This window comes from Aythya ferina (genome assembly GCF_964211825.1).
Source record: "Aythya ferina genome assembly, chromosome: 2".
NCBI classification, from domain to species: Eukaryota; Metazoa; Chordata; class Aves; order Anseriformes; family Anatidae; genus Aythya; species Aythya ferina.
Genome location: NC_140297.1, coordinates 34882353 through 34951298, shown reverse-complemented (window position 1 = coordinate 34951298; position 68946 = coordinate 34882353). Strand labels below are relative to the sequence as shown.

The 68946-nt window shown below is 39.9% G+C and overlaps 3 protein-coding genes across 3 annotated transcripts; all 3 read left to right on the top strand.

The window, feature by feature from the left end:
• Positions 1-23592: 23592 nt before the first annotated feature.
• On the top strand, positions 23593-27175 carry NPVF (neuropeptide VF precursor). The gene is made up of 3 exons (XM_084511269.1): positions 23593-23775; positions 25535-25907; positions 26806-27175. The coding sequence occupies exons 1-3, from the start codon at positions 23635-23637 to the stop codon at positions 26811-26813; spliced, it is 522 nt and encodes a 173-aa protein (XP_084367395.1). The 5' UTR covers positions 23593-23634; the 3' UTR covers positions 26814-27175.
• An 11026-nt stretch (positions 27176-38201) lies between these two features.
• On the top strand, positions 38202-61753 carry SPMIP4 (sperm microtubule inner protein 4). The gene is made up of 11 exons (XM_084508635.1): positions 38202-38373; positions 38901-38999; positions 41438-41585; positions 45983-46159; positions 48040-48111; positions 53218-53247; positions 54924-55108; positions 57258-57346; positions 58111-58285; positions 58630-58721; positions 61050-61753. Exons 2-11 carry the CDS (start codon positions 38927-38929, stop codon positions 61725-61727), a joined length of 1719 nt encoding a protein of 572 aa, XP_084364761.1. The 5' UTR covers positions 38202-38373; positions 38901-38926; the 3' UTR covers positions 61728-61753.
• A 5516-nt stretch (positions 61754-67269) lies between these two features.
• On the top strand, positions 67270-68490 carry CYCS (cytochrome c, somatic). Its single transcript, XM_084508634.1, has 3 exons — positions 67270-67392; positions 67724-67900; positions 68068-68490. Exons 2-3 carry the CDS (start codon positions 67732-67734, stop codon positions 68214-68216), a joined length of 318 nt encoding a protein of 105 aa, XP_084364760.1. The 5' UTR covers positions 67270-67392; positions 67724-67731; the 3' UTR covers positions 68217-68490.
• Positions 68491-68946: the final 456 nt, after the last annotated feature.

Genomic DNA, 68946 nt, shown 5'->3' with positions numbered 1-68946 from the left:
GGGAGCAGAGAGCAGACAAGTGCCACTGCTGGCCTTCTGCCACCTACACATGATTCTACACTGGGACCCAGGGGCTGAGCTCTTCTTGAAAACTCTGTCCCTTAGGGGTAACCTGTAGATGTAGGAATATCAATGCACTCTCAGAAAAGTGTTAGTGGATCTTCTAGCATTGGAAAGGCTCCTGAGAAGTCTTCTTTTAGGCTTTGCTATCAGCCTGCTGTCTTTTAATGCTGCATCTTTCCATAGCAGGGGACTTCAGCTGCAAGAAAGTAAAGACATGAACCTGGATTTTTTAAATTTCACTTCAGTTCTCCCTCCAAGCTGGGCTCCATGAGCCACAATACCATGGTGCAGTGAACCAGCCTCTGAAGTTGGCAGGCTTCCACCACCAGCCCACATATGTGCAAGTGTTTTTTCAGGCTTGTTTAACAAAAGTTGCAATTTCTCATTTCTTTCCTCTTCCACTGGATCATAATTTAAGATCTATCATTCAGGACTGCCTGATCTTGAGCCATGTGCATATATCACACAGAACATTAAAACCTGACCTTTATACACAGGATAATAAATACCTGTGAGTCACTTACAAGGTAGTAACTCACTCTCACAGTTCAGAAGAGAGTAAAGGCCGAATCTCAACATGAAAACCTTCAGTTGTTGCCATATACGAAAGGGGCTTATAACGCTCACTACTTTTCATGGGGAAGCCAATAAAGAAGGCTAAATGTATTTCAAAAGTGTGGTGATACAATAGCAAATAGAAATGGAGCCGTGTAGTTGCTAAAACAACTGGAAAATCCAAGCTGCTCTAATCTCCACCTGCATAATGCAAGGAATTGCTGGATTTGTGCTGGAAGCCAGGAGCATCTCCAGCCAGCTGGGTTGGTCTGACTTCAGCACAACAGGCAGTATGTCAGCCAACATAGTCATCTGCCAGCTGCTTTGTTTTTACCATCTGATTCAGCAGCCTACGCAGTGACATTGCTGCTGCTAGATGGAGAGGGGGGTTACAGGGCTTCTTGTCTCTCACGATCTGCTCTTTGACACCTGGGCCACTCCAGCTCTCCTGAGGGGATGGCTGATCCAAAGCTTGTGAGCAGCCAGTGGGAGTAATGGGCAGGCTTAGCATCTGCACATGCAGCCATCAGACCAAAAGGAATAGCAGGACTTGCATTTTTTAGGCTTCCATCACACAACACTCTCCGTATGGGGTGAGAACAGGCATAACCTTTAGAACACAGGGCAAGAAGAAATATTAGCATGATTTAAAGGGACAATATCCGATGGCCTGGTCTCCTGGAACTTCCTCCACCTCTTGATGGCTATAGTTAATATTTACACAGAGAGATCCTGAATCAATGAAGAGGAAGGAAAAAAGAAGCCCCAGTGATGTAAAATCAGTAACCAGAAAAACCCAGAAGAATATTTTGTGCACTTATCAGCACACAAATTCTATACAACATTAATATTCTTCACTTCACATGTTAAAATGGACTGAGAATCAAAAGAGCACAGCCAGTGCTTCTTTGCTCTCCCATGCATTTTTCCCTGTTGGAAGCAAGGCAGTGGCAACAATGGGTGCTGGTCCTTTGTGCCACCTGAGCCATCATTCTTCTGTCTTGCTCTTATTCATGCCGTGCAAATATGAGCTGAGATCACCAGCTATTCTCCCGTAATTTTGGCAGGAAAGTGGTAGAGGGGGAGTTACTGCTGCTCGCTTAGCAGTGAATTACAGGCTTTTGCCTCATAATTTATGCTATCCTGAGAGGAGACTCAAGGAAAATTAATTTACACGGCCTAGAGAAAAGACTGATAAGGAGCCCCTGTCATGGGTCATGTGTTGATTTCATTTATACTGGTGTAAATCCTACAAACCTTGACTGAAATCAGGGGCATTATGAAAGGCCTATAAGGAAAAGGAGATTTTGGTTCACAGTGCCTAAATACTAGCATCAAACAAATTTGGAAGTCCAGGAGATCAGTATTTTCAGCATTCAGGATGGGAGTGAGGAAAAGGAATAGCACAAAGTGAACAGAAGAAACCTTGAAGTGAAATAAAGGAATCCTCCTTTGAGAAGGGTCAAGGAGATGTTGAAATCACCTGCTAAGACAGGACACAAAACCACTTCTATTTTGTTCACACCATTACTGGCCAGGAGACCTAGGAGGGTTTTGGAGAATTCAGTGTTGACTAAGCCCTGTGAGGCAGGCCATAACACCAGCCTCCCCTGTGATTCACAACGAATCCCTTCCACCTGCCCACAGCGCACTCGAGGTACTTGCTCATAGATGCTACTTGATTGCTGAGCCATAGGTGGCACTCGTCAGGGATGGCATGCTGGCTGCTCTCATCTATTTTGCCAGGGGTGTCAGGACTGAGAATGACTGCATGAGCCATCTCCTCTCAGACTGTTAACCTGCACTGCCTTTGTGCACAGCACAATGGGCAGAGTACCTCCACAAAGAGCTATACGGTTTGTTTTCCACATCAAGGTACAAAATGTACCTTTTCTTCCTGGAGGCTTGAGCTGTTTGTTTCCTTCTGTGAGTGCCTTGCCCTCACCTGTCAACAGAATGAGATCCTTTGGTCCAGGCAAGCATCAGTTTGAAAAGACAGCCCTTGGCATTAAGAGGTAAAGACATTTTAAAAACTAATGGGGAATTTTGCTTCGTTAAGTAGCCCATAAAATTAAGAATCATTGAGCACCAGGGAAAGAAGACACCAGAATTAGTCAACATTATAAATGCCTGGTTTCACAGAGGAGCACATAAAGGTTTTATACAGCTCTACCTGCTGATCTGCTGGCAGATATTGCTGGATGCAAACTACTCTCTCTGGTCTCTGGAAAGACTTTTCATTCCTTTCAACACCACTGTAGCCAGCCTCTTTGTATTAGGACGGCTTATTCTGCATCTCAGTGATAGTGCTGAACTTATTAAACAGTTATATAAGAAAGCTTTGTACTCTACCAAGCTGGTGTCTTGTGAGGTACAGAGGATTTTACATGAATATGTGCTTATAACCTCCTTTCTTAAGAAATTATATAAAATCCACAAATGTATACAGTACAACTTGTTTGTTTCAGACTGAAAATAGAAGCACCATGAAACAGAATCAAACCATTAGCAAGACTATTACGCACATCTTTTTCAGACTGCAAAAATCAACTCTTTTGGTGGTCCCGTAGGTAGCTCTGCATGATGCTTTCAGCAACAATGCTGAGGGAGGAAAAATATTTAATTAGGAATATTTAATTATTTATTTATTTATTTATAAGGACTTTCCTGTACTCAAGTAATTTCACCCAGAGGGCATATGGGTCCTACTCTGCCCTGCTGGAACATATGTATATGTACAAGTTCCAACCATTGCAACACAAAACAGCTTTTCTGAAACAACTGCAATACCTATTATTCTTTTATGGCATGCACTCAGTACTTAAATAAACAACCCCCCAAAAAAATCATTACCATTCATAATTCATTCTCTATTTATTCAAACTCTGTTGTAGTCTTGCTGGGCTACCATTTCTTTAAAATGACTCTTCTGTAAGCTGGAATGCACTATCTGCTGGCACCCCTGCTTTCTTTTCAGCATCTAATGCAAAATAATAATGATCTTGTGAGCACAAATAACATTTACAGCATCCAAGAAATAGTTATAAAGCAGTTAAGAGAAAATGCAGACATTCCTTTTCTAACCATGTTAGTCCTTTCCTATTCTTCTCTTTATTCTGTAAATTAACATTTTTTGGAGATAAAAAAGACAAATTCATAAATTACTGCATTTGGCAGTGGAATCTAGCAATGGTGGCAAGGCACAGCTGGAGAGTTTGAAATGTGGCAGCTTTCTTCTAGGCCATCATTTTTGTGCTCCTTTGGGAATCACTGCTAAATGTGGCTACTGCTAATGTAATGAATATGAATCCATGTAAATCTCAGATGCAGACCTGGGATCTGTCCCCCTGTGGGCAAAAAGGAAAATTTATTTTTTTCCTATGCAGATTTTTGAGTGTGTATATGTGCACAACTCAGACCTCACCTCGGCAGCTCACCTGCTCTTAGGTATCCAGGTACTATCGAACTTCCCATTTTTCATTCTGCAGCAAACTAACAATGCACACTCCCTCTCTTTTGAAGATCCCTGGCAGAATAATACACCACCTGTTCAGCCCCCCTTCCTACCCCCCTCCTTACTAATTAAGCTCTGAAACTGTTTCCAAACAAAATTGGATTTCTTTTCTTCTGCTCCCTCTGCCTTCATTCCCTGACTGCACCTTTGTAAACATTTTTGATCGGGTGTGAAAGGCAAAGAAACAGCCACAAAGAAGAGGACCTGTCACTGCAGCCAAAGCCATTAGTGCTGCCTGGTCAAAGCTGTCTGGGCTCATACTGAGTGACTATGTGACATACCCAAGGGTGGAGAGCAACAGAGAGGATCCCTTACTGGTGTCCCAAGGGGTCTCAAAAATAACGGGGTGGACAGGACAGAGCTTCTTGGCCCTTCTTTTGACCTGTGAGGGCTACTGGTTGACTTGCTTTGAAAGTAGGACATCCGAATAGCTGACAGACATTTTCCAAAGAGGGGGTGGCCGTGTTAAGTGTGTGTATTCTGAGTTTGTTTCCACCAAGGAAAAGGCAGTTGGAATTTTAATCCACAGAACTTTCTTCTCTGTAGTCATACAGTGCCTTGCACAATGGGTCTTTGTCTGTTGCCAGGGTACTACTGCAATACATACCATAAATAATCATTGTAATAACAGTTATAAAGCTAAGATTCTTTTAATGGTCTCTAGAGCTGGAAGTCTTTCTGGGTAATTGGCATTTTTGAAAATCAGGTCACCTAGTTAGGTGTCTAATTCTGAATGCAGAGTCTTTTTTTACCATTCATTTTCTTTAAAGCATAAGCCTCCAACTTGGCTCATGTAGATAAATATTAAGTGAAGGGGAAGCAATGGAAACACTTGTCAAAATAAACCAAGAATAATTATTGGATTCCATTCACAAGTTTTTGGAGAGGAAAGACTAAGCGAGCCATCAAAAAAGAACAGCTTCAGCCAAGATCTACAAGTGGAGGGACATTGTTCTGCTTGACAGTTCTTCACTGAGGTGATTAGCAAGCCTGAATGATGACCCTTTGGGCTCAGATATACAGTTAGGGTATTGCACATCAGCTGAGCTATCAGCACACTTCCTGTGTGCGTGGCCTTGCAAATACAAAATAATGTGTCTTGGCTTCACTGCCTTCACTGGGGCTAATCAAAGTCAGGTTGTCTTGTATCTGCTGTCACTAAAATCATACATGTAGATACCAAAGGGCTTAGACACACAATACTGGCAACTACTGAAAGCAACAGACTGATTGCAGTTGGGATGCATATAACCAAAAGCAGAGCTATTCCTGAGACAACTTGGGTGACGTCCACCTTCTCATAAAGTACGAGTCTCAAAGTCAGAGGAATTGCACCTGAAAAGTGCCATTTTTCTCTCCTGTTTATGAAGGGAGTCAACTCATTCACCTCAGATGGATATATGGACTCAAAAAAAAAGAACTTTACTTGGTCTGAGTCCTATTGTGTGCGTCTTAAGCTCTCAGACAATCATTTATCCTCTAACCTGAAAGTTCAAGTTTGGACTCCTACATCCAAGTTCATCCAAGCAGAGCAGAATATAAAAGGATGCAATTAAACTGAACTTTGGTTCAGTCCAAAAAGAAAGTGCTTTCTGGGTTCAGACTCCTTCAGGCAACCCCAGCTCATATTTCTTTTCTGGGGTACCTCCAGGGCAGAATTGAATTAGTGACCAAAGGAAAGTCCACGCAAAGGGAGCTTGCATTTGTCTGTTGAATGTATTTCACAAAAATGTTTATTAACCTAGCTAGGCTCTTGCTCTGCTGAACTTCCAAGCACACTAAATCACAGTTCTGTCACATCCTGATTCAGGAGCCAATGCAATCAATTGCAGCTAATTATACATCCAACTTGTGAGTTTTTAAAAGAGTTGTATGGAGCTGGTCACAATGTATAGCGGGAACCTTGCTGGAAAGCAGGGTTTTGGCAGGGCTTTTGTGTGAAAACATGGTTTCAAATGAAGAAGTGCAAATATCGTTTCAAAGCAGAATTTGGTTTTAATATTTGTGGTTCTACTCCTACTTCTACTGAAATTAATAGCAAACCTGCCACCATCTTCAGCAGAACAGCCAAGCTCTTTGTTCCGTTGAAACTCCAGCAGCAAAATACAAGAAATTCATTTTAGCTATTATATTTTGGAAGGCTGACAACAGCCTCATGAAGAACTGAACCTACATCTCCCAGGGAGACACATAACACTTAAATCACTAAGCCATTCCCTTTGATATCCATGCAGTATTATAAAATTAATCTTTTGTAGCAATTAATTAGAGTAGTTATGAGGAAAGTCATGCAGTCTGAGACTCGCATTTATTGCTCAGTGTGGCCTTGTTTGTTTAGTCAGATTCCCTTAAGCCATTAATAGAGCTTTATGTTAATTTCCTTAATGCTTCCGATCAGCATGTTCAGAGTTACAGCTCCACTAGGGCTTCACAGATTATCCCAACATATAGCACAAATTAACAATAGATAATATTTCTCCATGCATGTCAATCTTCCCTGATACCCTAATGAGATTACATCTATGCCAGTCAAAAATGGTGGCAATGTGTAACTGAAACTTCCCAGATTGTGACTGAGCTTTCTTAGAAGTTCAGCCCTGAAGAGGTTAAAAATCAAGAGCTGCCTGGTTTTGTTGCTGAAACTGCAAATAAGTAAAGAAAGCAAGTACATTCTTCAGCCAGATTTCTTTTCTCCAACGGTATTTCTCTGGAAATGCTTGAAAAGCTGGGTAAAGCACAGTCCCAATTTTGCTGAAAGGAAGTGAGCTAAGAGTAGATCCTGAAAATGCCAGACCTAAATACTGAACTGGAATTTATTCAAATGCCTTTCATGTCTAACGCATAAAGCCTGGTTATTCCATCAAAGTTGCTCTGAATCAATCCTAGGTGCTTAAATAAGAAAAACCCTAAGCTCACGTAGGAGATTTTGAGCTTATGTATGTAACTCAACAACTGCCCCAAATCTCCACTGGTCTCACATTCCAGTATTGATACAGAACCAGCCTGTCATTTCTCTCAGGATGCCAGGATATGATAACTACAATTGTTACACCTTCCTAAAAAAGTCAGCTAATGGAAAATTAATGTGCCAAAAATAAATGACTGCACTCCTAAAAAAAAACAATCCAACAAACAAAAATCTCTGATCCCAAACAGTGGGAATCATTACACAGCAGCTGCTTAGTGCACTTTGTATTGCCTGTTTTCTTCCTCACACTCCAGAGTGGCAACTAACAGCTGCAGAGCTGGAGCAGTGACCCTCAAGCCCTTCATTTCTTCAACCTTTACTGGCAAAAACAGGAGTTTGAGGCTTTTTCAAAAAGCCAGGAAGCCCTTGGAACAGCATGTAAATGGCAGACTGAAAGCTGTAAATCTCACGTACAAAGAGACGAGACGCTCCATCCCATGGGAGGGAGAAGCTCCTGCATGCAAACAGGTCTGACCAGAGGAAGCAAACCCTCCAAGCTGCTTCAGGCACCAGGAGCATGGACCCCAGCATGGGGTATCTGACCTTACAACCCAAACATTTAGCCACTGGATCTGTATGTCTCTCCCCATCTCCTCAAAACTTGCTAATCACCCACCATTGAGCAATCTCAATGTCCACTGAAGTATTTGGCACTGAGAGTTTAAACTTGGACATGTCAGCATTACTTGTAAGAAGAGGTTTGATCCTTAAATCTCTCTTCTTTGCTGAGTAGAGAACAGATTTTTAGCTTGGCCCTGAATAGCAAAAGCAATCAGCAGTCAGTCAGTACCTACATTTACATCCTGGCTTCTCTTATTATTTACAATATTCCTCCCCACCCCCCCCCCCCTTCAATCTTAAAAAAATAGTTTTACAGCCTCTTTTCATTTTTCTTCCTACTCAACTACCTACTTGTAACAAAACCTTATACACTGCAGATATGCTCACTGCAGTTCAAAGGCACTGCCTTTCCATCAACTTTTTGGAAGAAGCTGTGCTAAAGAAAAGCTGTGGGATACAGAACCTACCATTGAGTAGCTCATTGAACTCTGAGATCTTTGCTCCAGAGATGAACCTAGAGAAAAAAGATGAGACATATATTCTGAGAGAAATAGATATGTGAATGTCAGTGGTATATCAGTTTCTAATCAATATTAAACCTCTAACTGCCAAGATCAATAACAGCTGCAGGGTTATTGCTGTCGTATAGTTTCTCAAACATATCAGCTAATAATGACTTTTGCTGTGTGTTTTTTATGTCTAGTGGATGAGGAATCTCTACTTTCATCTTTGATATTTTCAATATTGAAATTCAAATATTCTTTCATGATCGGATGTCAGGGCCATGAGTAAGCTTACCCCCTAGCTGTACAGACAATAAACACACCACAAAAGTCCTACACTCTTTCCTAAGTGTAATTCTGCAATGTTGAGTTTATGTGGTGTCAGACGCTCTTTTCAGTAATGTAAGTGGTCAAGAGCTGTTGGTTTGGGGAAATGTCTGCCAGCAACCAAAGCAATACCACAACAGTTCAGCATGATACCTAATGAGAAGAGTTGTTCTGTATCATATTGCTTCCTGTACCTTAAAGAGTAGCTGGAAAATTGCCAGTGCCTACAGATCCTCAAAAATATGAGAGCTGTATCTGTCTGATTGAATCAATTACTTAAGCATGCTGTTCTCCTGTGTTTTTCCATAGGGAGATGCTGACTTTGTCCATCTCACAGATATATAAAACAATTGCATTGTCTAGTGAAGTTGTATCTTAGTAGTAGTTGGAATGGTATTGAAGTGGGCAGGGTTTAAGCAAAAGCGAAATATATTTTATAAGACTAAACACTGCTGTAGGAAAAAAAAAATATATATATATATACACTTCTAGGCACATATAAAATATTCTAGGCACAATAAAAACAGATGTGTTTTTTTGTTGTTGTTGTTTTTTTTGTTTTTGTTTTTGTTTTGTTTTTTTTAGCTAAATGCATATTGAGAATAACTAGCTTTAACTGGTTAATTGCAATTGTTAGGCTGTCTGAGAGAAAGAGCAATTAGTTCCATTGAAAAAGGGATGGATCATGAAGCTTCCAGTTTTTCAGCTGTAGAAACTCGGTAGAGGAAATTTTAAGTGTTGCATGGTTTTGCTTCTTTGGTGTACCATTCCTTGCAGTCTAGGTAAGTATAGGAATGTGGAGTTGCAGTGTGCCCTGGCTGAGAAGTGACAAGGGTTTGTGTAGTTCTCCCAAAGCATAAAAGGAAATGAATTTTATGTATTTCTTTCCTGTCTCATCTCTCATTCTGATAATGGTGCAGCTGAATGTGGGCTCTGTTCATCCAGTGTGTATGGTCTCCATTGTCACAGGAGTTGGAGAAAAAGCCCCACAGAGTAAGCTCTCTTTACCTAACTATTACCCACAGTGCCAACTGCTACAATGTGGAGAAGGTAAAATTTCCTTTATTCCCATGTCCTGTCATGAGGGAAGAGCAAAGATTTTGTTTAAATTAATCACATTAAAAATTGGATTAAGAAATTAGAAATTTCTTTTTTTTAGAATTAGATTTTTTTTTCTAGAAATTAGAAATTAGAATTTTTATTTTTTTTTTCAGAGAACAATATGTTCATATATACAGTCTATAGCTGATGTACACATGGTGGGAGCAAAGACACTTTCTTTTATTGTTTCATTTAATAAATGTATAACAGGAAAACAGACATGACCACAATAAAAAGTGGGCAAGATCTTTAAAAATGAACTGAATTTATAATGCAATCCCCTTTTCCTTCTCACTTATTATATGTGAGTTTTTGTGACAATCAAAGCCTGTAAGTGATTGGGTTTTCCTCTGTTTGGAAAGTGTTTTCCTTTGTTGGCATTCAATGGTTTTACAAGAGAAAATAATGAAAGCAAATAAAACCTGTAACCATCCCCAGCGGGGCAGAAGTCAAACAAAGAGAAAGCTGATGTCTTTGAGCTGACTGAGCCACAAAAGACAGGTCTTAACAGAGTAAGGCATTCCAGAGACTGCGTTAGGGACTGTCAAACCTACCTCACTAACACCAATTAACTGGGAGATAGGGGGATCTTAGAGTTTGGATCAAAGCCTTTCTTGTCCAGATGAAAGATCACATCAGCTTTGAAAGAAAGCTCCAGATGTCTATGGAAAAAAATAAAATAAAAAAAAATCTCTTCCATTCAGCTTGTTTTTCAGTGAATTTTGAATCACTTTGTCAAGAGGAAGAAAATAACACCCCAGCTGGAGAATGTGTCAGATGTTTCATTTAAAAACAATATGAAGTCAGGAAGGTGGTAGCCAATTTAAGGGGACTGTTTGATCCTTTCCCAAGATTCCATTGCTTTTGAGGCAAAGCAATATTAAATCATTCTCCCTAATCAGTTCTCTATTTATGAACAAGAAATCATATTAAAAAAAAAAAAAAAAAAAAACAAACAAACACCACCCCCAAATCACCAAACTGCATTCTCCCCTTTCATACAGGGATGTCATGGTAAAAGTGTGTGGTATAAGATACAGCAAACCACATCCAGGAATAATGACCTCACTGTGCTGTAACTTACTAAAAAGGTTACAGTGGTTATCAAGCAAATTGGCTTAATAGTGTTCCATAAAAAGTTATGTGAATAGTAAATTCAAATATATTTGATGCATTAGTGGATCAGAAAAACTTACGGGAAAACAGTATCTGACACCATGTTCATTGCCTCATCCATTCCAGGGAGCATATAGATGAACTGATAGCTTCAGAGATTAAAACACGCCAGGACTTCATTGCTAGCAGTGAACAGACATACTAGGGAAAATAAAAGAAACACAATCAAACATACTACACGACTTTATTTTGGGGACAGAAATTGCATGCTTGGTATCAGTGGGCATTTTGCCAGAGTAAGGCTGCAATATGGGCTCATCCTCTGCTTACTGGTTGTAATTCCCCACATAAAATTCTAAGTCTGAGGAAGAACATGGCAAGGAGACACATGAATTTCTTTGTTATGCAAAAGGAGCAACAGTCTCAGGTTATTTTAAAGCTTGTTAGGAGGGATTTTCCCGCAAGCTTTCACAGAGCACTTATAAAAGGCAAGATGTCAAGAAGTAATAGTTGGAGCAATCAAATTGGATCTATAGGTATTGAAATAAGAAGGTTTTGTAGCTTTGGAAAAAGTATCCAACAGTTGTTTTCTGCTAGTTCAGGAGTTAGTTTCACTGTGCTATACCAGCTACATTATGCTCGGAAATAATTTTGCCTCTGCCTGCTACGAATCTGGGCATTATTTTGACTCCTTGCAAAAAATATATTTACAACAAAGATGGGTTTATACCAAAGCCAAAGAACAAAGTACTCCAGGTTTTGGTGATGTCCAGGTTGAATTCAGAAACGCCTTTCTCAACTTATTCTCTCTGAGAGGAACAGGAAGACAGTGCTCCTTGTTAGAATTCACCTGTGTGCAGTAATCTTGCTTGGATAGAGATTGGTACGTCAGAGGCACATGCTAGAAACTGCAGAGTGGAAAGCATACAATAGCTCAAAATAAAAGACCTAAATTTATGTCTCCTTTGAGCTGGGTGAGCATTAAATATTTGGATCAGAAATGTGCAGCACAAAATCCTGATTTTCAGCTTATTTTGACCAGAAACAAACTTTCAGGTACAATGGTTTGTATGGTGCTACTGCTGCTCATTTTGCTTTGATTTAAGATTGCAGAAGCAGAAGTAAAAATATTCCACACTCTTAAATACCAATAAAATGCAAGAATTATCTTATAAATAAAAAAGTGTGTAAAATAACAGACTTGGAAATATTCATATAAATATTAAGCTTTAAACAAAACAAGTTGACTGAGCAAAATAAATTTATAAATTTGGGGAAGAATAACAGCAGAAAACAATGAGCATTCATTCCCTTTGGAAACCAAAGTGGATAAATAGGTTTAGTCATCTCTATCCCAGGAGAATCCCATAGTATGCATTGTTTTCAATGTAAAGTGCAAAGAATTGCATTGCATTTTGAATTCCATTTTAAAACTAATTAAAGGTTTGATTGTGCCACTTTCTCTGTGCTGGAATGCACTTCAATATGTACTCAGTTTAAGGCATGTGCTCAAGGAGAACTATTCCAGTATTTAATATCGTTAACTATGATTTTATGTGCTTTGCTGGATCTGGGCCTAAATGTATAGAGCATATTACTCATCCTGCAAGTGAATGACAAAAATTAATGTCATCTAAGCAATTAATGAAATGAATTTACTCCAGATTGAGGTCATTATATCTCAGAGCTGCCATCTTTTCATTTAATTTAGATGTTCAGGTTATTTAAGTCAGATATGTAGGGTTATATGGAGGATTTCAGAATTTGTTTACAGAGCCACCAGAATTCAAAATAGTGTCATAAAAATATATTTAAAGGCCAAGTTAACTAATGGGGATGTTTAAAATCTGTTTTCATATTCTCTCCTGTCCACATTGTATTTTTGGTTTTTATTATATTTTATCTTATTGCCATTTGCAATAATTATTTGCTAAGTATTTCTGAAGGCAAGCAAAAAAGCTAACAAGCAAGTGACAGTTCTGACTCTTTTATCAGTAAGGCTTCCTATCTCCATATATTTCCCAATGCCGAAAAAGGTCTCTTAAATAAATATCTCATGCCCCCGTGTGGTTAAATTGAGAGAATGCTGAATAAATCCTTTAAAGTTGCTTTTATATTTCTTTTTATTTGCATACAGCTCTTCTTTTGCATACCAAAAGAAGAATGATAACCAAACTGCATAATAGCCTAATTTAGATATTTTACCAACAAAGTCTGCACATAAGTAAAATCTAGAAAATACAGTACTGTTTTAGGCACTACCATGACCTAGCCTGGGAGAGAGTGCACAAAAATCTGATAAAAAATGACTCACTTGAAACTGCAATGTGTATTGTATTGACCAGTGATTGGGAAGGCATTAGCTAAAATCTTTCTGTTAATGACTAGTCACCTTAGGCTTTTAGGTATTATTTAATTAAAAATACAGCCTAAATATATCAAATCATGATCAAAATTCGTAGATTTAATATTAAGGAGGGAAATATTTGTTGTTGTGTTTTTCTAAACCAAAGTCTGGCCTCTGGTGTCCTGGCAAAGCAGAGATATATCAAGATGGATTTGTTATCATATTTCTTCACATCCCATACTGAAAAAAAAGAGACTGAAATGAAACAAAAGACTTCCCACATGTGACAAATCTTATCACACTGCAGTGGTAATTTTCTGGATTAGAACTGAAAATAACTCAGTCCATTCTGATAATTTGTGTTCATCTAGAATCACAGGCCTGCAGACATGTCCATTATACAGCCATTAGTCTGCATGTGGAGACAGAGGTTCCATTCCTTTTGGCCGCAGACATACTTTTTGACCTGCAGTAAAATCACTGCAGGTTTTACTGAAAGATGTAAGTAGGGTCACCATGAGTTTTTCTAAATGCCAAGGTCAGTTACTTCCATCAAAATCAAAGGCTTCTGGGCATCCCCTACCTCTCCATTCAAATCCTTTTAACTCTCATAACTAGCTCCTCAGATTTGCTGCCAAATTTGTGCTGTCCCCTCTCCCATTGCTCAAGGTACAGTGGGATGTCCAATTGAGTTTATTGTTAGACACAACTTATTTATTTATTTGCACTAAATAATTGGTGAAATTACCTGCAGAGCAGAATATGGCTGTGACGCTGCAGCAGGCTACAGCATGACACTTAAATTAGCTACCTGCCGTGCTCTTCCCCTTTTGCTGTGATTACCTCCCTGCCATACTCGTAACTAATCAAATTAACTGTACATCCATCTGTTCTGAACCAAAATCCATGGGACTGCTTCAGCGTGGGTTCAAGCCTGAGCCCTGTTTCTGCACACGATGTACCATGCTGACCTCCCTTCAGCCTTCTCTTATGGCCCCATCCTGTGCAGCAGACTGGTGAGATGGACCTTAATTGAGAAATTAATATATGGCAGGGGGCAAGAAAGAGAAAAGAAAATATGTGAAAGTGGGAGTCATACAGCTGTTTGTCATACTGCAATGTGAAATTGGTCATCATTATGCCCTCCTGCATCTGGACAAATAGTTGCTAAATTAAACAGTCTTTAAAGAGACAAAGATAGGCAGATGATGTAGATGTAGCGCCCTCCTCCCTTCCTTCCCTTCCCCCTCCCAGTTCCTAAAGAATGGCTTTAATTTTTTCTACAAAAACAAATCCGAGAGTATAGAGAACTACATGACAGAACTAGGTGACTGTTATCAGTATCTCCAGTGATGTACTGTTGTAAATAGAAAAACAAACAGCTCACTATTGTAAAAAATTACAGTGCTGTAAATCCACCCAGGGATTGTGGTGCTATCATAAACTATAAGAGCAAAGCTCAAGTGGCCTTATACAGTCACCACAATCCAGTGATGGAATTATAGCCCTATAACTCAAAATTTACTTAGTTCTTACACTTTATAGAGAGAGGATCTGTGCTTAGGATTGACACCCTGCACAGACTTTCCTGGTTTGCTGTTCTCCTTCTGCTCTTTCTGCAGCTGCCTCTTGCTCTAATTCCTTCATGGGCCCCACACACAGCTCTCACTGCTCCTAGTGCTTCCCCTACCATGCAACACCTGCCATCACGGCTCCTTTCCTACCAGGACTAAAACTCCTTGATTTTTGTCTCTGAGAAAGTCAGCACAAGGTTCAGGGAACTGAGTGGCAAACATGATGAACACAAATTATCAGAATCAGTGGCTTGGCATCTGATGAGGATTTTGAGGGATGGTTTGGTATTAAACTTTCCTTCAGTACTTGCTTATCTACTGCCCAAGGCAATACATCAAGAATTAGAACATGACTCTTCAGGACATTGTCAGACCATCACAAAAATTTTGGGGATTACTGGTAACTCCAAGCAGGACTGACAAGTGTTCTTTACTCATAAATTTGGGACACATTGTGCCATGGTTTTGAAATGCTACAGAATAGACAGTGAATGAGCTCCAGTACTTACTTGCACCTTACCACTTGCAGTTTTCCCATTAGAAACCTGTTGATCCACAAAGACCAGTGGATCAGACCTTCACAAAGATCTCTCCTCTGGATTTCAGATGAACAGGGATGCACAGACCGTTAAATAATAAATAAATAAATAAATAAATAAGGAAGTAGTGGAGAATCACAGAATCACAGAATTTCTAGGTTGGAAGAGACCTCAAGATCACCGAGTCCAACCTCTGACCTAACGCTAGCAGTCCAAAGAGTGACTCTTTTTTTCACAAGAACATAAAAGTGTTGGTGCTAAAGCAGCCAAACTCTCCAGCTAACCTACCATGCTATCTCAAGCAGTATCCAGCAGCACATTTCAAAGAAGGTTGCACAAAATCTGCGATAATTGAACAACTTTCTGCATTGTTAACCTTGTCTGTTTTCAAATAGTTGGTACCTCTCTCCTCAGGCCTCACTTAGTCAGGCCTTGACCCTCTTCTTGGGAGGGGGCCCTGCCAGGATGCTTGCTTGATGGCTTTCTAGTTCCTAGCAGGTTTCATTTCTTTCCCAGGTGAGAAAGAAAAGAAGAGTAGCCTGTCCAGAAGACTTTTTCTGGTTCCATCTTATTTGATTATCAGCAGAAGGAGCTGGCAGGCCTCTAGAGCATCAGACAGCCTCTTGGTGTCCTGGTTTGTCAGAGGTGAGCCCAGCCCTGCCCTGAGGCAGGGAGATGTATGCTTGAAATGAAGCTTGAGTGCATCCCACCTCTCTTCATGTTCAAAGTGGTGGCATGGAGACTTCTTGCCCTTCTGAGCTAAGTTTGTAAATGAATATTTCTATGTAAACAACAAAAATAACTCCCAGTCATGGACCATGACCCCAGTGTGATGGCTGTGCTGCTTCACCTTCCCTGTCATTTTTTCACAATGTAAAGAGATGTTACAGACCTCACAGCTAACACTCAACTCAAGGTTAAGTAATGACACAGTCATCTCCTTCACCACGACATGCAGAGCTCAGTACTTCCCAGTGAGATGCTACTTCCCATCTGAGGACACTGTCTGACATAACTGTCATAAAACAGCGAGGATGAAAAGAACAGATTTTTCTCTCCTCCTTTCCCTTTGAAAAGCTACATTAAGAAAATGAAAGAAAGAGAAGCTTTATTTCAAATAAGCTGGACTTTCTTATTCACCAGCTTTGTCAGCAAAATGCTTGCAGCCTGTGTCTCACTCCAGGAAACTGGATGTTTTCCTTTAACTTTTTTTCTCTCCTAAATTGCCTACATTTTTTCCTAAAGTGAAAATCAGACATTGCAACCACAATTCAGATAATATATAGTATAATCTTCATGCTCCTCAGTGCTTATGTACAAGGCATAGGGGAACCATTAAATGAGCACCATATTTCTGGGGGAGGTGGGGAGGGAAGTCATTCTGAAAAAGGGAAGAATACGGAGTAAGGGCATCTATATCTGTAACTAACACAGGTTCCAAACTGCAATAGGAAAGGGGGAACTTGTAATAATAAATCTATTAAAAGTCTCTTGGTTAATAGTTAACTTGAATAAAAGCTATTAATTATTTTTTAAAGTCTTGAAAGAGTTTTTAAGACATAGTTTAATTTTTTCTCATGTACTTTCCATTGCTGCCTGTGGACCATAGACTTAATCAGATTTCTCTTTCTTCTAAGACTTTATGAAGTCTTTCTTGATTTGCAGCCAACCAAAGCACTTTTAATAATGTATGGTAAAAGAGTTTAATTTTTAATAGACAAGAATGGGCTCGAGCTGCTACACACTGTAGTAGATTGGTAAGTACAGTATTATACTCTGCAGAGTAGTTAGTAAAAAAAGAAGAATGCATTTATATCCCAAATGCTATTTGAATACATGTTTATTTTATTACTAACACCAATGTATAATTGAAGAACCTGTCTAACCTTAAATTATCGTTCACACCTTTTTTTTTAACAAGAAGACAAAGTCGTTTTCAGCTTGTTACCCTAATAACTCAAGCCTTTTATTGTTTTCTCTCTCCCATGCTGTTCTGCTGCTCCAAAAGTTCAAGGAAAATAAAAACATTAAAATGTGAAGTTACACATTCATATTCCAGATTTAGCTAATCAAAGTGCGAAATATCTTCTGACACTATAGAATAATTCATAAGGGTTTACCTTAAAATAAGATTATTTGTACCATGATGTTTGCGTGCATTTGCCTTTTGTCTACTACTACCCAGCTAACAGGAAAGCTCAGAACAACATGAAGTTGAACATCTAGTTTAAAATCAAAGGTCTGATTCTGCAAATCAGGGAGAGCAGGTTCACAAAGGATTTTTTTTTCTTGCCAAGTCATACTTCACAAAGAAGGGGGCTTTCATAGACGAGTAAATTCCCCTATTTTCCTGCAAAATACCCAAACCTAAACTAATGCCTCATTAACAAAGATAGAAACTATCATTGTGCCCACAGTAATTGTACAGATTTTGAGTCTTTACATCTGTGGTATTTCACCAGAGTCATTTCTGATTTAGTACTGGTTTCCTAATGAAATGAGGCAAATCTGTTTCTCTGTGCAGAAGTGTGTGTCTGTCAGTGACCCTTGATAACTTCCAAATCTGAAGCCAAGTTCAATTTGGCAGGGCAGAAGTCTCACTGAAATTCTGCTTCATGATAACATGCAAGGCAAGAGAGGACAGACATGCAGCTCATGCAGGGATCCTGAAGTAAAACTAATCCTTACTGCACCTTGGAGAATTCACACTAGCGTTTACTCTTCAGTCACAAAGTTAAGGGAAACCAAGTTTCGCTGGTTACACTTATCAGTGAAATATTTATTCTCAGTATGAGGGAGAAACCAGGCCTGTATACATATACAACGTCAGGATACTGACTGCAGTGCAGGTATGACTACCTGCTTAGATCCATAAATATTATGGGCAAATACACCTCCTATTGCATGCCAGAACTGAAGCATAACACAGCAACACCAGCACAAACCCATCATTGCATCCCATAGGAATGAGTGAAAAACGAATTGAGTTGTTTGCCAATTAAAAAATGTATATATTTTTAAATCTTCTTAATTCAAAATGAGCCATAGAATAGGTCACATAATACATAACGGCAAAATGAATATATTATGAATGATTTATCATTATGGAACTGTGCAGATGCATATTGGTGGCATGAGTCATATAACATGCAATTTTCACACAATATGTTGTTAATAATAGATAAGGATTTATCAGTATATTATTACACGAAACAGAAGGAGCAATATTAAAACTTGTTCTTTCACTGGAATCAAATAACTTACAGTACATTGAGCTGCTTATGACGTTGAGCTACTCATACCATTACTGCTAATTACATTTTAATGTCAAATTTTTAAAGTAGATGTACATCAAGCCACTGTAGCAACTCATCACAGACCAGATCAAAATTACTGTTGTACCACTAAGCCAAAATAAATGCTCTTTCCCATGCCTACCTACACTAAACAGAGAGAAGAAAAGAAGCAAGCACTACCTTGTCCTAGTTTGTAACATGAACCTGTAGGAAAACTCTTTAAATTAGCCCTGTGACGCTTATTTCACATGCAGGTGGGAGGGCTCATTCCTATTTAACTGTCTGGGGAATTTTCAGAAGTTCAGTTATGGTCAAGTCCTCTGAACAGCTTGGCTGATGAGTGACAAAAGATAGCAAGACAAAACAAGTCTGGGACAAGAGGCTAGGAACACTAAAGTTGTTTTCAACAGTACTAGAGATTCCCATATGCTTTAACCAGACGTTTTTGTGGATCAAGCTGGAACAATTTGAGTATAGACAGACCTCTTCCTCAACATCATTTGTTACCACCAACAAATGTGTCTTCCCTCCCAAAATAAATCATTTTAATAGGTCGTGCCAGGATGCTTCAGCTGCCTCTGCTCCAAGTCAGCTTGGTCAGTTTGTGCCACTACTGCAGGTGGTCTAAACATAGCAGAATTTGTAGTCACAATGATGAGGAGTGCTCCTATTGCCTTTTCCAGTACTTGAGCTCTAGGGCCTGATAATCCCTACCTCAGGAAAGATAATGACCAATCATCATAGCTGCTTGACGTGAAATTTCCAAAGAGTTCCTGTCATAGTGCCATCAAAGGCAAATTAACCCATGAGAAAGTACAGGGGATATACAACTCTTTGACTGCCTGGCATGCAAAATACCTGAAAAACTTCACTTTACATTGTCTTAGAAAATCAATATACATAGAAGACAATGTCATGAAAGCCCGATACAGCTTAGACAACAGCAATAAATTTTCCTATTCTGTCTAGGGAAAACAGAATTTGTATTTGTGCCAAACAATGCAGAAGAGTTTTTGGATCATGCCAATTCCATTTATTTTAGAGATCAAATATTCCCACACAGTTAATTGAAAAACCATTGATCAAGAGAGGTTCATAATCCAGTAGCAAATTAAAGGAAAACCCAATGGTAAATGACCACATGTTCAATAGATATTAGCACAGGAATTGCATGCATTATTGTTTTTATTGTTACCATTAAAAAAAGGAATTTGGAAAATCCATCTGTTCCCACAGATGGAAGCCCCATAACATGAAGCTCCAGAGAGTCAGGAACCCACCACACTCAGCCTTGGTGAAAAGAGACAACTGCTGCACCTGACCTGCCAGAGCACTAAGAGGACATGGGCTCCTTTTAAGGTATTATCCATTAAAATCTTCCTTTTATTTCCTCTGTTTTCCAATGAATTTGGCCTGGATTTGGAAATAATTCAGGCACCCCCAAAACTCCATTTCCCCACCCATAGAATATATGTGATTTTCCAAACAGAAGAGGTCGCTTACTCTGAGAGAGAGGGCTATCACCAAGGAACTCTGAGGGCATATGATGCTTTCTTACTTCCTATATAATTTTTTTTTATGTACCCACTACACTTAATGAATCATTACTGGTCCAGTATCCTTTTCCCTCCATCTACCACACCACACTCCAAAACATCTTGTACAATAGGTTTGGAGAATGCAAGGGGAAGCATTGCCCCTGTGCAGAACTGTGTTTAGTTTCTCATCATACTCCGTTTTTTCCAAGTTTTCTGAAAGAAGTCCCAGATCTTTCAACCCAACATTTTCTGCTGTCAGCCAGGGCCAGAAGGATTACATACAGCAAAGAAACAAAGAGGAAATGAATGCAAATAATGTCTCTAGCAACAAGGGAAAGCTGAACACAAAAGCCAGTGACTAATTAAAATGTACTCTTTTCTCACATAAGCTCCTAATTAGCTTACTAATAACATTCTCATGTTTTAACAATTTAATGGCCTCCTGCCACATAAGAAATGGGCAGAATCTTTCACACCTTCTCCACCTGAGAAAACCTGCTTCCTTTTCACTTCTAGCTCTGTTAATGGTATTTCCCTCTCCCCTGGGAAAGGGGATATTTTCCCACACACGGTGTCAGGCAGGTTCACCGCAGATACTGGTAGCAAAGCACCTGGACAGGTCCTCACACACAGCTCACCTCACACAGCTATGCTTCCAGATGTTACCCCTTCTGGCTCCCACTGTCATCTGGTTCATTCTATAGTCTCAGTCCTACTGGAGGAATGGGTGACACAGCAAACTATAGTGTCTGGAAGTCTAGTGGTCCTTATCTTAGGGATGGGATTATTCCTGATTCCTGAACTCATCCCTCAGAATTCAGAGAGAACACAAGAGAGGAAATGCAGGCTCACCATTTATCTGGAACAAATGTGAAAATTATGGCAGGTGGACAAGCACTGAAGCCAAGCTGAAAGAGAAGCATTTCACAGGAATTACCAGGTAAAACCAGTCACACAGTCTGTCTGGTCCATTGTTTACTGCTCTCTCATGGTAACATGCCAGATGCTTCACTAGAAAGTACAAAAGTCTGGTAGTAGGCATTGTGTAGCATGTTCCAAGCCCCATCATGTTATCACAGAATCACAGAACGGTTGAGGTTGGAAGGAACCTCTGTAGGTCATCAGGTCTAATGCTCCTACTCAAGCAGGACCACCTCAAGCAGGTTGCACAAGGAATATGTCCAGAAGATATATCCTCTTCCCAAGAAGGCTTCAAATTCCCTCTAAAACTGCTTACTCTTATCATCTTCAAGGAGACACACCCAACACTTTTGATTGTCATCCTACCCTAGAAGTTCCCCAGTAACAGGAGGAGCTTACTGTTCCTTGTGCTATTGGATAAGGATTAAAGTGTGGGAAAGGAAAAGATGTCATTTCTCGTAAGAAGATCAGTCCTTGGAATTATTTTTTTTTTTTCACTTTAAGTGGCTCTAGTACAGAGTTTAGGAGGTATGGTTAGTGTTTCCTGTTATGTCAGTCAAATTACAGTAACAGTCATGTCAGAGAAGTTTCCAACACTTGACCTGCAGTCCAAAGGGAGGTTTGAGTATCTTTTTAGCTCTAATACAAAGCAGTTTAAGGCCTCTAGGATCTTAGCCTCAGAGAAGCTAAAACAGAAATTACTCCATGCATGTCACACAGCTTTAAACCCATGAAAACAGCCAACTTAATTCTAAAATGAGGTTATTCAGAAATGCTTCAGCTTTACAGTGCAGTAAATGCTATCAACTTGTCTAGAGTCCAGTTTTCCAGCATGAATATTTATCATGAGCAGATTTCTCATTATGCAGCTGATTTTAAGTATTAGCATATGAGATTTAGGCAGTTTTTAAGAATTTAAGAATAACAAATGGAAGAGCAACACAATATGTTTTCTTACGGCAGCTTGGCTCACCAGCCTATCTAGCAATCAACTCAGTATGCGCCTTAATTTCATTTAACATGGAGCCTTCATTTAACATGGAGCCTGAATCACCTTCTGGGATAGAGCATGCACAGGCAGTCCAGTGCCTTCACTGCATGCAGCAAAGTGGCAGATGCCCTTTTAAAAACTACTGTTGGAAATTTTGCCCTAAGAATATAAATCTAATAAAAACTTTGAAATTTCTAAAACCTTAAGTGATGGACAGGGTTTTAAATACACATTCCTAATTCAGTTTGAATGCAAATTAACATGTTTAATTTAGAGCAGAGACACTATATATATATCAATAGATCTCATTCATGTATAATGTCTCTTATGTCTCTCTTGGGATACTCTGTCAAGGGTGGAGAGGCCTTGCAGAGAGTTCTTGACAAATTAGAGGGCTGGGCAATCACCAACAACATGAAGTTTAATAAGAAAACTGCCAGATTCTGCACTTGGGAAGGGGCAACCCTGGCTATACGTACAGTCTGGAGGATGAGAGGCTGGAAAGCAGCCCCACAAAAAGGAATCTGGGGTTTCTGGTCAATGGCAAGTTAAATGTGAGCCTGCAGTGTGCCCTGGCAGCCAGGAGGGCCAACCGTACCCTGGGGTGCATCAGGCACAGCACTGCCAGCCGTGTGAGGGAAGGGATTGTCCTGCTCTGCTTTGTGCTGGTGCAACCTCACCTTGAGCACTGTGTCTGGTTTGGGGCATCACAGTATAAAACTGACATAAAACTATTACAGAGTGTTCAAAGGAGGGCTACAAAGACAGTGAAGGGTCTGGAGGGCAAGACATGTAAGAACCAAGGCTGAGGTCCCTTGGTTTGTCCAGCCCAGAGCAGAGCAGGCTGAGGGGAGGCCTACAGCTCCCTCACGAGGGGAGCGGAGGGGCAGGCGCTGAGCTCTGCTCTCAGGAGACAGTGACAGGACCCGAGGGAACAGCACGGAGCTGGAACACGGGAGGGTCAGGATAGGTGTTAGGAAAGGCTCTGCACCCAGAGGGTGGTCGGGCACTGGGACAGGCTCCCCAAGGCAGTGGTCATGGCACCGAGCCTGCTGGAGTTCAGGAAGCATTTGGACAATGCTCTCAGACATATGGCCTGATTTTTGGGTGGTCCTGTGCAGACCCAGGAGTTGGACCTGATGATCCTTGTGGGTCCCTTCCAACTCAGGATAGTCTGTAATTTGGTGATTATATAACCTTATCAACTACGTCAATATATAGCACTTGTTTTCAATGGGCCAAATGCCCCCAGTTGTACACATCTAAAAATGAGAATTATATAGTTCAAAAGGACCACTGAAGCAGAAGAATGCATACATGGAGAAAGCTTCTTTTCATAGTCTTTCTGAGGACACTGAAACAAAAGAAAGAAGGTGTTTTTGTCTACAAATAGAGATAGAACATTGTGGCTGTTTTAAGTCTCTCCTGTCATGGCTCTCAAATTTAGCTAATTAAGACATATTTCATGCAAAGAAAATAATTGTAAAGTCAGCGTGTCCCTAACAAGTAGCTATGTTGATTAAAAAGGTTCACACAAAAAAATTCCCAACATTCTTCAAACATATTCAAATTACTTCATTAATTAATATTAAGGATTGAAGCTTTTGAGATTGATGTCATAGGAAATGATGTCTTTTTGTTTACTGATGATATAAAATGATGGCAGTTTGCTTTTCTGTACAGATTCTGAGCTTTCTAACTGAGCTCAATTTGAGAAAAAATGGAAGTCATTTCAACCCAGAAGTTTATTCTACTTGCTTTAGTTACAGTGGTCTTTCTAACATCGAGTAGTATGTGCCTAGATGAACTGATGAAGTCCAGTCTGCAGAGCAGAGAAGATGATGATGATAAATATTACAAGGTAAGATTTGTATTACTAAGAGAGTATTTGGGGGAACTGTGGGTCAAATCTTGAGTACTTTGAATTTTTTGACAATGGCTCTTCTAACCTCATAGCACAGTATTTGACATTACAGCACTAGCAGTATGAAAGAGGCTTGTTGACAAAATTTTCAGGAAACTCATTTGCTCTGACACACACACTGTGTAAATCAATTCGTGTTTCAATTTTCTTGCAATACAGCCTTGCGATTAGGTTGAGACTTTTTTCTGAAATGTTTCTTACTTACACAGTGGGGCCTCAATTAACATTCCTGTCAGGCATTTTATGCACATAATATAACAAATACATTATTAATCCAGAATTAATAAAGGCATGCTTGTAATACTCAAAGAATAATGATAAACAGAGAACATTATAAATCTAATATAGTTAATGTTCCTAAATTCTGCTCTGGAAATTGACTATAAAAATATCTTTGCAGGGTTGCACATTTATTATATCTCAATGGATGCCAAATCAAATTTGCACAGCTCATCTGTATTTTTTTTTCTTGTCTGCCCTGCAAATACTCCCTGGGAAGTGAGAGCCAACTTCTCTTTTTGTCTTATTGTCATTGGTGTAATAAAAATCCCTCAAAGCAAAATACACCTTTAATTATTTTAGTGAAATCTCCTGGTCTTCAGATCTCTCTTCAGGTTCACAGGTGCAATAAGAGGCATAGTTTATTTGACATTTTAATCATGAAGTATGAACTAGAGTGGTTCATTCCTTGGTGGTGGGGAAACCACCAAATGTGGATAAGAAACTGAAATTAGGATTAGTAGCATTTGTGCTACTAATTGTGCTACTACTTTAATTGAAGTAGAAAATCATATTTGTACATGTTTGCTGCTAAGGCAGAGAAATTTATTTTTGTCACAAAAATCAGAATGAGTGATTTTCAATACACCCAGGGAAAGAACATGATATATAGGAAAGGGTCAGGTTGATATAGTTATTTTGCAGGTAAAAGCTGCACTTTACATCATAAGACAAGTAACATACTGAGCTCAGTTCTTTATTGTAGCCACAGAAGTTAGATTTTGTGCTGGTTGGCTCTGACAGCCCAGGAGCAACTCATGTTTCTTGTATGCTAGTGGAGGGTTAAAGCAACTTAAAGTTCAGGAAAACCTCTGTGCTACAAGGCCAGAAGAGGTTTGAGATGGACTTGACCCATATACTTTCCATTTGTTTTGCATGCCCATTAGCATGTTGGGTCAAAAGCACCCACCCAGTGCTTAGGAAGAAATGAGACACACCTCCAGGTGGCTTGGCCCATCTTCCTGTTCATCTGGACCAGATGAGTAAGAGGTTGTATCTGTATCAAGTCACTAAATATAGCCAGCATCTTCTACCCAAGATCTTCTTCTCCTTCAGACAGTGATATTAGCAAATGTGGACATGACAACAATACCTGTCCACGCAAAACTGATGGCAGAGTTAACAACACCTATGCCCAGAAATATTTCCAATTGACTCCATTTGAACAGTTGCAGAAGCTGATGTGAACTTGCAGTCAGAGAACTGAAAAGGTATGCAGAACAATGTCTCCAAATGAAGTAATCCACACTAGAATGGAGTTCAACAAATAGTCTAGAAAGCATTAGATAACAGAAAAAGAGAAAAAGAATGATACACAGAAGCTTTCCAGAGAGATGATAAAATGAATCCTTTGTCTGACTAGTAGCTGAAATAATATGCTATACAGATGCTAGTATCATTTTTACTTTTTCTTCAGATTAAAGACAATGCCTTGGAAGAAAAACAGAGGAGCCTGAATTTTGAAGAAATGAAAGACTGGGGATCAAAAAACATCATTAAAATGAACACTCCTACATTAAACAAAGTGCCAAATTCAGTTGCTAATTTACCTCTTAGGTTTGGAAGAAACTATCCAGAAGAAAGAAGCATTAAACCAATTGCTAATATGCCTCTGAGATTTGGAAGAGCTTTTGGAGGGAATCTACCTAGGCATGCTCCAAATTTATCACAGAGGCTTGGGAGATCTCCACTTGTTAGAAGTTCCATTCAATCACTTCTAAATTTGCCACAGAGATTTGGGAAGTCACTGCCTGTCAGTCTGTCTCAAGGTGTCCAGGAATCTGAACCAGGTAACAATAAGCAAGTATTCAAGCCATGTATTAAAATTATTAAATCACAAGTTAATAATGATCAAACACAACCAGCCTTCCTCTAGGAATATTCTCTAAGCATTTCAATATGAGACCAATTTGCCAAAAGAAAGATTTGCAGTTCATGAAATCAAAAAGCCTCATCACAAGAACTAGTAGAGAATCTCTATGAAATCTTTGCTAATGAGAAAGTGCCACATAGTCAAAGCCAAAAAGCTCATATGAGATTAGGTTTGGCAACGCTTTTTTAGATCAGGTTTCATTTTGAAAAGTTTAAAGCTTTGGTGAAAAGGCTCAGAATCATTAAAATATCCCATTTCAGCACTATAAAATGACCAAAGAAAATTACCTAAAAATTACTCTTTCATTTTCTAAATTTATGCAAATTAGAGTAAAAAAAAAAAAAAAATCAAAACTCCATTGCAGCTTTTTGAAATGGTAAGAACAACTTTTTTTTTTTTCCTGATCCAAACCTATTTTTTTTTCAGATTGTCTTTCTGAGGTAATGTTTCAGATTTTGATTTTTCATTCCAAGTTAAGATGAGAAGTTTTTTTGATGTCTCAAATTTTTTTTCAAGTTAGGAAAAATATTTCCTGTCCTTTCTAAGAATAATTTTAAACAGTTCTTCAATAACAGTCCTTCTTCTCATATCCACTGTTTTAAATCTGAACTGCCTATTTGTTTTGGAACCATGTTTCAGTTGGCTACCCCTGACTTGCATCTGTCATATGCATAAAGTGGAAGTTTAGGCCAGGAAAGATACCTGATACTATCAAAAGCCAATATTCTTTACTATTTAATTGGATTTCTTTTATTCTTTACTCACCATCTAACCTGACTATTATAGATTTTGTTTTATTTTTCTGATATTTTTAGGGATATGAATTTGATACATTAATATCGGAATCAGAAGAGTAAAAGTGAAAGACTTGGAGAAGATGCAATGTGTATTCAAAACTAAAGGTCATAAGAAGAAAACATATATGAGACCTGAAATGCAAACCTGTCTTCATGTTATAATGTATGTATTCTGTATAAATGATTGATGTATAAGGGAATGATTGTAGTGAGTGTTGTACTAGTTTACTTCAGTGGCAGTACAGTATAAATTCTATTTACTTCTGTGCAACTGACATCTTGTTGGTTGTAAAAAGTAATTTCAAAACAATAGCTATATAACGGAAAGCATTTTAAGCAAAATTAAAAGAAACATAGTAAAAATAAAGAAGCATGGTACAAATAAAAAGAATCCTACCGTGTGAATAACAAACAGATGCAGGACCAAAACTACTGGTACCTTTTTGTCTTATGTATCTGAAGAAAATCAAGTGAAATGTAGAGAAAGCACTTTTCCTGTTGTTTATGAGTCCTGCAAGATATAAATCTGAAAGGCGACTAGTCAGGAAAAAAACAAGCTTCTTGGACCCCCACAGAGGAATAACATCTAACCAAAGTCATACTGTAATGCAATTACCTTGTTTTTTATATGTGAGATAATGTCCTCCCTAATGACCTACAAGATCTGCCCTGTGGGTGTCCTGATTCCTCTATTAATATGAACAACATTACAGTTACCAGATACACATGCAGAAGGGGCTCCTCCATTATAAGCCCATATTTCCATTTCATATTTCTTATCAAAACATTCTCTTCTAAGTGGAATATTGTTTCTTTAGGCTTCCTCCAAAATTTCAGTAAGTTTTCAGTAAGTTTTGAAAAGAAAATGAATTCATACCCATTAAAGGGAAGTCAAATCTATTGGAGTACACCCAAGATCTGTGGGATTCTTCCTTCTAGTCCCCAGAAGCCTCACTAACCTGATGTCAGGTCCAGCCAGTGGTGGCACTGGGCATCCCCAAGAAAACACAGAACACGTACACACAGTATATACAGCCACAGCTGACTACCAACAGACCAGACAGCGATGCCTTTACAGACACCGCATACACACCAACAGGACTCACACAAACTTACAAATGGCCTAATCCTGTTCGTACTCATAGGTTAATCAAATTCAGTGCTTTCTAGCAGATCTGTGAACAGAATCTCCCTCCAGCAGCTGTTCCAGACCTGTGGTCGCTCCAGCAGCTGGTTCACAGACCCCTGGTCCCTCCGGTGTCCATGAGCACATTCATACAGGAAAACATACAGATATTAACATGAGGATAGGACAAACCACGACAATCAGGCACAAGACATGACATGACCAGACAAACACAGCAGATTGCTTGCATGAAGCCAAATTCCTTTATCCTCCCTCTTCTCCGTTTTCCCACGCATGTTCTTCCCCCATCTATCTTGACCCCTCCCCTTGACTATCTTTGGCTCTCCCCTAAACCGTCCCCAAATAAGTTCATCACTTTCCCACATCCCTTTAAAATATCCCCCGGTAAGTTTTATGTGATCCCACAAGCCCTTTCAAAAACCCCATCTTAAGTTTGCTTTTTCCCATGAGATCCATGATAACCAGCTACAAGGCTCTGGCTGAACCTCCACGAGGCGTTGAGTGGTTCTTTAAGGCCCCATCAATTAATGATCTAAAAGTTCTGCTCTTTGTTACTGTTTTGCTATCTCCTCTTCCTCAGGGTTTAGATACTGAGGGTTTAATTTATTACTTCTCCAGCCTTTTATGCTGCATAACCAGTAACCAGATATCCTTACATTCCACATATCTTTAGAAGACACCTCTCCCCCAGACCAAAAAAAAAAAAAAAAAAAAAAAAAACAGATAAATTCATAGTTGGGACAGAGCCTGAGCTCTGCTATTCCTCTACAAAGTTATTACAGCTACCTGAAAGACAATACTAATCAACTGGTGGCTGATTAATCTAATTCAATCCAAATTACTGAAACTGCAGTCCTGAGAATATCTAGTCTCAATATTCATGCAGACTTGAAACATCAAAGAGAGGGAGAACCAACAAGATTATGAAAGGAATTCAGCCTTTTGAAAGTAGAGGCCCAAACCAATCTTTAGGCTTGTCTCCGAGTCTCAGTGAGAGAGTCTCAATGAGTATTGGTGAAACATCAGTTTTGCAGCATGACACGTTGACACTTGGGCACTGCTGCCAGGTCCATGCTGAAGGATACTGGTTAACACATCGTCTGTATGGGGGAAAATCCAGGCCCCAGCCTATGAAGTAGAAGTTTTGTCATTGCCTGCCACCAGGACAGGACATTATTCTTTCTGTAATCAATAAAACTGGAATTTCTTAGTGATTTACAGACAAATGAACAGCAGAAGGAAATTCCCTGAACTTTGTGTTCTGGTCCTGCAAACCTCACTGCACATCATGCGAACTGAGAGCAAACAAGATTTGTGAGAATCCCTGAGCAGCAATGGGAGCTGCTTTTTTAAGGCACATATCACCTAGCAACAGGGAAGGGGTACACGTCAACTGGCATTAATGATGGCTGCTATGGGATGAAAGCAGAAGCCCAAACATTGGCCCAGCAGCAAGTACAATTAGGTTGCCCTCTTATTGCAAGCTCCACAGCATGGACACAGGAGATGACTGTTGATTTATTTTCCCTCAGCAGAGGAAGAGCTAGGTGAAAAGTACATAAAGGAGGAATTATGCTACGCTGTGCAAAATTTCTGTTTGGTTTGAGAGCATGTGAGCCAAGAAAACAATCACTGGATAGTGCAATGGGAAGCAAAGGGGTACAACAGGCAACATACATTGCTATAGCTATTACTCACCAGATTATTTATTATCCAAATACAGATATTATTCATGAATTGGGAAAAAGCAAGGAAAGGACTAAAGTAAATCAAGTGACAGACTATCAAGGCTTACCGGCATGAATTCTAGTAGGGTTCAGGAGCTCCCAGCCTTCCCTGCCATACACACAATATTTATGTCTGTTATTAAAGCCTCCATGCAAAAACAACACTGGGCTTATTTTAGATTCTGACTTAAGCTTATAGAGAGGACAGCTGACAATCTACTGATTAATTTAAAAGTCTGAGGGCTCATCATGCGGTTAATTGCAATAAATCATTTGGACAGATGTAGTGGAATGTAAAGAGACACTGTTTTACTCTCAGAAGGAGCTGAAGACGGGCATCTGGCATTACAAACTCCTATTTCTCTGACAATTTTCCTTCACAGGGGCAGGAAATCCATCTCTTGCATTTCCAAAGACCTAAGGAGCCAGGCTAGGCTGGTCAGTGGAACTGAGACCATTTTTGTCTTTATACTAAGAATCTGGCACACAGGTACATGATCAGTTTGAACGGCTCTGACTGCAGGCTCTTGGCAGTAGGAGCAGCCCTGTGTCTCTCCACCCTGTGACCATAATATCCTGCCACATCTCTAGTGCCAGTATTAGCCATCATGAAACTGCATGGATGGAAACTAACCCTACAAAGTCCCCTGTGATTTGTTTTTAGCTAGCTCTGTTTGCATTGACCTATAATCACCAGTGGCAATCCAAAGGAAAGGGGAAGGTTGAGCTTAACACAGGCAATTTTTCAATCTTAGTTTCGCTTCAACTGCTTTTGCAACTGCCCACTGTGTTTTCTTCAAAAGATGACAAGTGTGATGGCCTTGATCCAAGTGCTTACAAAATGACAGGCTACTAGAAATTTCCAGACACTGAACAAGACATTTTGAAAATTACCCCCTCTTGAAAAGTAACCATTAACAGGAGTTGGAAATGTTTTCGCTATTGACAGCCATTAAATTACATCTAGCACAGATGCATGGGCATCCATAGATAGCCAATTTGCACTTGTGCTGCTCACCTGAGGATGTGAACTATAGAGGTGCCACAGAATATTTATGAAAAAAATCTGTACCATTAGCAAGGGGAAAAGAGGCTTACAGGATCCTTATGTGTGTTTTAACTCAAAGAACCATGGACAGTGTAAAATTTTTTTTTCTTCTTTTCATATCTGTGCATATGAATCCTATGAAGTAATTAGCTAGAAGTTCAGTCAAATGGCCATAGGAAAGCATGACAAAAATGTTCAAAATTACAGGAAGAGCTACATAGACCACTCCTTCTTGGGCAGTGAAATAAATGATTGACGGGAAAAAATAAAGTCCTATAAAATCATGACTCATACATAGAAGAATAGAAAACTTTTTTTTTTTTTTTTTTTTTTTTTTTTTTTTTTTTTCTGACAACACAAGAAATAAGTGAATCGAAAGAAATTATGAGTGAGAAGCTTTAACCTAAACTAAAGGAAGAGCTTTTGCAAACAGAACACAAATATGATGGACTTCATTGTCATGGAATGCTGTGCACTGCCGATATCTGCCACAGGTTTCTGCCAGAGATACGTTGCTTGGCTCGGAGAAACTTCTGTCTTGACCAGTAAGGCCATTCTGGTTTTGGAAGCAGCCTGACAGTAGCTCCTGAATAAGCTTTTGCCTGAGTTGGAAACCCAACCTATTGATATATCCAGTTCTGATGCAATCAGCCTTACCTTTTGGCAGGATCTGAGAATAAACCCTGCCTTTTTAGAGCTGCTGTCAGGTAAGGGTCTGGGTAATCTCATAAGAAGTTTTGCCTGGTACTACTACATTCAAGTCCTAAATCAGCAGTATCTTCCTTATTGAGATGAGTCTTCCAAAAATGCATTAAGTTTCTCAGCGGGAAAAGCAGCAGTACCTGGAACCAGTTGATGACACTCTAATACAGCTAATAAATGAACTTCAACAGGACTTAAGTGAAGGAACAAACTCTTTTGATGTCAACAAAATCTGAAGAGTGAGCTGGACTTCAATTTTTCTTCTAAAAATCTAGCAGAAATGCTTATCAAACTAAGAATTTTGATTCTCTTCCATAGTATCAAAGAGAATATCTTGCTTTTCCTAAGAACAGCTCCTATCTGTTAGTGCTATTCAAATCCCATTCTTGCTTTTCAGGGAATTTAGGTCTTGGTAATATAGGAATTTGGCATTACTCAAGGATATATGTTGCCTAAAGCAGCAAAATTATGAAATGGTAGATAGAAAATTGTAGAATATTCATATACTAGGATTTTCAGGGTTACCTATAACAAAGGGAAAGCATACAGTAATTGAAATGTGCACAGAATCATAAAGGTGGCAGCTTTAGATTCTTGTTTCTTTCTGCTGTAGAGTAACAAAAAAAGACAGTATTTTTTGTTATCAGAATGTGGAATAGAATCAAATATCTGCAGGAGGATGTTTACATGATGACTGGTGTAAGCCACATTCTTCTGCCTTACCTGGAACCATATTCAATTAAAATAGAAGTCAGTTTATGGTTCAACAGAGTTGAAAGCAAAGCATAATATCAGACACTTCCTGCTTTAATTTTTCTCAGATTTCCTTCACTTCAGGCAGGTATGGGGGGTTGATCTTACATATATGGCTAGAGACAGCCAATAACTAAACAAGGAACATTACCAATCCTTTCAATTACTGCTTCACATTCTACCTATTGCAAAACATGTATTCTCTTTTTCCTCAAATATATTTATATATCAAATTATTATCAAATATATATATTATACCTCAGACATAATGATTAAATAAATGGTTAAATATGAAAAACAGGAGTTAAATTTTATACACTGTATATCAGAGGAGAGATGCATAAACATGCACAGTGCAATATATATATTGTAGGGCACATTAAGTCATTGTATCTGACTGCAAATACCACATTTATGCTTATACAGGTAAAAAGTGATAGATGAGCAGTGGTTCAAAACCAGAGGCAACTACAAGGCATATCCTAACTCAAATCTCTGCTTGGGTTTTGACCCTTAGTTCCTAAAACCACCCTGCCTCACATCAAAGAGAACACATTAAATTACTTTGCATCACTGAGATTCAAAGTATACAACAGGTCAACTTATATCTCTGAGGAGCTTTATTCTGATTTTTTTCAGCTGAAAACAAATAGATTTACAATTTGTGGAGATGCTGAACAGAGCCAGTATTTTCTGATGAGCTCCATGTGCTGTTGATTCCCAGCAGGGCTTAGCTGGTCTGTTTGCATGAATTTGTGAGGGAGAACAGAGAGGAACTTTGTAAAATCAGCTGCTTCTCTTAGCTGTTCAAGTCTGTGAGTACCTAAAGTACATCTGCATCTTGAGGTAATAAAATTACATTATAGGCCCAAAATGGAGAATTTTATTTATAAAAGAACGGAGAAGAACTTTCCCTGAACCCTGCTGTTGAAGAGAGAGGATCAAATTAAAAATAAAAACATATGTTGGGTGCTGTGCTTGTTTTTGAATGTGGTTACCTTTTTGACTAAGTGCCTAGTTGCCCTTAGAGATCATCATCAATTCTGAGAGGTGCAAGTTTGCTCTGTCTCTCCAGAGGCATTTCAAATGAAATGGTACATCCTAATTCAGCAGCTTATTTCTTTCGGCAGCTAGGAATGAAAAGGCAGCAATTTAATTTAGATGCCTACAAAAAAAAAATAAAAATAAATACCAGGGAAGGTACACCTGGGTGCCTATCGTGCTTTTATACAGGGCTCACATATGGCTTGAAATAGGAAAGTGTGAATGCAGCTGTTTCTGAATTGTTTTTGAACTAGAAATGTCAGTTGTGTGTGAAAAAAGCAGGTGGGGGGAAAGAATAGACCACTGTCAGAAGATACTTCCCCCACTGGCTCAGCCACTGCTGCTTGCTTCCCTAAGCTCCATACCAGGAGACATTTCCTAACAAATCTGTGCTTAAACTTATTTATACACCACATGAATTTATGCATCCCCAAGGGTAGCTTGGAGGGTTGCAGAGTCCACCTCCATTTGAAATTTACAACCAGTGGTAAATAGTTTCTGGGTCTTATTTCCTTCTCATGCTAAGTGCAGCTGGTGCATGGTGGAACTGGCACAACAGCAGCACAGGCTGTGCTTGTGCACTAGTCCTCAGTGGGGATTTTCCTAATAACCTCAGAAATCTGAGAGATAAGGGTGTGGGAACTTGGGCTGGCTGTGAAAAGGGACAGGTAGGAGAAAGTCTGAAGGTAAAGTACAAAGTAATGGGCTTTTTTTTTTCCATTTTCTGATACATGTGTTATTAAAACAGCAAAATACTCTCACTTCTTTAATTTAATCTTGACAGTGAATAATCTGTTCTGTTATTGTTTTGTATAATACTGTTCTCTTAAATAACTGTGATATAGGCTCTATATTTTTTTTCTGTTATGTCGGCTACAAAATTTTGTCTTCAGATCCTTACCACCTAGCATGCATTAGAGCTACCACTGTGCATTTATATGTACCTATTCTTAGTGTGTGTATTTGATCATCAGGAAAGCTGATAAGCAGCAGTAACAGCTCACTTTGGCTTTGAATGAAATTGTACAATTCACTCTATAAGCCTGTATTTGATAGCATTATACATACATGGAATACATGATAAACCTTAAACTGCACAGGGTCTTTGTAAAATATGGTCTTATCTTGTCCTCGCTCTGGGATAAATCTAAAGGAACTCCACTGAGATTGGCTTATGTATTGATTGATTGACTTGACAAGGAAACTTTGAGCATGATTTTTATATATAAAGAATCACTGAAGTGAAGAAGCTGCATATGTGGATATTTGATGTCTGTCAGGTGAACAGGCCAAAAGTGAGGCACAGATCCTTGGACTAAAATGGCCTTAGTGGCTAGAAAAGAAATTATTCATACATACTTCTTTTAACATGCAAGTCATATCTTCAGACTGTATTGTAAGGTAAAACAAAGAATATGGTATGTAATTCATTTGACAATCTACGTAGTCAACTTCTGTGCTCAAATAAAAGATATTAATAAGTACAGTGTATACAGAAGAACTTGCTTGGGGATACAAAACTTTGTTCTGTAAAGTAAAAGCAAAACATTAGGAGCATCGAAATGCAGTGCAGGCATTTGAAATTCCCATCGTGACAAAACTGCAGCACAGGCTTGTGGCCACGAGAGGGCAGAGAGAACATTCATTTTACAGCACGGTTTTGGAGAGAATAATTTATCCGCTTAAAGAACCTGTGCTGTGGATTGCCTAAAAGCCTGCCGGAGGAGTCAGAAAATGTAAAGTACAAAGTTAGTTTTACAAAAGCTGTTTCACGAATTTTCAGCATTAACAAATTTTGGTCACACTGAACTTTAAACCTTTAAATAAATTGTTCTAGAACAACTAAAAAAAAAAATCACAACGGTATTTGATGTAAAGCCTGAAAAGAGCATTTCCTGAAGTGTGTATTAAACAATCAATATTATTCCTGCTTTATATCTTTTTCCTTTTAGCACTGACATAAGGATAACAATATACATCATTTCTCACTTCAATAAACAGCTTGCCTAGGCTCTTTTTGGATCTGGATGCATCTATAATTCACACAAAATCATGGCCATCAAAATCAGTGAGAAGTTCAGAGAATGGCATTGCAGTCCTCTTCACTTAAATGCTCATATCCCTCTGTTTTCCCTACCACAATCTGGGGGATAATGTGAATTAGAGAAATGACTTTCCTTCCTACCTCGCTGATCTGGCCTCATGTTTTCTCAGCCCACTGTCGTTTAGGTAACAGAAATGGAGATTTAACCACTCAGAAATGATCCTTCAATTTTCTGTTTCCTCTGGCTAAATTACATTACACCATATACAGTTTATTTAGAAGCATATTCAGTTTCAGTGTGGAGAGGTACTGCTTTAATAACTGCCTCTGCAAATCTTCATCCTTTCTGTATTAATCAATGGGAAGTTTGAAAGAGTTCTGACATCAGGTCATATATCTGCCAGAGTCAAACACAAATGACTATTTTATGTGTCTGTCAGAGCCATCAAGTGACTATCCTTTGGGAGCTGAATATTTTGCTTAAGAAGGCAGACTATGCCTCCAATTCAAGAGGTATCTTTTTGCAGGACTCCTTCTCTTTGCCCCCATCAAAGGGGTAGTTTTCTTTTTCCCACTTTCCACATAGCTTCCCCCAGCACAGGGACACCTTTGACAGGCCTTGATTGTAGGATTGTGGGAGCAAGTATTTAATAGGCCACTGAGGTAAGAAATAAAATCTGTGGGCAAGATCTGATGAGTCAAAGACAAGTAAAAATGGAAGGAACTCATGGGGAACTCATGACACAACAGCTTCATATGCTTACCTACATAGCTTAGTAAAGCTGTCAGCCTGTAACTTACATTTTTTGGACTGGTTTTAGATTGGGATCTCATCCATGTGTACAAATATCTGAAGGGAGGGTGCAAGGAAGGCAGAGCCAGACTCTTCACGTGGTGTCCAGTGATGGGTCAAGAGGCAGTGGGTGCAAACTAAAACATGAGAGGCTCCATTAAAACATCAGGAAATATTTTTTTACTGTGAGGATGATGGAGCACTGGCACAGGTTGCCCACAGAGCCTGTGGAAATTCTCTCCTTGGAGATATTCTAAAGATGTCTGGACATGGTCCTGGACAGCCTGCTCTGAGTGACTCTGCTTGAGCAGTTTGGTCAATATGACCTACAAAGGTCCCTTCCAACCTCATCATTCTGTGATTCTGTGTTCTTCTGGTATCCATCTTCCCTACTCTTTCATCACATCAGTGCAGAACAACCACTGTAGTCTGGTCAGGGGGAAATACAAAGAGGTATTATGGACCTTAGTCCCCCCAGACAATTTTTTCCCAAAGAAACTCACTAACCTGGAGATACAGGTGTGAGATGATCATATAGCACAGATACATCCAGATTCTTGGCAGGCAGTGATAGATTTACATGTGGGGAGATCTCTTCTGTGTTAGGATTTGGAGGGTACAAGTGATGACCTAAGACTTTTGCTCCCAAGTCAGCACATCCTCTATAATAACAAATAATGAATGTCATTCCCGTGGTATCTTAAAACCACAACTCCAAATCTTCCATGGTATTTTTGGAAGGAAATAATAGCATTTTTCAACTGTAGAGTAATTAATTAAATGAAGGAAAAGATTCTTCTGAGCCTTTCCATACATTTGGCTCTAGACTAAGATGAAGCTTGAAAATGAAACACTGAAAATATTATTTTTTGGAATATATTGAACTTGTGAACCCTGGGAATTACTGACAGAGCTATAGCACTTGTACGTGGCACAAACATTAAAGTATAGTTCACTTTAATGTGATGGCCAAGTCACCCGTGTTAAAAACAAACCAGTGGTCCAAAACCATAATAAACCAATTACCAGCTCTCCTGGATGATAACACAACAGTCCATTTAATCCGTATTCAGAAAAGCTATTTATGTATTATCACTTGCCAAAAGACTTGCTTCCAGCTTTCTTCCTACTGCTTTTCCAAGAAAAGTAGGATCTCCAGCTAATTTTACCCTGCTTGGTGAAAGATAAAACATAACAAAAACATTCTCTTCAAACGCATCCATTTATTTTGACATTAATTCATCTCAAACAAAAACCACATTGAGAGGAAAGAAAAGGTCAGCAGAATACAGTAAAACAGATCAAAATCTATCACTGTGTCTGTCAAACATGTAGGCAGAAACATCCAGCAAACCAACTAACCAGAATCCAAATTCCACCGGTGCCAGGTCCAACTATTTTGAAGGATGTTGTGAATCCCCCTACACACACATGCACAAAACATAAGCAAAGAATATTGCTATCTCTGAGAATGGAAATAAGAAGTTGCAGTTCACAGAAGCCCTGATGTTGTGCTGTCTGTCTTGTTGGAAATGTTCTAGTCTCAGCCAGTTTGTGAAGAATTCAGTAACACCCCCATGACTTCACTCAGTTCCTCCCAATTATATTTGACATGGTCAGAATTTCTGTAGTGAACTGGCTATATTTTTTGGTTTGGTCCGTGCTTTTACTGCTTTATTCAGGAAAGGTATGTCATGATTTTGGCTGGGATAGAGTTAATTTTCTTCATGGAGGCTTGTATGATGCTGTGTTTTGAATTTTTGATGAAACTAGCAGTGAGAACACCAACATCTTAGTTGCTGGAGGAACGGGGGGGGGGGTGGAGTTCAGAGTGATGGTGTTTGTCTTCCCAAGAAACCATTACGTGTGATGGGCCCTGCTTTCCTGGGAGCAGCTGAACACCTGCCTGCTGGTGGGAAGCAGCGAATGGATTTCTTGCTTTTCTTTGCTTGCACACATGGCTTCTGGGCTTTTGCTTTACCTAGTAAACTGTCTTTATCTCAAACCATGAGGTCTTGCACTGTTACCTTTCTGATTCTCTCTCCCATCCCACCTGGGGAGAGTGATTGAGCAACTGGGTGGTGCTCAACTGCCCACTGGGTTAAACAGGTGAAGCAAACCATCAGCTACTTGAGTCTCAGACCCATGTCCCCAAGCATGCTGTAACATCTTCCTCCTTCATGCTGTAGGTAACGCCTTGCTAACATCACCAGCTGCCTCATTCTGTGTATCACCCTAGAAGATCCCTAGCATTCTCTCACTGTGATGTCAAATAGTACCAGAACCCCAGCCTATGCATACTCACAGTGTGCTGCACTGAACAAGAAGGTAGGCTCAGTTTGTCATTTTGCTCTATGTTGTTTCTGATTAACCTGATTAACTTCTTCGCTGAAAGGGTTGTGAGGCGCTGGAACGGGCTGCCCAGGGAAGTGGTGGAGTCACCATCCTTGGAAGTCTTCAAAAGACGTTTAGATGTAGAGCTTAGGGATATGGTTTAGTGGAGGGCTGTTAGCGTTAGGTTGGAGGTTGGACTCGATGACCTTGAGGTCTCTTCCAACCTAGAAAATTCTGTGTGATTCTGTGATTCTGTAACCTGTTCTGCAGAAGACAGGCAGGCAGTAAAGCTTGGGAATAGAGGGGCTAATCCCCAAATGTTGTCCCCTGCTTTGGAATAAAATCTCTCTGGCATTTGGTAAACACTGCATTTAAAAGTTTATTACATTCAGAAATTAAATTTTATATATGCAGGATTCCTCAGGACATTATAGTTTTTCTGTATATTCTTGCCTTCCCCCATTGGAAGTTTTTCCTAACCAAAAGGCTCACAGTGAGATAATTTATTGTCTTAACCACAGATTTCTGAAAGCTCTGGGGCTGAAATATGAAGGATTGTGTTTCCTGCTTTGGAAAGACATCATCCTGGAAACTAGTGATTTCCTTTGGAGCTAACCTATGTGAGTAATTTCCCCTAGATCAGGAAGGACTTGGGATTTTGGTCCTGCCACTAACTGGCTCCATCTGGCTTATTATTCCATCATCCCTCTCCTAGAGTTACTCTCCCCTACTTATTGCCAGCTGTCTAGCCTGAATGGCCTCACTGAGCTATAAAAAACTAGGTTTCTCCTGCAGAAGAGTTGAGCCAGTTTCCCAGGGAACAAAACTGGACAGAGAATGGGGGTCTTCCACAGACATTGGACTGTGTCTAGAGAGAAGTGTTTCCAGGCATAAGGATACCTCCTCAGTCATTGGTCTGAATCCTGCTGCTCACAGTAGTTGTCAAGGGCTGTGAAATTCTGATTCCCAACCCAGCCACATGGAAATGCTCTATGTACAATGAACTATGTTTCTGGAGCTGAAGGCGGGTTTGGGGATTTAGGTGGTGTCATTGGACAAGTGTCACTGCAAGGACATGAGGTGTATAGGTGCAGAACCCTATTGATGAGGGCTTTATTACTGACTGGGGCTTCTCAGTGTGGCTGGTGTTGGTATAATGGGTCAAACTGCAGGTGGGTGTAAGTACATTTTGGAGCTGAATGCAATGAGATCAGAATCTGGTTCTACAGACAATGGTTGAAGTGCCAGGAGACTGATGAAGTAAAACTGGGGCATGGACCCCTGCCTCAGCAGACAGCTACTGTCATGGAGCTCCAGAGAAAGAAGCTGAGAATTGTGGCAGCTCCCTACATATACAACAGGCAGGGACGTAAGAGCTACCAGTCATATGCGTCACCTGAAATTCTGTAAGCCAGGAACACACTTTTTACTGTTTACTAACAAAGGTTAGTAAAGCTGGATAGAGAGGAAATTCAGGTAGGCTCTGAAAACTGTGGACTCAGGACTTACAGAACTATAGCAGTTATGCTGGAAGGAAAGTTTGGCTTCTGTTTTTTTGTGCACATGAAGATTGTGAATCAACAAATCTGAATAAACTCGTTGCAAGACAGTAGTTCTTGAACTTGAGTAATCAGCATGAGATTCTATAGTAGACCACCCAACACTCTAGAAACTGCCAGCATGAAAGAATTAATTTTATTTTTTTCACTTGAACATACTATAGTGGCTTTTTTTTCTTACGACACATCTGGCCCAAATGCCCAGGCATCCTAGAAGAACAGCTTCAAATATTTTCGAATTTGTTTCCTGTTTTAGTAAGTGGAAGTGAAATCTTTTGCATTTCACTGGCATATTCCTGAAGAGAGCTTAATGAAAATATCCAATTTGTCAAAACTTGGCCAAAGTCAGGATCACAAACATGTACCAGTGAGATGAATTTATGTTGCTCCTTTCTCCGTGAGTCTCTCCTCAGACTCCTGTTGCCATTGTAAGCTACATATCCAAGCAGACTAAGCTAAGCTGACTAAGCTACATATACTAGCAGACTATAAAATGCAGAGCAAGTTGATTGAAGGTACAAGTCAAAATATATGGAGGTAGAACAAAGGCCTCTCAGCCTTCTCCACGTGATGAGCCATTGGTCATGAGTCAAAAGGAGCTTTGTCACTGCTTGTGGAGAGCAGAGTGAAGGCAGTGCTTCCCTTCGTACCCATAAAATTTTACTAAAACTTATTACCCTACTGGGTATGTCATATAGGGACAGTGCTTCTAGAAAACCTAGGATTCTGCCATAAAAAGCAGGAAATAGATGCAGGGGAATGCTTTCCTGTTAGAGGAAGAGGAAACAGTAGTGTATCTTCACATATAATTTATTTAAGAAGTTCCTGGTGTTTTTTGACAGAAGACTCCCAGTGCTGTGAACCAGAGTTTCAACAAGTGGAAAGGGCAAGTCCCAGTGCTTTTCTCTTGCACACCTGAGCAACTCAGAATACAGGCAACTTGTTCAGATACAAACACCTGCATGGGGTTATAGATGGCAGAACACTGAACCTGGCAGGATATTTGTGCTGACCTGGTATAGCACCTTTCCTCACAAAGAGGTAATCAGAGCCACCAGTGTTGAAATACAAGTGAAAGGAAGACTAGAGCACTCCTCAGCACAGAGCTAGAAAGACAAAAATCAAGAAAACTAGGAAAAAAATCTCTGTGAAGCAGTATCACCCTTTAGAGTGGGACTGGAAAATATCCAAATGATCACAAATGAGACTTTCTGAGTGCAAGTCCAAACTTTCTTAAGTCATTATTTGTAAGGTTTTTTTCCTAACTCCTACTCATCGGTAACACAAAACAACAGTATCATACCTCTTTAATCTCTCTCTTGGTTTTGTTTTATTCTGTAACCTGGTACAAAAGACCAGTAGCTATAGTAAAAACAACCATTGTTTCCAGTCTACACTTGCCAGAATTAGGCAGAACTCATCTGTGTTTCTTATTTGGGATCCAGATGCACTGAAAAAATTTTGCTGATTTGGTATTTTATCCCTCTACTTTCTCCTAGACCCTCAAATACAAAACATGATGATGCATGACCAGCCCCGCTACCACAGGGAAATTAAAGAAACTGAAAACCTATCAAGAACCTTTGAGTCCAATGAGATACTAACTCCACTTCAAATTCCTTCACGTCTAACTGTCTCACAAGACAGGTAAGAACAGAGCTCACAAAGAAAAATTATTTCATTAAAAGTATTTGATATCTAATTACTGTTACCAGAAAGCATTTTTCTAAACGTTATGTTTTTATGGCATGATATATTTTTTCTTTTCATTATAACGTTGTGCAATAGTCTGTCAGTTCCCTGGGAAATAAGTTGATTACAAGTGAAAAGAGGACTGATGAAATATATTATGCTGTAAGGCTCAAAAATCTCTTGAAATAATTTTCATAAAGAATAAAGACAATATGTATATTGCATTACTAATTCAGAAAAAATGTGCATATTTCACAAAATGATCACCAACATTTATCACGTTACACTTTGATCTACTCCTGTTTCAAACCTTTTTTTCTAGATTGCAAGTTGGCCTAGAATAACTGAGATAAAACTTTAAAATTAAAATTTAATGACAGGAAGCCTGCTTTTTGCTTTGGTAGTTATTAACATGCAATAAGAAAGTTTCAAGAATCAATGTATTATTGTGTTTTACAGGACCAGTCAAAGTGTTAGCTAGGGGTCAGTATATGGCAGAATTCCTGCAACTTTTAAAGTTCTGGAAATCTGAACCTCTAGTTGTTCAGTACTCATGCCAATTTTTTTTTTTTTTTTAATCTAAATTTCTATTTTTTATATACACAACATTCAAGAGTTAGACGTAAGTCCATCAGTGTTCTTTGATGTGAGATTTTTATCCCTGTTGCTAGAAAACTCAATTCTGGTTTTTCATCTTACCTACAGCCTTCTGTTTTACTACTACTGCTAACTTCTGTTATTTCTGTTATCTCATATCCAACATCTGAATTCCAGACAGAGTATTGTGATATTGAATTATCATGCCTGTCAAACTATCTTGAGGCCTCCCACTTATGTATCTTCCCTGAGTCAGCTTTTGTTGTTTTAGGTCTTGTATTACAGGAGTCTGGGTGAATTTCCATCTAAGTCTGCTGAATGTTAGGCCCAGTTTCAGTGAATGTACAGGAAAGATTCACGTTGGCTACATAGGGTACCATTCAAAAGGAAAATATAAGCTCAGAATTGTCTGCATCATTAGGATCCTAACACATTAGCAAACATCTTTCATATTGCTACTATTTTAGTAGCAATACAACAAACAAGTAACAAGCACAGACAGGTTATTTCTTTCTGAACAGGAAAATCTGTATGGTAACACAGAGAGTGAGCTACACTTTTCTGCTAAAGTAAATCCATGCTCCAGTGAACTCACCAATTTATATCTGAAAAGGTGCCTGCATGTCTTAGAATGTCATACGCATTTTTAAATGGTGCATTTTTTTCTAGTCACATAGTGATAAGCACATAAATAAATAGAATACAGTTGCTGTCAGCTACTAAAAATACTGTATCCATGAATTTTATTACATTATCATCTTGGATTACAATATTTGTCACAAAGATTTGCACTAATAAACAGCCCTCAGCATAACCAGGGGTACATACATGTATTCGTAAAGCCCTATAAGTTTATATATATACATTAAAGGTATCCCAAGGATTTTTCACTGTGATTAGACAATCAGATTCAGGTTGATATACTAAGACAATGTATGTAGTTATTTGTATGTTAGTTGGACAACAGTAAATAACACAAGGTTCTTCTTTTTCCACTCTCACCCTCCCTCCAATGCACTGAATCCCAAATCAATATGTTACTCAGTCACTACATCTATGCTGGCAGGTACAGCAGAGTACAGAAGACCTGTAGAGTCAAAGAGTTGGTGTTGGAGGCCTGAGGTCCAGAACAAAATGCATTTCATGTGCTTTCTACTTCAGATTACCTCTAGTGTGATTCCAGGGACTAAATGCTGTAATACGCTCCCACTGCATTTCTGGAGCATGTCTTGCAGTTAACTTCATCCAGAAGGAACCCAGTTCACGTACTCCAAGCCAAAGCACTGCAGGGTACCAACCACTGGAAAATTAATGTCAAAAGTGTATTCCTGATCCAAATGAAAATGACAGTGTGAATGCATCCCATGTGAACTCATATAGGATCAGGCCCTAAACCTCTCCCTGTACAAACACACTTTCCACAGACCTTCTGGAAGCTGTCAGCAACACACTCTCAGAATCATTGGCCTCACGTACTGATCAAAGCAGTTACTGGAGCCCTTCACAAGCTCACAGTCTAAGACATTTTATTCTTTTCCTTTTCCTCTTTTTTTTTTTTTTTTTTTTTTTTGGTCAGAACAAAAAAGATAAAAATTTAGAAGTCAGCTTTCAGCATTCAGAATAAATCTAGAGTCATGGAATTCAGAAATGGAAAATCTTAATAAGTCATTGACTATGTTGCTGAGACTCTGAAGTTCACGATGTACTCTTTAAAACTCTGTCTACCTGAGACCTCATTTGATATTCTCTGGACAGAAGCAATCATCTTTAATATCACTTGATCAATATCAGCTTTTTTTTTTTTTTTTTTTTTTTTTTTTTTTGTGTGTGTGTGTGTGAGAATGAGACTTGGAAACATTTTAAGCTTAATAGAGTCCTGTTTGGACTGAATGGGTGATCAGCCCCAGAAATCTGTGTGTGCAGTGTTTTTCCTTACTGCCTAAGGGAGAGTGGTTGTTATGCTACCTAGTAACCTGGAGATAGCAAACAACAGGAATGATCTATTAATGTTTCCAGCGTGAGTCCACTTAATGAATACAAATACCATATCCATGCAAATGATATGGTATCTGTCTACCTACATTAATAAAGGGAAAATGAGGATTTAGAAAGAATTTTAAAAACGGATGCTTGTGTTTCTTCAGAAACTTAAGCCTTCTGATAAACCTCAGAACACCAGATTTTTATTTTTGTTCATCCTACAATACAAATGAAGTACAAATGTACAAATTTTTATTTTCGTTCACTTTACAATACAAATGTATTACCCCTTGCATCATGGTAGAATGGATAAAGGAACAGCATCAGGTGGCAGCGGAGAGGTCCTGATGCCTGAAGAAGAAACTAAATGACAGGATGGCACTGTACTGCCAAGCAACCACAGAGAACAAACCACCATACAGCAGCACTGTGTCCGTATCTCATACATCATCATCTCTCATGGCAGAGAAGTCCAAGCTAGCTGGGAGCAAGCTGGGATATCTGTGTGTTTCACCAAGTCCAGTGCTGTGATAGCAGAGCAGTGGCTGCACCAGTCAACAAATGCTCTCCTACTGGTCTGCAACCATGTCCAGATGCTTCACTCATCAGTAAAGAAATACCTAGTATCAGCAAAAGGAGGTAGCACAGATGAGGCCTAGCTACATACAAGAATCAGGGTTATGCATGATGGAAACACTGACAAGAGACAGATCTGGCTGCTAGTTCCCAACCCAGTAACATAAACATCATGCTCTCTGGTTTCATAGAAATGAATACGGCGCATGAATAAAAGATCCTGAGGGTGACCATGCCTATCACATATCACAGCAGTTCATTAGCTCCTTCACAGTGTTTTCAGAAAATTCTGCACAACTAAGTCAAATTTATAACACTTATTTTTGCTCTTATCTCTTTAATAAAAGAGCCTATCTGTACCCCTGGCAGGGAAACTGCTGCAGTCCAAACGAAAATGAAGCTTCAAATTTTCTGTGAGTTTGGTGCTGCTCTTTAAAACTCTTTTAACCAAAAACATGTGAGGTGATCATGCACCTAAACATGTTCAACTCCTTGATTTCAAATGACACAGGTATATGAAACTGTAATGCATGTACTTTTCCACTAGCAAATTCATTTCACTACATGTGAAGTACCTGATACAGCTATCATTCAGTGTGAATTAGAGCTACCAACTTTACATGAATAGAATAGAATAGGTTTAGATCTGTTGGAAGGGACCTACAAAAATCATTGAGTCCAACTGCTTGACCATTTCAGGGCTAAAAAATAACATTTCTCACCCCTCTCTAGAGACTGGTCTAGAGAAGGTTTTCGAAGGCACAAATAACAAATTCATGAAATCAGTGGAAATTAGATTCTAAAGCTTCCACCTGTGACACTGTATATGTTCACCCATCTGTGACGTTGTATATGTTCACCATCCATATGCCACTCAGTAGTATTTACTGAAGGAACAATGCAGGTATTTGTGTGCAGGCAGCTAAGATTTATATTGTGAGATGCACATGCTGCATGTAAAAGCTTCTTTCTTCTCTCACTGATCAAAACATAATAGACTTGATTCAACCTTCATTAAAGAATTGACAGTCACTGTTCTACTTCTCCTAGTGCCAGTTCACCAAAATAGCATCATCCAGAATAAGGCTGAGTAACTCAGAGCCAAGAAAATTAAGCCAAATTTTCACTGTTTAAAAGACTTCAAGCAACCATCACCTTTGCTGCTGTTAAAGGGTGTTTGGGGGAATTCTTTCTTTCAGATATAAAAAGTTCAGGGAATCCCTTTGCTGCTGCAAGCTTCCTGGGGGAATACAAAGTGTGCATGGGGGAACTGCACTACCTGTATTGCCAGAAGACCAGAGGGCAAAGGCCAAGTCTCCATGCACAGTTGTTAGAGGACATTACCATTTTGGTAGTGCTGTTGACCCTTGTCCAAGGTAAGTTAGACAAATACAATCAAAATGTTTAAGTGAAGAGATTTTAGCAAGAATAGCAATAGACACGTATCGGGTTAGACAGCAATTTAGGCTGAGACGGGCAAATATCTGCATTCTAGAAATGGAGCAATTTAAGCTTCTACCCTTTTTACAATGCCTGAAATATTAATGCGTGAACATATTGGTACCCACAAATCTCCACAGAGCATTTTGTTGAAACACTTAAAATTCCAAATCTCCACACTTCATTTATTTTTTTCCCATCATTTGGTAATGATTTACTGTTGGCTGTTGTCCCAAACACCCTTCCTGGCCTTTAAAATGTCACTACTGGCCTAATTTACATGAATGCTCGGCATCCACAAATCCCATAGGCATAAAAAATGAAAAGTAGGCACACAGCTTTTTTAGAAAGCTGTTGTAAAAGCCAAGATCTGTCTTCATCAGACAACAGATGAGGGGAACAGATCTGGGGTGTGCTTTCTGAGCCAGGGCTCCTTTTCTTGGCCTCTTAGCACAAACGGTTTCCTCTCTAACAGCTCCACTGTCGTGTCAGCTTTCTGGATGCTCTTTTGCTGCTACTTTTTTCAGGAAACTGTCACTCAGCCACACATGATCCAGTCAGGCCCAGCTCAGCAGTGTGTCTCTCACCATTCCTAGCTCTGCACCCACTAGACAGCCACCGCCCAAGCCCAGCTGAGTTCCAGGCCTGTCTGCCTCCATCAGCCTTGCTCTGTCCAGGCCCTGTTCTTGACTGAGGTCTGAACACCAAACATGAACCTTGCAGAGAGAAGTTTTACTGGAGACAATAGCAGTTCTCATTGGCCATGGGCCCATTGGAGGCCTGAAGCTTTGATTTCACCTGGCATGTGGAGTGCCCACCAGTTTAGGGTTGATACACAGTCAGTACATATGGCACCTTGCACACCAAGTCATATTCCCCACTCTTCCCTGCCGGGTCAAACCCTATCCCAGTGCTTTCTGCCTATACACACACACACGAGCTTCTCTGGTCCCAAATTGCACTTGAGTTTAGCTCCTTCTTTCTCTTTTCCTGACCTCAACCTTAACCTTAGACCAGATGTCTCTGTTTGCCCAGATAAGCTGAATTACTATTGCAGTTATCAGGGAAAAATGTCAACAGACACCCTATGAGGCCCAGCCTCAAATTCAGTTCATCAGCTTGTCAGTTAAAAAACAAATCCCAGCTCTGACCCTAATCCACAGTCTCTGCCCAGAGATCTAACATAACCAGCTGGCCCTTGCTTGAGTCAGCCCCTCAGCCTTACCTGGTAACCTCTTTGAAAAGGACAACGATAAGTTTGGCTCATTGGCCCTTATAATGTTAAGCCTGCTTGTAACCTAAATAATCCTTTCTAGACCTATAAAACAAACTCTCTAGATACAAGGGAGTACAGTTCCTCGAGACAATACACAAATCTACACTCTTGCAGCTGCAACTCTGTTTCTCTGTGAGACAGGCACACAGCATATCTTTGGTTCTTCCTCTAGGAGTTCAGAATATAATAGGGTTGATGCCACTTACAGTGAAAACAGTTCCCACAGCTCCTATTGAGTGTTAGGTGTGCATGGTTTGGAGCTATAAGGGCCAAGCTTTCACAGATGGAAGTACTCAGCATACTCAGAAACTTCAGATTCAGGCACAGGTGCTTGACACCTCTCAAAATCCAGCCCTGCATAATTTAGATGTTGAAACTGTGAACAGATTTCCACATGGGTAGCACCTATGAGTTGGGTATTAAGAATTACCTGAAAAATCAAGACAAAAACATACACATCGATTTGAATTGTTATGAGAATATAAGTATATGAGCATATAAAGCATAAGTGTTCTACATTTGCATTTTCTCTTTGCACAGAGGCCTTCCCATTGAGCAGTACTATGATGTCACCCTGCTGAAAAAAAGTGATGTGCGTATGAATGACGATCTGTAAGTTTAAACGGTGTGCTACCCAGATTGTGAATTTAGTGAATTTATCAGCAAACTGAAAATTCATTCCACTCTGGTGATACTATGCATACGTGATATGAAGTGCACATATGATATATGAAATCTGAAGGAACGTATTCTGTAAAAAAGGGATAAGCTAATAAATAACAAACAACAGCAAACACAGCTAGAAAGGAAATTCAGAATATGGCATTGTGCCCCTTCAGTTTGGTATCTCTTCAACAAGGGTCTCTGAATCTGTTTTACAGATTTTCCATATTTATCAACTTGTAATACTCAAAAATACGGTCCTTTCTGCTACTTAGAATCTAGATTAAATTGAAGTAACTGCAGTAACCATGACACCATGTGTATTTCAGTCCATTTTTCTGGTGTATATATAGAGAGAGATGCATTTAAGGAGGAGGGTTGGCAAGGATTGTTTTTCTCACTGCTACTGCTTAAGAGAAAGATTGAGTGAATTTGGATGGGGCTGCACTTCTGCAATCCAACGTTTTGCCACTTGATGGCACCAGCAAAACATTTAACATTGCTCAAACTACTGCAATTAATTTAAAGTAATTTAAAGTTTAAATGTAAATTCTTCAAATGCAGGAAATGAACGAAGCTACACCTCTCATGTCAGCATTAATAGCTACAGCACATTAGAAACCTGAGAATATTTCTGTGATTATTTTTTCAATTATCTTTATAGGGCTGTGAGGGGTATTTTTTGACCCCCACCAGTCTCCATTTAGCCCTCCTGCATGTGAGGTACCTGCTCCCCATTTTGTGTAGACTCAACACACTCCAGAAAAGCAGGAGAGCTAATTGTAAACAAGCCACAGAAGCTACACAAGGAAACCTCCCACCCTGCTCTTTGTAGTCCACTGCTCTTCGCAGGCTTTTCTTTTTACTACCTCATTACAGTAAGCCGGACAAGAAGAGATGAATTTGTTTACCTCCAAGAGTGCAGAGGCCAAGACTCCTTCATACTGGGATAGCATATGGCCTTTCACCAGCCATGCACGTTAGAGCTGTGCTGCTTTTGCATAATTTGATTACAAGCTACAAGGAAGTAGCAAGTTTCCTTGCAAGTTTCTTCCTGCATATCTCCCAAGCACTTAGTGACAAGAACTGGCCCATGCCCTTTTGAAATTGTGCATACACCTCAAGTTTGAGATGTACAACAGATGCAGAAACAGGCTCACTCTTCCTTTAACACTGGCCACTTACATGAATGTTTGCTTCTTTTATGTTGCATAGCAAAACTGGTTGATTCTTTTTCATAATCCATCCCCAGGAAAACTGCATCAAATGCAGTGGAATACCAGAAAACAATTTGGCCTACTGTGACTTACTAGTCAAATAATTGTCCTGTTACATGACATGTCTATTTGTATCCATGAAACAGCAGAAGCTCAGGCAGATTGTGGAGTAAAATTTAAAACTGTTCTTCGCATAGGGTAGGAGTGTTTTCAGTAATTCCTAGGCTGCTCAACCTGAAATGCATCTTGGTAAAGGATGCTCTGAGATCTGTTCGCTTCACAGCAAGAGTTTTCCTTATGCCAGTTGCCTACCAGAATGGAATATCCACATACTCAGGAGAGGACATGGGACACTTCTGGGGATTTGATTCAGTAAGAGGAAGTAACCAGGAACTGCTGTAACTATATGGCCTTGCACTGGCTATATAAGAAACAAGGAGGTTTTATATAAGCATAGGTTAGACTCTGCCCCCAACACATACTCAGAAGTACACAACCTTGGACACTGAATGTTTGATCATTAGCACACCGATGAACTTTCTCCATTATTTTGCACTCACATCTTCATCTGAAACATGCTGGGTCTCTAAAATATATTATGGTTGATGTTTTGTTCTGGTTTAAACATATTTTTCTTTAAGGTTATATTTTCTCTGTCTTTTAGAGACCTTTGAATTGAAGGAAAGAGTGTATCCTTTAAAATGAAAAGTGAAACATACACCAAATACATCTGTCATGTTCATAGTTCAAGGTCTTTCAGAGAAAATATTCTTCCTGCTGTCAGAGACTATTAAGCGGTGACAGCCACATGGAACCTTTCCTGAAAAATGCCCACTGAGTGCTGCTCTGCAGGTCTACCTGGGAGCTGTTAATACTCAGTTTATTTACCTTATAGCCTGTGAGGGCTCCTCTGAGCCATTACTGTCTTTTGCGGGAAATGAATTACCAGACATTTGCAGTAACTCTGTACACCTTCATGAGACAACTATGCTTTTGCCTTAAATATGCACCCTGCATATCCTTGTGCAGTCCTGCATTAGAATGAATCACTTGGTTTGCACAGATGTACTTTCGCAAGTGCATTAGCAGTGGGCTACATGTGCCCTCTCTGTCAAATGTACTGCAGAAAAGTAGCTGCCTACTTCCATCTAAAGCTGTTATGAGTCCTCACGTTCACATCAAACAAGACCATAAAAATCCTGAAAGGCCTTGAAAAACATCCTTGAGCCATTGCTAGAATCTTAGCAACACACACACACACTGCATCAGGCCAGTGCATTTACACTTTCCTTCCAAAGACAAGTCACACCAACAAAGTTTTGGGTGCATTCAGCAGCACTACAGAATAGTTTTTCTCCACTGGGTTTTCTCCACATAGGTTTTAATCTGTAAATCATGCATATCATGCCACATATCACTTCCATTCCTCTGCTTTTGCCCCGGCTCCCTGAGCCCTGGTGGTTCCCTGACCTGCAGCTCAAGGTGCCCAAAGTGCTCTCATTGCTAGGGAAATGGGACAGTGTCCTACAGGACCACTCCCTGGACCTATTCTGGAGCTTTCTAAACTGGCACCATAAGTCCCTCCAGCTTGAGCCTGACTTCTTTTCAAGAAGTGACGGACTCCATATTCTTTGTGGACTGAACACAAAGGGGGAGATAATGATTACTGAGCAGCTGTGTCTTGTGTAACACTGGCAGACTCCAGTCTACCAGAAGTTCACTGAAAGCATCTCAGACCCAAGTCTGGAAAAATTACTACTGCTTTCTTCCTTTCCTGTTGGAGCTTGACCTTTCTATAGTTCCATCCATTCTAAGTGGCTTCAGGACCAATAATGCAGTTTGAGTTTTAAAAATGTAAGGGACACTCTAAATAACCAGATACCTTTGAAAATATAAAGCTTTGCTGGCTGTTACAACCTGAGCTCACAAAGCTTCTCTGAATCACAGCAGTCATGAAAATGCATAGTTATCCTTATTTTATTGCTGCCTTGTGTTATAATGAGAAGTGATCTACAAAGGTATTTAAGCAGTTCTGCCACGATACAGCACAAAGGAGGCTTATTCTCCTTACACTTGCATATTTGTATCAGGAATATGTCCAATGAATGCAATGAAGAATTTAACAATGCACACGGTAACATAATGTGAAGGGAGAATAAATACTGAGAATTTTCCTCCATGTCTCTGAGCAATTTCTGTTCTAACTGTAGAAATGGAAAACCAATTAGAAGTATCTATGGAAAAAGCATCTAAAGATTTTTTTTCTGTAAGTGTGGCTATTTCTGTAAAAGCTTTCATTTTTCAAGACAAAGTTTGAATCAGAGTCCCAGATGATTATAACAGTATACAAATGGTTGTCAAAATCCAACATGTAATGTTTAAATGCTGTTAGCATCACACACTAAAAGGGAAGCAGATCTTTTGCTTAGCTCAGTTGAGGCATGAGTTATGTTGGCATGGTAATTTGGGAGATGTAGCACTTCATGGTGATCACATAGACTTCACAATGAAATGCATGAATACTGCTTAGTGTATCGGGACAGCATATGAACAAAATTATCTGGCACATGAAAGTTTATCTTCAAAAGAACCATTTCAGTGTGGAAAGAAATTAGCATAGGATTGTACTGAACTTCTTTAGGCAAGGGAGCATATTTTCTCTTTGTGCAGTATCTATTTTTATGGAGGCTAGATTAATGATGGAGGAGCCAAGTTGTAGCTCTTGAGACACGGATGACTTGAACAGAGTTTGGGTGCAGCTCCCATGCCATGGCTATGTCATTAACCAGGTGACTGGGTAGTCTCGAGCTGTGGGAGGAAAAGTCTCCCAAGGAACTACTAAGGCTGAAATAAAGCAGTCTTCATGGAGCACATTAACGTCCCACACAGCTCTGTCCTCAAATGGCACAGCGGGAGCTCTGAAGTTATCATCGCCTCCTGCTTAGGAATGATTCCTGGACATCTCTCTCCTCACTGGGAAATATGAAGGGTTTTGGCAATATGAAGATTTTGGTATATGGCCTGTAGAATCAAGAAACATGAACACCATACAAAAAGTAAAGCTTAAGATTATCATTAGACAACTTCTCCTACCCATATAAAGACCTTTTCAGGCAAGACCAGGTAATTTAGGCTTCCTCATGAAAAACCTGAGGATTTCAGAGCTCCAGGTGATCCACTTAGATTTTTTACTAGATGATAAGATCAGTAATAAAATTGTCTTTTTTTTTTTTCCTTCATTATACCACACAGAACCATTAAGCAAAGTATTTTTTTTTTCTTAATCTTAGACATTTTTCTGCCTTGGAACAATCACCAAGAGACTCTTAGCTAGCCTCAGTGATGAAATTCTTGCCCTTTAAATTTAGTGTTTTCTTTTGATTGCTTTTTAAAAATTCATTTGAAGCATAAAATCAGTCTCCATTGTAAAATATAAATAATTTATTATCATGGAATTAATAAGTACTTTCCCTGCAAGTATGAATAGGATACGTTTTCTGTTTTGCATTACTGATTTATTTTTACTAATAACACGTGCAGTTGTTAATTAATATAGAGTTTATTACACAGAAGTGTAAGAGGCTAGATTTTTTCCCTCACTCCTTTTGAGAAGACATTCTACATACCACTTGTTCCAGGCACTGTTTCAGCCTTTGGCACCTAGCAACACCAAACATTTCTCGTGGATTGAGTGATACCAGTAAGAATATTGTCTGCACTGCTTACACATTGATTTGTCCCTAATGTATATTGATTGCACTGATTCAGATAAAGTGTGAGAGGTACAAATGAAAGTGGACCATTTCAAGTAACTCACTCTTTTTCTTCCCTAATACAGGCTTCATAAGCCACCAAGCAGTTTGGCTAAGTAAGTAGATTTCACCTTTATTGTACCTTATTACTTCCTTAATGAAATAAAAAGACAAGACCTTTCTCTTATAGCCATAATTGCACTGTGTATGTTCCTTGGCAGTAAGCAGCAGCAAAAAGCTACTAGGCAAAAAGCTCTCTCTCAAATGAAGCATATAATGATAGGTTTAGCAAGTTAGCAGTGTTTGCCCAGCACACCCACTCTCCTAACAAATACTGATCTTGCTGACTTGCCTATGGGCTAATTGGGTTTCCTTGGCTGTGTTGTTCATGGCCTCTTTACCCAACGTGAATGAAAGAATGCAAATCTAATGTATGTATAAAGCAGATTTGTGGGAGGGAAGCCTAGGAAGAGCTCAGCTTGGTAAGAAAACTTATTACCTCATGATGGACAGGCTCAGGAATGGATGAACTTGGCTCCTACGTAAGGTCAAAACTTTGCTTTCAGCAGCAACTCGGGAAAGGCATTTGCTCTCAGTAAGCTGCTACATGCAGTTGTGGTAGAATTTAGAAGAATCCAAAAGGGGTGGATTACTCTTACTGGAATAAACTTCATTTAAACCTCTAATTTTTGTCAGAAGCCGTTCATTTGCCTCAGAAGATTCCTGTTATTTTATTTTTTTATTTTTTTTTTGTTGTTGTTGTTGTTGTTTTTTTTTAATTAGGCTGTTATGGAAAACTGAAAGCTGAAAAGGATAGCTACAGCAACCTCAGAACTCTCTGTGAAGTCCTGGTTCTCAGTGCCCCACAAAACTCTCCAGTTTAGCTTTATCCTTCTTCCTCTCACAAATAAATACCTTTTTATACACAAATATCCCAATAGTCCTAGTCCTAGTCCAAATGGCAGATAAGACTGCTTCTGTTGTGATGGGGTTTCTTCACTCGTTATTCCCACCACCACCACCATCTCTTTTCACACTGTTCCTCATGACAATCTTGCTTTACTTCCCCCTTTCACCTCTGTCGTTTTTGGAGTCTACAGGAAATAAATTTCCCCTGGAAAGATTTCTCATCAATTCTTCAGTTATTTATGATTTCTGGAGTGGGCACCTCTCTCTGAAGCACAATCCTGCCCTGCATTCCATCAAGGGCAGAGTAAATCCCTGAATATGATGATATCCAATATGGTTTGTGATAGACTCACAGCAATTGTGTTGCTCTGAAAGACTTATTCATAGTAATTGTAGCTAACAGGAAGGCTATAATGATAGAAGCAAACATTTTTACTTGCATTTGGGGTCTGACAGAGGCATCCTTTCTCCTGTTCAACTGGATCTGTTGTTAAGCATCAGGTAAAAATTGCTATAACCAACAGACCCACGTCACTGTTGGACATGTCTGAGAGGCATAGCCACTGCACCTTCGACTGGGGAGTGTTGGTGGCCTGGGTATGCAGTTATGCAAGTTGCAAATGTAAATCTAACGATTCTCTTTCACGTAAGCAGACAATACAGGAGCAGGCAAGGGAGTGATCATTGTAAATTCATTGTAGGGTACAAGCCAAATGGGATTTTAAAAAAAAGACATCACCTTTCTGCTTCTTAATTCTCTCCCAGTTCTTGCGAAGTGTTATATTTAATGCTAAAGCTCTGTGAAATGTGAAATAAGGAAATGTGAAATAAGGAAATTTTCTTTCTTTCTGTTCATCCTCCTGACAACTGAAACCAATCCAAGACCGCTGTGCCTGCCGTTTCCCATCTCTCATCCCTACCAGACACACATCTCTAGGTATGCCATGTTCCCAAACTTCAGATCACCTGAGGATCGAGACACCGGGATCGATGCAAGCAATCATCAGCCTTTCCACCCCAATATCCCTAGCAAGCCTTATGATGTGGTTGTTCTAAGGAAGACCAAAAGTAAGACTGCTCTCTGAGGATTTATCATCTATTCTCTGATGATTTATCGTTTATTCTTGAATATTATTTAGAAATTCTGCTTAAGTCTTGTGACTCCTTTCTAATGAAGCTCCATGCAGCTAGGATCTGAGAATATTAGTGACCAAGCTACGCATCTTGGCTTAAATTGGAGCTCTTCATGCTGATGGTTGCATTCTCCAAGGGAGATACCTCAGCACTGAGAGTGATGAATTAATGTCTGTCTCATACAAAGACCTTGTAGCTTCAGAAGTCAGCAGTGTTCTTAAAGCTCTTAAATGGTATTCTCCGTAAATATGTATCATTCAGTGTATCTGATACCTTCTGGCAGGGAAATGATTCTTCACAGTCTGAGGGAGTGGTGGGGAAAGGAAAAAAATGCCTTAAGAGGGATCAAAAATTAACAAATTCTGGGCAAACGCCATGTCTGCCACACCTTTGCTGAGGACAAAAAGTTACCCCTGAAAGAAGTGCTGAATGATTTAAAATATTTTATCACCATACAGGTGGTGGAACAAGGTCTAGAATCACATAGTAACTGATTTTTTACAGAACAGCATGTAAGCCATTGTGACATGTTAGTTTTTAACCCCAGCAGAATTTTGTCCTGGGAGTGGCTTACATAATGCATCAGATGAAAAATTGTGCTTTTCATTGGGGACAGTCTGCTGCATTGGGATTCTGACAGGTACTTCATTCTGTATGGCTCTGCTGATCACCTGCATGAACTGATGAGCAGTCTTTAGCAGCTGTTGGCCACACAGGCTCAGGGAATTTGGGACAGCAGAAAGCCAGCACCTCTCAGTGCCATGGCACTGCTCCTCAGAAGGGGTTTGGCAAAACTGTGGAATAGAAGAAGCATACACTGGCGTGTCTAAGAAGCTCTTCAGTACTATAAAAGCTGATAATGTTAAGTAGTAGGTTAATTTGCACTAATGAGCTGCCATTCCCAGTCACTGCCAGTACTGTACAATTATGTATATAATTGGATATGTGAGCCTTTTTTTTGTGAGGTATTTGTCTATCCAAACAAAGTATCTCTCCACAGAGCATATAATGTCAGGAGCAGTCATTTTTAGTCACTTTTCAGTGATCATTTTTCAATGTAAGAAACACTAATCACATGTGGGGAGGTGGGTTTATAGCAACTACAAAGCCTATTTTTGCACAACAGAAGGATCATTGGAGGCCAAGCTCTATTTCCAGCAAAGCTTAGCAGGTTCGGAATTACAAGATAAGGGGGCAGCTACTGCTGGCACTCCAAAAACAACTTCACTTTATTTGATCAGGATGCTCCACTCCTCACTGACTGAAGGAGAAACTTCTGGTTAAGAACAGATGACACAGATCACATGTGGGTGACTTTTACCACTGGAAAGTTGTGTTTAAAATTTTTCACAGCAAGGTTATGTTTAAATTTTATTTATTTATTTTTCCCTTTCTACATCTTGCTTCTACAAAACTCAGAGTAATTATTATGTAGTCAATTACAGAGCCAGGGTGAGAAACAAAGCTCTTGCAAGCATACTCTGCAGTTTCATTTTTATCAGACACCTGGAAGATTTCTGTTATTCTGCTGAAGGTGACATTATGAGTACAAAACCAGCTTCAACAATTCATGAAACTTTATTGATCTTACTGTTTGCTGTTGTTGTTTGTAAAAATCATGCACAGAAAATGCAGTAAGAATCTGCTGGTGTGTGAATTAATCCGGAGCTCCTAGAATTGGTCACGGGCATGTGTCAGTCAGCTCTAGCAGGGGTATAAGATCCAGCCTTCAGCAACTTGTCACCATCCCCTCTGCCTGAGACAACTATCTGGTGGTGCAGATGCTCATGTGAAGACTTCCAGCAAGGCAGGAGGGTTAACGTAGGCTGCCTAAATAGTTAATCTGATCTGATTTAGCTCTGCTGATTTTGTACTACAGAGTGAAGATGAGTTCTGTCTGCAGATCTATGAGGTAAGTCTCCCAAGGTAGAAAAGACAGCAGCAGCAGCTCCAGAAAGAACCTCTTCCACCAGCACAGCTGTCTATAAACTGAGCATAATACGTCTACAGCTTGATATGCAGATACATCTGTCATTCTGATCAATGGTGTTACATTAGAACATGTTAAATATATCCCCTTCAGGTAATCCATACAGGCATGAGGTTGTCAGCATTCCCCCTGACTCCCTGAAGAAAGCTTTGCACTGGCCAGGACAATACACATACTTCCAAGTAGGTAATTCATACAGCATATGGGGGGAGGTGTTGCTAAAGAAACCCAGATTACACTCTCCAGCCCTAGAAATAAATGGATTTGAGCAGCAACAGATTTTTGCTCCTTCTTACCTCTCCACAAGTCCTGCCAGCATACTGACAGGCTGGTGTCTCTATTTCCATGTTCTGAAGGAAACAGATTGTGAATGGTCACTGACTCTAACCTTGCTTTCCACAGCTGTAATGATGGAGACTAGGCTGATCCATGAAACACAAGAGTGAAACTGGTCATGAATGATTGGGTTTCTACTGTTCTTCAGCCTAAACAGTTGTTAAACAGCTGTTCTCTTCCTAGGGGGACATAGCCTGAAGTTTGATGACAGATAAAAGCCGTGAAGAATGTAGCAAAAGACAGTGGTAAACAAAGAAAGATACAGCCTTTGGAGACAGACAATCTTATGGATGTGGCAGGGGAAAATCAAAGTGGCAGTCCATTTTCAGGCTGTTATTGTGACTGCAAAAGAAACTTTATATAGCATGTAATGTTCTGCCTTGGTGTGGCTACCATGCCTAAGTTGATTCCAAGTTCTTTGAAATGAATTCAACTGAATTATGTGCCTGTTAAATCTTCCTATTTGAGTAGAAATACTGTACTGAAGATTTTTATTAGCATTTTCTAATACGCTAATTTAGCATACTATGGAAGGGATATTTTAAACCTTTAGAACATTGTTATTTTATTTATTTGGTTTATGCCTTACCTGTTTCTTCTTATCCTTCAGCTTCCTAAATTTGCTGAAGAAAAGGGTCAAATATACTACCCTTATCCACCAAAGATGGTAGCCCCTAATTCCACTTTTAAAGAGCTAGAACATAACCTCTCTCCAAGAACAACCAACATGCTACAAAACACTGAAAGGGCTCAGGGGATCACAACATACAGTCGCAACTTCACAGGTAAGCAATTGTTTTCCTTTCCTTTCCTTTCCTTTCCTTTCCTTTCCTTTCCTTTCCTTTCCTTTCCTTTCCTTTCCTTTCCTTTCCTTTCCTTTCCTTTCCTTTCCTTTCCTTTCCTTTCCTTTCCTTTCCTTTCCTTTCCTTTCCATTTACTTGGAAAGACCACAAGATGTCACCCTTTAATTCTTTCTAAAAAAAAAAAAAAAAATTAAAAAAAAAAAGTCATTTAGTAACAAAGGTCTCAAAATCTGTAAATTATCTGAGATTTTTCAGGGGGGCTGAGCACTAATTTTCATTTTCCTAACTAATAAAAATATGTGATAATAAAATATGTCTCCATTAAGGAAGAGGCCCTATGAATCCCCTTGTACTGGATGACTATTACATGAAAGCAGTTGGCAGACTAACTGGAGAACTAGGTACAGACGTGGAACTTGTAAGTACTGTCTTTACTAAAACTCAGATGCTTTCACCACAGTAACATTGACAAGAATATTTCCAGATTCAACTAAAAGAATTAAGCCTTCCCTTTAATAATACTTAAATGCAAGGCAAGAATCATTCTAAGAGAAAGGGTAAAGTTCAGTATACTAAATGACTCCTGACAGAGCTGCTTTACAGAACTTATGTAATGGATTAGTGATTTGTTCAGGGTATGAGGTGCTGGGGGTAGGTTACAATGATCATCTGAATATTTTTTTATCTTATCATTTAAAGCTGCCACCAACTCATGACAGCAATTCAAAGGACCTTTTGCCTTGGAAAGTAGAAGTAATATTCTCCATAAAATGAGTTGGCAGCTCTTATGAACCATGCAGTACTGCAGAGACTGAAACATACTGGCTAGACGTTTAGCTGGTGTTAATCAGCACAGCTCCACATCAGCTTATTGTCTTTATTGCTTTATTTGATAAGTGGCCTAGTATCATTGCAGACTCCTATGTCCTTACTAACTATACCAGCTTAAGTTTGGCAGAGTTCTTGTGATTCATCCTTCTCCATTTATGTGAGTGGTTTGCTTTTTTTTCCCTTAGGATGCATCAGTAAATTTGCCAAATTCTGTTTCATTGCAACTATTTACTTTTAAGAACATAGGCATGAACATAGATATGGAAACTCCATGTTCATTGTCTTCAAAAACTTTGATATTCAATGTGGCCTCTTAGAAAGTCAAAAAATACTATTTTATTAAATGCTACCCTTGCAAACAAAGCATAACATGGTAGGTAGGAATAGCAAATCAACTTGTTTTGCTTTTTGCTAATGCATCATTACCTCTAATGGCTTAAGCCCTTTCAGTGACACCTGCACATTGTCATGCTGAGTACATACACAGTTATAATTGATTGTTACCAACTAAGCAATTTTGCATGTAAAACACATTCCTGCTCACCTTTTCACAGCACTGCTCACTTAACAGCGCTTGCAGGTTCAAACTTCTTTGTCTCTAATGCCTTCATATGTGATTGCACAAATATATGAAAAGCAGGGCAACCAAAGTAAGATGCTATCATTTTCTTTGTTTATAGTCAAAAAATTGCCCTGGATAAAAAGTCCCCAAATTGTTGTGCTTTTTATTATTATTATTATTTTTTTTAATTCCAATAAATTAAATCCCTTTTGAAATGGTATTTACAAGTCTTTGATAACTGAATCGGAAAAGTTGTCTGGCTTTTTCTCCAGCATGATAAAGAAACAAATGTTTTGCTTTGTGACAATGAAAACTTCAAAGAACACCTTCAACAGCTTGTCTCTGGAAATGAAAATCCAAACTAGCGGCTTACATTAATTCAAAACAGAGCAGTTTTATTGCCCTCTGGCTTCCAAAGTGTGATCAGTAGAGGCCATGCTAATTTATCTGAGCATCATTATCCCACTTAAAAGATACGTACATTAAATATCAAAAATTCTGATTGTTCAGCACAGTAATTGCTGAAGCCCACTCTTTGGGTACAGGACTCAAACATACTTTGTATGAACAGTCCCTATACAATGTAGCTTTGTCTCTGCACTGGTATCTGAAGCCTGTGAAGAATCAGAAGCCTGAAGACTGTGTCCTATGGGATCTCGTCCACTAATTCTTTGAACAGCTGGAAGTTGGATCTTCTAAAGTTCAGGGTGCTGACTTTGCTCTTAGCCAGGCCCATTATAGTCACTGTTTATACTATCACATTATTTAGGAGACCACAAATTGGAAAACAGATGCTTACAGAAAGAAAAAAAGAAAAAAAGAAAAAGAAAAAAAAAAGAAAAAAAAAAAAAAAAAAAAAGGAAAAAAGACAGCACAATCTAATTATATCCATTTGCATCTTGTGCATATCACAGAATCACAGAATCACAGAATTTCTAGGTTGGAAGAGACCTCAAGATCATCGAGTCCAACCTCTGACCTAATGCTAACAGTCCCCACTAAACTATATCCCTAAGCTAATAGGGATGGAGCAGAATATTTTGTCTTTTCCAAAGCATACAGACCAGCTCTAATCTCTCCGTATGGCAGGACAGTAATGACTGTCTGGACTGATGGACTGATTCCCTTTGCCAGCCTGTTTTGCATACTGTCAGAGCAAAGTAGTGGCCACGAGTGACAAAGTTCTCACACCTGGCACAGTACTCCAAGTTCCTAGGAATAATGCTTCCCTCACTTTCCACAATGTGGGGCAGTAAAGATAGACACGTAACTGAGTAAATTTCACTCGTCCCAGAAAATGGTTGCCTCAATCCCTGCTAATTACAGTGTTAATTCTTTTCCTTCCTCCATTAGAAAGAAACCTTTCTGTCTAGTCTCTCACAAGTGAGACCTCTTGAAGGGCGCAATGCACGTTTACTTCAAGGACGACGTCCCCATGAATCTATTCTGCAAGAAGAGGGCTCCTGCCAGGAGCAGGCCCAACTGCCTTGCCTGTGTTACCAGAAAGATCATTATCTGGATACAGGGCTGCCAATAAACGAATTTCAGAAAATCGCTGACGCGTGGCAAACAGAAGCATTGTACAAGAGGCAGTTTTCAGGAATGTCTGAACTTGAATCCCTTCCAAAACGCGCACATTGCCTTTCCTGTGAAGATATCAAGCCCAAACGTTTGGACCAACATACAGTATGGGAAAACCCAGTCAGCCTAAATAAACCAGTCTTACCACAGGATGTAAACAGCGAGGAAAGAAGAATTGAATTGCACAACCTCTGGTACCAAGAAGCAAGTCAGACTGCATGGAGACCAGAGAGGCAAACAGAGACAGCACTGCCTGAATGGATCCCTGGCTTTGAGGTTCTTCAGCGCCCAACAGCACTGCTGGAGCTGCAGGATTCCTTCTCTAAGACAGCAGCACAAAAACGTTTTCATGATTCTATCAATGGAGAGACAAAAGATCTCAGAGATAACATCACTGAGGGAAGGAGACACAAATTCTATGGATTCAATGCTTTTTATTTCCATAACTGACACATTCCCTGGTCTTTTTAAAATACTAACAAATAAAAAGTACTTCAACGTAGCATGTCTATTCTTGTGTACCGGTTATGGCTGAAATAATTTGTTGTCTTCATAGTAGCTCACGTGGTGCTGTGTTTTGCATGTGTGATGAAAATATTGTTGATAACACATCGATGTTTTAGTTGTTGCTGTGCAGTGCTTGCACAGGAGTAAAGGATTTTTCTGCTTCTCATGCTGCTGTGTCAATGAGGAGGCCAGGGGTGTACAAGAAGCTGAGAGGGGACACATGAATGACAACAACAACAAAATCACCAAACACATTATTTTTAAACATCTGAAGTCCTGTTTGCAAAGCCTTTCAAAAACAAGAACAGTGCAACAGTAAGTTTATTGGAAAGCCACCTCACAGATTACCAGCTGGTTTTGCAAAAGGGATGCAAAGAATAAGTTTAAATTGCTGTTTTCTGTGAGCTAGGAGATCAGTATCACTGTTTCCCAAAATTCGGTAACATAACTAATATTGGTTTAATAAATACCTTAAGGAGCTAGAAGCCAGGTGGTGATTAAAAAAGCAGAAACAGCACATGTGCATTTGTTTTTTGTTTTTTGTTTGTTTTAACTGGTTAATTAAAAGAGGGCCTATTCAGTTGTTTCTCAGAGAGTACCTGAAGAAGGAGCAAAATACCTTTCTATTTTTATCAAGACTTTCTTCACTGCAGTCTTCTAAGATGTTCCATTGAGAGATCAGATATACTCCCCTCTTCCTTCAAGCCAATTTTCAAAGTTCAGGGTTATTAAAATCGGGGTTCAGCATTATTAAAATCAGGGAATTTGTTACTTAACAAGAAAGACATGAGAAACTGAGCTTGTTCTTTCTGGAAAACAAACAAATAAACAAAAACCAACCAGCCAACAAAGAAACAAATAAAATAGAAACTACAACTTAATGACAAGTATATAAAATATACTTGCTACATAAAAGTCATATCAGTCATTTGTATCATATGTCTATAAGTCCCATAATGAAAATTTTTGTTTGATCAAACTCATAAAATCAAAATAAGGAACTTGGGAAGCACATTCTAATTTACTTGTTTAATTTTCTGCTTGGTATATGTAGAAGGCAAAGAGCTTAGTATCATTAAAAAAAAGGCTTAGAGGCAAATCCTTGGAGCATAAGAAAAACGTTTGCAATGTTAGTAGATTTGGTAAGCATTCTTAGTGCTATGAGACTGACTTCATGCTTTAGGATAATAGGCCCCTCTTCACAGAATCACAGAATTGTAGGGGTTGGAAGGGACCTTGAGAGATCATCGGGTCCAACCCCCCTGCCAAAGCAGGTTCCCTAGAGCAGGCTGCCCAGGTAGGCATCCAGATGGGCCTTGAATATCTCCAGAGAAGGAGACTCCACAACCTCCCTGGGCAGCCTGTCCCAGTGCTCTGTCACCCTCACCGTGAAGAAGTTCTTTCGCATGTTGGTGCGGAACTGCCTGGGCTCCATTTTGTGGCCATTGCCCCTTGTCCTGTCCCCACAAACCACTGAAAAGAGGTTGGCCAGATCCCTCTGTCTCCCACAGTTGAGGTATTTATACACATTGCTAGGATCCCCTCTCAGTGTTCTTTTCTCAAGGCTGAACAGACCCAGGTCTCTCAGCCTTTCCTCATAGAGGAGATGCTCCAGGCCTTTCCTACAGATAAATTCTTCAAACCATTTGATTCATTAAAATGAAAAGTCATTCAAAAAATAAATTTAAAATGTGGTAATTTGACTGATTTCTTGCCATCTATAAACTGAAATTGAGGCCAGTGGATATTAGTACTCTTCTAGTATGTTTTTGTCAGATGGAATCAGACTCTTTCAGACAATGCTCATGGACATTTATTATACCTCTTTTAGTCTAAGCTTTCCAGTAAACCCTATCAGACTACACAATAACACAAGATTACATTTAAAGTTAAAACAGTAGACTTCAAAAAAGGACACCCTTTCATTTGTCTTTTAATTCAGTAGCCCTTAATTTTAAATTTATTTTCCAAAACCTCAAAAAAAAACAACACTGTTTCTAAGAAAAGCTAAACTTTTGACAAATTGCTACATCCTGAATTTCTGAAATTTGAAACTCCCTGTGAGTTAAATTAAGTAACTTTGGACTTGAGTCCAGAAATCTTCCCTTCCCTTCCCTTCCCTTCCCTTCCCTTCCCTTCCCTTCCCTTCCCTTCCCTTCCCTTCCCTTCCCTTCCCTTCCCTTCCCTTCCCTTCCCTTCCCTTCCCTTCCCTTCCCTTCCCTTCCCTTCCCTTCCCTTCCCTTCCCTTCCCTTCCCTTCCCTTCCCTTCCCTTCCCTTCCCTTCCCTTCCCTTCCCTTCCCCTCCCCTCCCCTATCTTGAATCATCTATGTTTTTATGCTGCTTTCACTACAAGCCCTGGTTTGTAAGGATTCTGGATGAGTTTTCTCATAGTTTCTCAATAGAAACTGATTCAGTACTATCCTGTGACAACTCTTGCATCTGGAGGTCCTCTCCTGCTGTTTCATGCTCCATTGCAAATTACCCGACTTCATTCATTTATGTTTTGTACCCGCTACTCTTCTATACTCATCCTGACCAGACATCACTGCTGTGTTTCTTGCTTCAAAACAAAAACTGATAACAGAGCAGTTGTATTCCATGCTTCTGCCTACGTTATGTTGAGGTCTAAGACCTCATTATAATCTTCATTTACTCTACAGATAATTCAACCTCTGTCAGTGTATAAGCAGGTACTAGAAAAAATGCTTGAGTGAGGCAATCCACTTGAGTTAAGGCTGACAGTCAGAGCTCTGTGGCCATTTTAAGTTGATGAAGAGTGACTCTTTATCCTGGATCTTCTTAATCTACCCAGCTCCCCACAGGCCAGCTGTTGGGAATGACACAGAGATTTCTACCTGCCCCAGTCCTGAAGATTCTACTAAATGGCTATAAAATGCATACCCATGCTTGTAACATAAATCTGCAGCATGAAAGAGAGGACAAAGTACTTCAATATTTTCACACCTGTTAAACTCATCAGTAAATTTAACAGTCAGTAAGTCATTGCATTATAATGGTTGTGCGATTGATTCAGCTAGGAAATATGTTGGCAATTTCCCAGCTGCCCGCTCTGCTTTGTGCATTGCCTGGACTGTCTGGCCTCTCTCTGAGACAAGACGATCCAGGTCCTCTGAACAGCCTAAAATAATAATAAATCCTAACAGTACAAAGTAGCCAGTATTGTTTTGTGACCTGGTGAGATTTATGACTCACTGTACAGATCTTTCTTAAAACCAGTGCACACCACTGTGACCACAGCACAAATCGCTGATCCACCAACACTGAATGATGTCAATACAAGGAACTGGTTATAACATATCTGTCAAAGACCACACAAGACGTTTATCACAAAACTGAGAAATAAACCGTACTTTCCTCAGTTCCGGCCTAGTCCTATAAGGCCTTCTTTCTTCTTTTATCTGCAGTGTACCTCTTAAGAGAACCATTTGGCTGTTTTGCTACATTTTCTTTACTACTGGACTTCAGTGCATATTTGGTTTATCTTTTCTTCCTTCAGGACAGAATTTCATAGCAGTAATTTTGACTGCAAAAGAACCATTGTTCTAGTTTATAATGGTCTGAGGGAGTAAAAATACAAAGGCATTTCAGGTGTAACCACAGGGAATAACTGACAGACTGAAACGCAAACGTTCCAGGCAAACCACATCAAAGCAAACATTTCAATTAATTTTAATACATGGGAAAGTAATTGTGCATTGAAAATGAGTCAATTTAGTTTACTCCTGCAATGCTAAGCCACAAAAGCCCTGACTTTGTCTTCTGCATTGCCTCTAGATATCCCACAATATATTCTGTCCTACAATATAACTTCTACAAACAATACAGTATGCAAAGCCGTGAATGTTCCCTTTTGTAATATTTACACCTTCATGGAACAGTACTGCATCATAATGTCAGCATCTGGGTGGTGAGGTGTAAGGCAGATATTAGAAGAGAAGACATGAACAATTATAAGTAGGTAACATTTCATTTTACAGACGGATCTTTGGCATATCCACCTTCAGTGCTGAAAGCCTCCCAGGTTCAGTATCTTCCCTGAGAACATTTTCTTATTTTATATGTTTAATAAAACTGGATTCCACCATCTTCAATCAAGGCACAGTTTTCATAAACAGCATCCCTGAGGAAAAAAAAAAAAAATTGCTACAATGTCCTTCCACATGCATCACAAGGAGTAATTGTGAAGCTCAACATGCAATGCCTAATATGGAGCATACATTTTTAGACACCAAAACCTAAAAGAAATTAAAGGAATTAAAGATGCCTGAAGTCTGCATTCCATGAAGAAAAGGAAACCTTTTGAATGGATGTCAGTAATTAGCACACATCAAGTCCTTAAAGAAGCTTGCATCAGTCCACATGAAGTGCTTAAAGAAGCTTAAGAATTTACACCACTGTGATTTCTTAAAGCAGCTTAAAAGGCACTTTCTGCTCTTTCTCTTTTAAAGATGAAAGAGGCCAGGGGTCATGTCAGGAGTCTTGTGGCATTAAGTTACATACATCTGATACCTGAAGTCATATGAGACACATAACCCTTATTAAAAAAAAAAAAAAATGCAGTCTATGGTGCTTGCAACAATGGCAACAAGTGTAAAAGCCTGAGCCGAGTGCACGACGAAGGTTCAAAACCAAATAGCAAATAATGTCTATCGTCTAAAAGTCAATGTATTTATTGTCTAAATTTAAGGTAGCATATTTTCAGTCAACCTCCTAACTCTGGGAGCCTGGTTTGAGATCTGAGTTGGGCAACAGAAGTCAAGATGCCATTTTGAGGTGGTTCCCTTGCACATGTCACGTCACCCTGCTCCCCACAAAGTAATGAACTTAACTACACCGTAAGCAAATGAGTTTTATTAGGGCAATGCCACAGCTGAGAACAGCACTAATTGCTAAAGCTCTGCAGCAGACTGGCACGGTGTATGTGTATTTTGTGTGTGCTGAGTGGTGAAACGCTGGGAAGCGGACAAAGTTATGTGTGACGCTCCAGGTATGACATGTAGCAGATAAAAACGTGCCCTCATCAACCCAGGAGCGCTAATTTGCTTATACAACAATTATATCCCCGCGAGGCCCCCGCCGAACACCGAGGCACTCCCCAGGCCCCTCCAGCGGTTCCTTCCCCTTAGCAACCGCGGGGCGGGGCGGGGCGGGGCGCGCCGTTACGTCACGGGTACCGCCCCCCCCCCGGGGCCGCCCTGACCGCGCGCTCGGGGCGCCGCGCGACCTTTGCTTCGCCTCCCGCCGTGCGCATGCGCCGGGCGCCCGCCCCCCTTTCCCCGCGCGCCCCGCTTGTCGTTACGTCACAGCGCGGCGCACGGCGCCTTCCGCAGGAAGCGCGAGGCCGCCCGCCGGCCGCAACCTACCCCGCTAGCCTGCGGCGCCGTGACGTTCACATTGACAGACGGGCGTTTCAACCAATCAGAAGCCCGATAGCGGAGGTCTGATTGGCTGGCGTGCCGGAGTGGGCGGGCGGCAGGCTGCGGCGCGGTTGGCTGCACCGACACCGGGTTACATAGGGCGGAGTCCGGCGTGTCCTTGGGCAGACGCCGGGCGGTGCGGGGCGGCCGGGGAGCGACAGCGGGGCAGGTGCGGGGGCCGCGGCCTGCGGGGGGCCTGGGCCGAGGCCTAGCGGGCGTGGGCTCCGCTTCCAACCGCGGGGGCTGGGGCCTGGACCCGGCGCTGCCGTGTCCCGGCGGGACCGTTGGGGACCGTTATGGCCCGTTATGGCCGAGGGGGGCTGGCTGCGTGTAACGGTCACTCCCGGCGGGTGCAGCCTGGGGATGGGTCTTCGGGACCGGTACTGGGCGCGCGGGCCGCGGGTGTGGTGCTGGGAGCCAGCGCGGGTCCCGGCAGGGCCCCCCGGAGGTGCTTGACCTTGGTGCCGGCGCGCTGACCTCTCGCTGTGTTCCTGCTCTAGCGCTGAAGATGGGGGACGTGGAGAAGGGCAAGAAGATCTTCGTGCAGAAGTGCTCCCAGTGCCATACGGTTGAGAAGGGAGGCAAGCACAAGACCGGCCCCAACCTACACGGCCTGTTTGGGCGCAAGACCGGGCAGGCTGAGGGCTTCTCCTACACAGATGCTAATAAGAACAAAGGTAAGCGTAAAGCTGCTTCTCTGAGCTACTGCAGACCAAAACATTCAGGCCTTGATGGTAGTCTTACAAGTACTAAAGACTGCCGGAAAGCAAAATAACATGGAGGACAAGGAAATAAGTGTGTTTCACTTTTGACAGCTCTAACCATCTTATCTTTTTTCTTCCAGGTATCACCTGGGGTGAGGATACCCTGATGGAGTACTTGGAAAATCCAAAGAAGTACATCCCAGGAACAAAGATGATTTTCGCGGGTATTAAGAAGAAGTCTGAGAGAGCAGACTTGATAGCATATCTGAAAGATGCCACTGCGAAGTAGAAGTTATCTGCTGCCTTATTTATTTCACAAAGGAGATGGCAATGCAAATATCTGTGACGAGATTGGTTTTTAAATGTTCTATTTTTACATGTACCATGTCTAACCTTAAAATTGGTCTTAACCATCAGATAACGTTGCTCATGGTGGGGTGCTGGACTACACGCTTGTTTGGCAGCCACTAACTTACGGAAGTTATGTAATTGGATTGGTTCAAATGAATATAATGTTCAGTCATTCTTGATTATGGAATTAAAAACAAAAAAACAAAACAACACTTCTGGCCTCTTTATTGTTTAAAAAAACATTGAATGAGTAATTGTTAATAATGGAACAGGTTTAGCAGCCCAACTCTGCCAGATGAAAAAGGAGGATGGGCCTTGGCATCTTCCACCATAAGTCTGTGACGTTACTTTAAAGATTTACTTTAAAAAATATAGAGAGAGAAAAAATTCTAAATTTGATCAGTACAGGGTGTTGTGGTATATATTAATCTGTCTAAAACTTGGGATAAGAACACAATTTCACTTTCTTACTAATTGTGAAATGATAACTGTGCTTAGGCACTTTTATCCGGGGAAGCATGTTACTTGATTTATATGGGCTTTGACAGTTGCATGCACCAGTAGAGTATAACTCCAGAAACGTCTTCATTTTTTGTAAATATTGTTGAAAGCCTGTGTTCAGTAAATCTTCAGAAAACAACCATTTGTAGTGTAATGAAAGAAAAACA

Coding starts and splice junctions, on each gene's coding strand:
- NPVF (XM_084511269.1), top strand. CDS start 23,635: ATGGAAGTCATTTCAACCCAGAAGTTTATTCTACTTGCTTTAGTTACA. Junction 23,776..25,534: donor ATGATGATAAATATTACAAG/GTAAGATTTGTA, acceptor CTTTTTCTTCAG/ATTAAAGACAATGCCTTGGA.
- SPMIP4 (XM_084508635.1), top strand. CDS start 38,927: ATGAAGGATTGTGTTTCCTGCTTTGGAAAGACATCATCCTGGAAACTA. Junction 39,000..41,437: donor TTCCTTTGGAGCTAACCTAT/GTGAGTAATTTC, acceptor ACTTTCTCCTAG/ACCCTCAAATACAAAACATG. Junction 46,160..48,039: donor GCTGTTGACCCTTGTCCAAG/GTAAGTTAGACA, acceptor CTCTTTGCACAG/AGGCCTTCCCATTGAGCAGT.
- CYCS (XM_084508634.1), top strand. CDS start 67,732: ATGGGGGACGTGGAGAAGGGCAAGAAGATCTTCGTGCAGAAGTGCTCC. Junction 67,901..68,067: donor AGATGCTAATAAGAACAAAG/GTAAGCGTAAAG, acceptor TTTTTCTTCCAG/GTATCACCTGGGGTGAGGAT.